Source organism: Vipera ursinii, assembly GCF_947247035.1.
Source record: "Vipera ursinii genome assembly, chromosome: Z".
Lineage (NCBI taxonomy): Eukaryota > Metazoa > Chordata > Lepidosauria > Squamata > Viperidae > Vipera > Vipera ursinii.
Genome location: NC_139517.1, coordinates 29923942 through 29989673, shown reverse-complemented (window position 1 = coordinate 29989673; position 65732 = coordinate 29923942). Strand labels below are relative to the sequence as shown.

Here is a 65732-nt window from a genome sequence, read left to right as displayed (position 1 = left end):
TACTGATAACTCATTTTTATATGCAACTCATGATTGCTCATCATCTAGTTATCCTTGACCCTACCTCTTTTTTCCCCACAATGTATATTTCTTAAGTGAACCATTCCTGAGATACCAAATTTGGCTACCATACAAAAGTGAGCAGAACCATGCTGTTATATGTAGTCATCTTTGCTTCTTTCAACAGCTGTTGATATTATATACTACCCGTGCCTTTTCCATGAGCAATGGTATGTTTGGAAGATATATTGAAATATTATTTCACTTAAGGGGGGAAAATATTATACAAAGGTTAACTAAAATTTGTTCTGTTTGCCTAAACAAGAAATTAGGTAGTCATGATAACAGCTGCACTTCAGCCTTCAAAGGCTCAGCACACTGGGTCTATGTTCCCATAGTTCATTTCAGAGCTTTATATATACTATAGGTGTGCTATTTATGCTTACTGGGGTTAATATCAAGGAAATCATTGGAATAACATGCTTTTGAATGACAATTGTCATTTCTTTTTACCACTGCAAAAGTGAATACTGGGAAGTTCCCAATTTACAACCTTTCATTTAATGACTATTTAAAGTTATAGCTGCACTAAAAAAAGTGACTTACTAATGGTCCCTACAGTTATGACCCTCACATAATGATCACTTGATTCACTTAAGAACTGCAATGATTTGCTTAACAACTAGGGCAAAAAAAAAGATTGTAAAAATCAGGCATAACTCATTTAGTAGCCACCTTTCTTAGCAACAGAAATTCTGATCCCAACTATGGTCAAGGACTATAAGTTGTTAAGTTCGTGACATGGTAGTTAGGTGAATCTGGCTTTCCCATTGATTTTCCTTGTCAGAAGGTCAAAAAAGGTGATCACATGACCCCGGGGGACACTGCATTGCAACTAACATAAATAAATTTGAGATGTTACAGCTATTCTTCCAGTTTGAGTGTTCTAATCCAACTGTTCAGTGGGAAGTGGAAGACATAATAGAATGGCTCTATGGGTGGATATGATATTTCAGTAGCAATTAGCATTTGTATTTATATAGTTGTTAAATGCTGCCCATTTCCACTTTCAGTAAAAAGTTTGATGTCTGGCATTATTTGGATTTAATTCACTCTGGGAAGAAAGCATTGGATTCTTAACTCATTTTGTATATATAAAATACCTCAAGAACCCAATTTTATTTATATAAATGTCATTAGCAGCCTATACAACAGTACATCCATACATATTTCTATTCAGCTTTTCTAATGCACATATGTGACTTGAGAATAATTTGTGCAACATATTATTCCTATGTACTGCAGTTAGATGCATGGGATGAGACAAATTGTATAAGCCAGTCCCAATAATTAAAACGTATTAGAACAGCTGGATAGAAATATTTGGACAAATAAAATTAAGAGACAGTGGCTTCATCATCATCATCCTCACTATCATCCCCTCTTTTGTTCAGAAGTTCAAGGTAGCAAAGACAGCAGTCCTTCAGATATTCCTCACAACGACAATTATGTGGAATGGATTGATTAAGAGGTCATATCTGGCCCAATGTAACCCACTAAAGTTCTATGAGTAAAGGGAAACTATTAGTTTTATTTTGCTTTTGGGCTGTTCAATTCTCAAATGATTCTGGATAGTTACAACTTGGACATCCCCCTGAAAATTATGTATATAAAAACATACAAATTACAGCTAACTAAAGAGCAATGTATTCAAAGCAAGACCAAAGCAAAACAAGCAAAAGGAACCACAATCACTGGGAGAAAACCAGATGTTCAGTACTTTCCTGAATTAATATGAGGATAGGAACCACCCACATTTCTGGGGAGAAATAATTCCAGCGGACAGGAATTTCATGCTTCTTGGATCACACAAAATGATATTATTTAATTGATAGCCTTCAGTCTGCACCCATCTTGTTTACTCAAACTGGACAGGCAGAGACAACTGGAGATAAATGATCCTTTGGATAAATTTCATATCAAAGTCTCTGAGCTCTTTGTATCTTAACCAGTACACCATACCTATAGACAGCAGGTTTAGTGCATCAAAAAGCTTAGTTTATGTCCATGAGTGGCACTCTTCCTTACATACATCCAGGGCTTTTTTTCTCATAGAATGCTTAGAACGGAGTTCCGGCACCTTTTTTGGATGGAACCTTGTAGGTTAGGCAAGGCGGGTTGTATGACATGTGTGAGTTCCGGCACCTTTTTCTTTTACAAAAAAAGCACTGCATACATCAGACTTTCATTCCCACTCTTCTGAAAGATTCTGATCAGTTTTAGCTTACCATACCTACCTTTTGCTCCTAAAAATGGTCATTTTCACTCTCCTTGGTCGTTTCCGGCCAACATTAAAAATATGCCTTCTCATATATTATTTTTATGTCTAGAAAAGTTCAGGTTAAAAGATGATTGGTTTGTCAAGTTCAGGCATAAATACTGAGCTCCCTTTAGATACAGCCAGGCAAGAACACATTTTTGGAGTCCCATGATTCTAATTCTCATCTTAAATTGTCATCATGGGCAATTGGGAATAAGAAGCAAACATTGTAAGTGTCAGGCGTGAAAGACTTGAAAGTCCAATTAAACTGATTTATTGCTAAAAAGTTTATGCACAGGAATCTTCTCAACTAATAGCGTCTGCCTGGGGCTAGATAAGGGCCAAAAGAATTCAAAGAGGGCAATCTGTTTGTGACTATGTAGGGATTCTAGGGTAATTCCTCTCTTTACTCCATTCCCATCTTCTACACTCCTGCAATATGTATGACTGTACAGTGAAGCCACAAGTGAGCTGCCAGGGCCTCAGCCCTTTCTAACCTGTTGGAATTTTTCACAGAAACAAGAAAGTTGTAAGTATAAGGCTCAAGGTTAACTCAGCCTTCCATCCTTCCGAGGTAGGTAAAATGAGGACCCAGATTGTTGGGGGCAATAAGCTGACTTTGTAATAATGCCGCTTGGGGGGGGGCGAAAGCCCTAATAAGCAGGCATATACATAGAATGAAGGCTACTGCTAAGCTTGTAAGCCGCCCTGAGTCTTCGGAGAAGGGCGGGATACAAATGGAATTAAAATAAAATAAAATAAATAAATAAGAGACTGAGAATCATGAAGAACAGATTTTGAACACACAATCATTGTAAAATAGGGGAGTGGTTTTGATTGCGTTATTAGGGCTACTATCTTGATTATTATTTTTTTAATACCCCACCCACAATCCAGGCATACAGGCTTGCTGGAGAGGCTGATAACAAAAGAAACTTAGAGAAATGAGAGGCATTCAGCAGCAATAGCCATCATCCATGCTTTTGGGCTCTCTTTGATGCTGTTGGGTGCCAAACCACAGATTAACTAAGCAGAATCTCACCCTTCTTTAGCTTCATGAAGCCAAGGAGGTTGGCAACATAACTAAATCCAGAAATTTCCTGATCTGTTGATGGTTTGTGAGCAAAATATTAAAGAGAAGAATGTTGATCCTTAGTATAAGATAATCAGCAAGTGTGGTGAATGTCTTTAAAGTCCCAACCCCCAAAACTTTTCCACTCTGAATAAGATTTCTTTCCTGATGTTTTTGTTTATTAATTTTTAATTCTAATTAGAGATTTTCTACAAAATGTTGTGATGGTCATCATAGATCTCTGCCATTCTTAGGTACTATCAGCTCTGCCATCTTCAGCTGCTTCACTGTGCTCTGCTGACATCCTGCCATAAATGGAGGGAGGAGGGAAGAGGAATTTGGGGAAGTTCGGCAGGAGGAAAGAAGATGTTTTAAGCTGACAGGAACCAGAGGTGTCAAACTAGAATAATCCAACCGCTCAAGGATGCCCGGCCTGGGAAAGAATGTGAAACCACTGATGCGCCTGACATTAAAGCAGTTCCTAAAACATCACACCAGGATGTCATTGGAACTGATAATCTGGTCAAGTGGGGAGGATCAGGGAAAGGGGAAAACCTGTAACTTTTGTGCGGGCATACTCAGATCTAGACTTGTTTTTGCTGCAACCACTGATCCTTAGTAAAAGAGCTTATAACTTCAACCAAATGCAGACAAGGATCTTTCTTTCCTAGGGACCTAGCTGGGTCAGGTCTGACAGATAGGCCAGTTCTTTGACCTGCCCTCTCCCACTGCCCTTCTTTCTTTTCAGCTCATTCATATTATTACCAGAACCTCCACAGTCTGTATCTGATATTTACTAATCCTAATTGTATTCATACACTTGAGTAGTTTCTGCCCCTTCTCTATACTGGTGATGTGGTGCTCAGCTTTCCTCACTTTCTAGAAATAGTTTTGCAAAATTTTGTGTCCCTCTATGTATGTTTGTTTCCCTGATTACTCTTTGGACCCCATAGCCCAAGCTATATATCAAAGCTCAGCTAAAGTGAGGTTCGTTTTGATGGGAGTCCAAATCTAATGAGCTGATTGTCCAGCATTTTATAACCTGCTGATCACAAGAAAGCAATGCAGTAGGTTGCAAATAGAAAGACTGATTCTGTGTCCTTTCTTTTCTATCACTCTACCCAGTGGTGGGGTTCAAATATGTAAACAACTGGTTCTCTGTGTGGATGCTGCTTCCGGAAGTCCATTCTTGGCCTGGGCCACAAAAAATTAGCTACCGGTTCTGCTGAACTGGTGCGAACTGACTGAACCCCACCACTGATTCTACCCATTATTTGTCTAGGATGGAGTTTCCCCAACTCTCTCAGTTTTTGGCACCCTGAATAATCATTTCATAGTATTTTATTTTTATTTTTTTAATTTTAATTCCATTTATATCCCGCCCTTCTCCGAAGACTCAGGGCGGCTTACAAGCTTAGCAGTAGCCTTCATTCTATGTATATGCCTGCTTATTAGGGCTTTCACACACACACCAAGCGGCATTATTACAAAGTCAGCTTAATTGCCCCCAACAATCTGGGTCCTCATTTTACCTACCTCGGAAGGATGGAAGGCTGAGTCAACCTTGAGCCTGGTGGGATGCGAACCTGCATTAATTACAGGCAGCTGGTGTTACTTAAGGAGGCATTAGCCCACTGCTAATGGTGGTGGTTCCCAAATTTTGCACTATGGTGCCTTGGGTCACTGTTGTGAACTCACAATTAGTTCTGTTTCTTAAGTAGCAAAATGTCTTGCAATGCCCTGGAGCACTACATTGCATGGTCTGGGAACTGAAACTTTAGGAGATTCTCAGTTTAATCTCAACCTATTTTCTTCTTCTTTTCTTCCTAGGCACACATACCCAGAGCATCTATCTTGGATTCTCCCCCCTGCAAAGATGTAGTTTTTAATCTAGATGCTATACCCAGACACCCAAAGAATGCTTCAACTCCTCCCTTGCTTTTTGAACTTTTCTAGTTAATAGTCCCGATTTGTTCACTGGTATCCAGATTTAACAGAGTTCAAGAATGTGAATAGTTCTAAACCCATTAAGAATATCTAAAGGTCCATGCTTAAGATCTAAAAGGATAAATAAAGCTTATTTTGCTTATTGTTACACATTCCAGTAGAAGTTATAAGTTCTAGTAGACAGTCTGCATCCCTGAGTTTTCTTGTCTTGTGGTATAAGAAAAAAAAGGAAGAAGAAGCAGTATAGCTGCTTCTACTGTCAGGACCCCACCCCAATTCACATCTTAGGAAATAAGAACTCCTGGATCCAAGTTTGTCCAAAAGGAAAAGTTTACTAGGATGAGATCGGTTGTGGTAATACAAGACGGGATCTGACATTGAGTTACATTTCAATAGTATATAAAGCATTCCCGTTTCAACCCCCTCCCCTCAAATCCATTTGGTTAGGCTCACATCATTTACTTAGGTGTCAATCTCCTTGTGTTTATTGTTATTGCTTTCTTCCTTTCAGTTCCAAATGGAGATGCAACCCAGATCTCTCTCTCTCCCCCTGTTTCCCCCAGATCAAAAGCTTTCCTGGTCTTTGATAACAGCCCACTGCAATCTGAATAACCATCCTCTCCCCCCACCCCTCGGAGAGATGGCAGAATCCCGAGAATAAGCACAATATTCTAACCATACATTTATGAAATGTGATATAAATGGATTCTGACAATAGCAAGGAAGCCTGAGAGACTAAAGATATGAACCGCCAGGCCTACACCCATTAAAAAAAAAGTCCTCCCTGGCATTGCCTAACCTAAGATCAGGAGAGAAGTAGCAGCAGATGCCAAGAGAACTAAACGAAAGAAAGATCCTCAACATTCTCTGGATTGATATATGGCCCAAACTCACTGAGTCAGATCTAGGAACAGTTTTATGGCAAGAACAAACATTCTTCCTGTTGTGTTTTCTTTTGCAATGAGTGGAGTAGTGGGGGAGATAACTGTCTGGGGAAGGAGCCACCAATTCCTAAGGAGAAAAAAAAATCAAAACATTACAGTTCCTGGACTTTAGATGGAGGAGGAAAATTTCACAAGCAGGAAATATGAAGTTCCTGCAAAAGGGAAGCTGAGTACCTGCATCTCCAGAAGAATGGACTTGGCAGCATTCTCTCTGGAACAGAAGGTGGGATGAATTTGGATTTAGATTTTAGATTTTATTAGATTTATATACCGCCCTTTCCCGAAGGACTCAGGGCGGTTTACAGGGCATTTTAAAATCACATCAATATAAAATACAAAGTTAAAAGAGAATTAAAAGATTAAATTAAATTAAATGAATGTGGATTGACTCAGGCAATGTCATTGGGATGAAGGAAGACTTCACACTGGAAGAGGATTAAGTATAAGTACCTTCATGCCCTACCAATTAGAATCTTACTGAAATGCTCCTTTAAAATGAATCCACCAGATTGAAAAGAATGGTTGAAAAAATTGTGGAAGAAAATTTCAACATAGCAACACTGGAAGATTTTAGTTCAGTTTTATTTACCAGAATTGAGTTCCTTGGGTAATGGATAGGCTACTTTTAGTTAAATCCATCTCTAATGCTTGCAGGAATAAAGGGTCCAATACTGAGAAATTGAGGGGCAGGGGGAAAGACAGAATAATAAAGACAAGAGCAGGATGAAATATCAAATGGCAATAGGAAAGACAAGAGGAAGTTTTGCTAGATATATTACCATAGAATGGCTTGAACAAAAGACTAATGAAGCCTTGAAGAAAGAGAGATGTTGGCAGCATCGGAGGGAAAAGATATTGAAACAGTTGTTTTATGACTTGCATTTGAGCATTGATCTAAAAGCAGAACCCTGTCTATTCACTGTGTGCAGTATGTATTATAACTCAATATTCATGAGTTTTGGAGGCCAACTGTGTATTTCTCTATCCGGCTTCTTTTGGTAGAGCAAAATATTTGCTATGCATGATGCCTCCAGCTTCTGTTTATAAAGCAGCCTTTCATACAAAGCAGCCCGCTCCCTGCTAGCTTCTGAATGAGGCCTATTGAAATTTGTTCAAATTTCTTGGCAGGTGGGGGGGGGAAGAGGGTGCCCCATTGGATGGGGAAAGTTGTTTTTTTTCATGCTCAGAATATCAGGTAAGCAAGAAGGAGGAAAGTTCAACCCCATTTGCAAAGTTCTCAGAGAAGCCAAAAGAACTACAACAGAGCATGTTAAAGGAAAAATAAAATCATAAGAAAATCATAAGTAGGGGTCATAAAATGAAAATGGAGGAAAAGGTGAAGATGAGAATGAATATCCTAGAATAATATGAAGAAGAACAGATGAAGAAAAAGCTACACAAGTTTGTATTGAAGCAAGGATATCTACCTAATGATGCTGGAGAAAAAGAAAGGGATCTGTGGAATCTGTAAAAGCTGACTACCAATTCCATGTGGCAGGATCCAGGGAGGAAAAATATCAGTTCTTGGGTCTTGGATTTGTTTTCAGGATCATGTCAGTAACATGTCCGAGCATTTTGGTAAGTCTATTACCTTCTTATTTCTCCTAATATTGCATCCATTGATCCTTTGTCCCATCACTTTATTTTTCTGTAGTTATAATCAAATAATATTTTACCTATTTGGGGTTCCCCTTCCTCAACAAAACTTTCAGCTTTTTTATTTAAAAAGAGAAAGAGAGAGCGAGAGAGGGAGGGGGAGAGAGAGAGATGGGGGGAGGACTTTATGATAAAATAAGAGAAAATTCAGAGAGGCAGAAAATGTCAAAGCAAGGGGAGAAATGAATTGTTCATTTCCACTACTCTGGTAGGCCCCGAGAAGTAGAGAGGCACCAATGTAGTAAGTGAATTTTTATTTGGAGTAAGGAGCCAAGAGAAAAGCATGAAGGAGCCATTTTTGCTTAATAGTTGTGATTTTTAATGGTGTTAGAAGGGACAGGAGCTAGGCCAGTTTTAAAAAATGGCAAACTCCATGGTGATGCTCTAAAGTGAGGGAAATAGTGAAAAACTCTAGATGTCACTGACGGAGAATAGCAGGAGGAACGAATACTTGGTGTACAAGGAGAAGTAGGACAGAGCAAGCAAAGTAAGAAACAATAGAAGTAGGAAAGGAATAATGATAAAAGAAAAACTACTAAGCCTTTTTGGACTCCTTTTCTCTCACCAGAGTTATATACTCTTACAGAATAATCTTTTTTTAATTGTCATGGCTTCTTCTACTGAGGAACATAGAAAGGAAGAACCTCTAATGAAAATTTATCAGAATCATTACATTCTAAGAAGGCAGGGTTGGTATATTTCTTCAGTGGTAAGTCTGTCAGCGCTGACTTGAAAAATATCTGGGTGACCATTTGAAGGATCTGATAGCCTTATTTAAAGGCTGTTATGCTCGCAAGTGTGGACATTTTTCCAAAATGTATATAAATTATGGTCCCACTCCCTCCCATCAGCCAGCACCCCAGCCATCTGCTGGCCTTGCATGACAGAAAAGTCTGAAGAACAACTGGTATATTTGGATCATTTCACATGCTTTATTTCAGCAGTCAAAATAATTAAAAACATCTCAAATTATTATACATATACAAAATAGGTACAGAATCTTTGGTCGGTCATACTCCCTAGAACATCTGCCTCTTGTTACAGAGAAGAATGGATTTGCTTGAACTTGAACCCACTGGAAAAAAAAGATGAATTAAGATGACAGAGATTGAGAGCAAAGAAGAGGTAGAAGGAAGGAAAAGGTTGTGTTTTTAGCAATGAGTGAGGACCATTGAAGAGCAAGAAGAGTCAGCACAAGAATTTGCTGGGGGGGGGGTAAAAAAAAAGAAGGGGAGAAAAAAAAGAAGAGGGATGGTGATGGAGAAGACCTGGATGGAGGTGAAAAAAGGCAAGCCAAATAGGAATCCACCTGCTTTACAAGACAACAACTGAAAATTTTCAGACCTTGATCCCTTGCAGCAATGTTTAATTATTATTATTATTGGTCATCCTGGGGTTTTCTCCCCCCCCCGCTTGTTAAGAAAATTAGCACCGTTTGAGAATTCACAAGTATCTTTGGGCAAGTAATTCTACTCCCTTCTGTCTTCTAATACCTTTATTTCTATAGCACCAAACAGGCTGCTCTTAGCAACAGAATTTGCTTGGAGCAAAAGTTATTTTAAGTTTCACCACTTCAAAAATAATTCCATGGGACCTGGACATTATTAACATAGCAGGCTAACAAAATAAAATAAAATAGACACAGTTAGCACCTTTTGCTAAACTTGGAACCCTGCCTTCTTCCCTCCTCCCCCTCAGCCTGGTGATGGCATTGAAAGGAAAAAAAACACTCCAAAACTCCCACAAAGAACTTGGAAATCACAATTGTGAGGTAGCTGTCCATTACAATAATAATATACATTTAACATTACATTTTTCTCTGCTTTTTGTATTAGCCATTTATTTTTCTTTACTTGTTCACCGACAACATATTTGTAGCTCTTAAACCATTTTTCTCCACTTGTTCTGCTTTTTTTAAAAAATAACCTCCAACTTTTTTTTGCAGGTATACCAGCATTATTAGCTGTTAACACTTGGCCAAATTTGTATTTGTGTTGAAAACCACTCATTGCCACACCTATATTTAGAAGCAGTTCAATTACTTTCTATTGCCGGCTGAACAAAACAGGAAAAAAATACCCACTTACAATGGCTGAAAGAATAATCTTTTCTATGGTATTGTTCTGTATAAAAACAGATTAAAAAATGTAAAATTGCCAGCAGAGAAAGATGGCCTGTAAGGAAATTTTGAGGTCTTTTTTACTTCCAGGTTAAAGGGTAAGTTTACAATAATTAGGAAGATGTTACGGGCAGGCTGTAAGACTAGTTTAGCATTGTTGTTTTTTTTGTTGCTTTGGAAGCAACAGATTCCCGTCCCCCCAAGAATTGTAGTTAATATTCAGGTGTTCCTTAGTTGGTACTGATTTTTTATCATTTTGTAGGGTATTTTGTCTATATTTATTTGGAATGTGCAAATTGTGATCCCAAGATATTACATGATTTTAAAAATGCAGAAGGTAAAATCAAGCCATTCTGTCTTCGGTGACTCTAATTTAAAAAAAAAAAGTCAAGCAAGTGGATGCACTTCCTTAATTATTTTTTCAAAAGTCATTTATTTTTATTTTTTTTGGTTTAATGCTTTTTTTGTTTTTTTTTAAACGGAAACGAAAATAGTTTTAGAGATGATGGATAGAAAAAGACACAAATTCAAGTCCATGTGAAATTTCCTTCTTTTTTGGCTGTTTTTTATTTTATTTTTAAAACTGTCAGGTTTCCTTTGGGGTTTACAAGAAGCAGGCTGATCCAATGTCAAAGCCGAATTCCTGGTCTGGAGCACCAACGTCCATGGGAGCCACATCAATGATGGGCAACCGGGAAGTTTTTGTTGTCTTGTATTCAATGACTGTCTTTCCCCAAGTGTTGGTGTGACTCTGTAAAGGAAATGAAAATGGTAAGAAATTACAAATGTTTCTTGATGTAGTAAAAAGATTGTCATCAAGGCACCTGTGCTTCATCCCGATTTCAAGTGCAAAGCAGCTCCCACTCCTGAGAATCTTAGTCAAGAGCTACAAGTATGGACATTTTGCTATTCGGCAAAAATCCAAATGGAGGACAGATCTTTATTTATCTCAAATTTATTATTTTTTTATAAATAACCCAAGGTGGCAAATATACTCAATACTCCTTCTTCCTCCTATTTTCCCCACCATAACAACCCTGTGAGGTGTGTTGAGTAGAGAGACAGTGACTGGTACTAAAGTCACCAACTGGCTTTAATGCCTAAGGTGGGATGAAAACTCACGATCCCCTGGTTTCTAGCCTGATGCATTAACTACTAGACCAAACTGGCTCTTTAAAAATTATCTTGAAAATTAGGAACATCAGATACATAAGATTATGATCCTCAGCCTGAACCCAACACTAGAATTTGGTAGAAAGTTAAAGGTGCTACTATTATATCAAGGAACAACCATTAATTTGCAGAACAGGATCTCTTAATGGTTCAGGGGCCTCCAACACTGAATGGACTGATGTTTTTTTTATTATTATTATTATCTACTTTATTGTACTCAAGTATCCACACTAATGGGTACAGAGATATAGTTCTTCATACTTATTGAATTAATTGGACTGGCAAATCAGCCTTCTTTTTTCTGTTGTTGTTGTTCAGAAGAGAGTCATTATTTTCCAGCCTTTGACTTGGTTGCTACTTATTTGCTGCCTCTTAATTCTTAAAATCTTCCTGGTATTAATCCCAGATTCAGAACATGGGAAAAAGTTTTGATGTAGAGAGAGGGAAAAGAATGGCCTTCCCACACATGCAGCAGAATATAGCATATTCAAATATTTCTGCCTATGTCTAGGACAATTTCAAAAAGCAGGTGATGTCCCTGTGATTTGCTGCAGGCCACCTGCCCCATCTAAAAGACCTGAAGACTCACCGTGCAGCCGTCCTCAATGACTGAATAGGTGAAACGGCTGTTGCCCTCTCCTCTCAGCTCAATCTCATTGGAGCCCTGGAGGAGCAGAGACTTCTTCAGGTTTCCAGTCTCTTGGTCCATGTAAGCTATACTGTTCTTGCAGTGGTAGGTGATGTTCTGGGAAGCCTCAGTGGACATCAGGCGCAAGAAGGTCAGTTGGATGGCAACATCAGCTGGGTTAGATCCTTCACTGCCATATTCAAACTACCAAAAGAAAAGAAAAAGTGAAATAGCATGTACCTCATCTCCTGTAAAAATCCTTCAGTGACACCCAGAAACAACTTGTTGCTTAATCTTTCCTGTCTCACCTGGAAGCCATCGGTCATAGTCTCTCCAAACCAGACATGTTTCTTCTCCTTAGGGTTCTTGCTGATGTACCAGTTCTTCGGTGCAATAGTGGCCTGAGTTGGGTAGATGCAGCTCTCTCCAGTCTCCATATTACAGTAGACCTGGATGGCATCCAGAGTGCACCCTTGGTTGGGGTCAATCCAGTACATGCCTATTTATGGGGGAAAATAAATGACTAATTTGACAGACAATGATCTTGGAAGGGAAACAATTCTCATTATTTATTTCATCCTTTAAAGTGGACTGTCCCTTCTTTTCTATAGCATCTTCTCATGCTATAGGTTCTTTGTTCTCAAAAACTGTCCAAGTGGCCTCTCCATCTCCTAAAATATATGCAACAGGTGGTAGTGGTAGTGGTGGGGATATCTTCTGTACAAATAATGGGTCTAAGGATTATTGGCAGGTGTATGACCCTGTGCAACAAAGGTAGATGCTATTGCATCACTTTCCACTATTACTAATTGACAGAAGAACGAGTCTAACTGAAGTTACTTCTCTTTTAAGAGTTGGAACAGGCCACAGCTGTTAATTTGTTGTGACTCTCTTGGAAAGAGAATCGCACTAAGACAAATGCAGATCATACCCTGCAGAAAGAAAATCTTAATAGAATTAATATTTCTGTGAAAGCTCTGAATAGTCTGTTCAAGGAAATAATTTCTTCCTGATCCCTGCTGAATCAATAGCTATGTTGTGAATAATGAAACAGTTAATGAAAGCATGCAAGAAAAAGATCAGCAGTGCAAAAAGAAAAAAAACAGCAATTCTGACAGCAAAAGACAACATGTTCAGATACAAGGATCATTCATAGCAGAAAATACTGTTCTAGAAGCTCAGTTACGATTTGCCCTGCACTTACCACTCTTCCATTCTCCATGGCACATCTTCAGGTCACGGCAACTACGGGCTGGGTTTTTACGGGTTCCTTCAGGGCTACGGATGTTCTCAATCTGGAGAGATAGGCTCTTGAGGGTAGTGTCAACTTCCAGGTCACGGTCACGCATTACATTAGCATCATCAGCTCTGTAGTAGCGGCCACCATCATGAGCTTTCTCTTGAGGAGGTTGGGGCAGGAAGCTGAAGTCAAAGCCACCGCTAGGTGGGCCTGGGGGACCAGGTGGTCCAGGAGGTCCAGGAGGACCCTGCAGGAAGAATATGAGAAGAATTGAAGTCAAAAATCTTTTCAACTTATTGTAGCTCAGTTATGATATTTCTAGAAATATGACATACAGCAGGGCCAGCATCACCAGTACGACCACGAGGTCCAGGTGGGCCAATGGGACCAGGGAGACCATTTAGACCATCTTTGCCAGGGGAACCAGCAGATCCAGGGGGACCCTGTCAAGAAGAGAAGATACATTATTATTTAACACAAGATGGAAAAGCAAAAGAGCAAAAATAAGACACAGCCAGCTTGACACATCTAAGTCTCATTTTATAATATGATGCCTCTCTCTTCTTCTGAAATAATATATGTTTTCTGAGCATTAGCATCTAATTCACCATAGAAATACAATTGTGATATTTGTCTCAACAAAATTACAGCCTCATTTTTCTTTCTCAAGTGGCGCTACTAGAGTTTTATGTCCTCCTGATCTTGCAATAATTCATTCTTTCCAGGATCGGATTTAAGAGATTTTAGGCCATTCTCAGAATTCTCTTATTCATCCTGGATGGTTATAACACACCAGATAATGTTACAGAATATTCATACTTACTCTTGGACCAGCAGGGCCAGAAGCACCAGAGGGACCTTGTTCACCAGAAGAGCCCTAGCCAAGAAAAGAAACTGTCAATTACCAAATCATCTGGATGGATAACTGATTATCTTAATACAACGACAAGTGAGAAAGCCAAAGTCTGGACATTAACAATGGATAAGAAAATCAGTGAAATGCGCCTTATAACATTTAAGATGAAATGCTAGGCTTCTTGATTGCCCATAATATTTCTCACTCTCTGGCAAATGACTTCTCTCATGGGCCCTGGCAGGGGATCAATACATAGGCAATGCACAAATACACATCTATTTGTCTGTATACAGTCTTTTGTGATCACCTAAATGCTTGAAGATACCACACTATGGAGGAATACTTTTCTGCACAAAGGGAGAATATTAACCAAATGTTGATGTTATTAAAAGTCTGTATTTCTCTGCTAATTGGGTGGCCTCAAACCAGTGTCTATTATTATGAGAAAACACAATATGCAACACATTTTGAGTTCTACTGCATTATACTGGTCTCCTATTGGCATTGACTTCAAAGTGGTAAATTTGAATTTATTGATTTGTAAATTGATTTATAAAGAAAAAATAGTTGATGAGGACAGATAGTTCTGGTATTGTTCAAAATACCAGATTTCAAAGGCAGCATTTCCATTTAGAAAGAAATTGCAATTTTTGTACAGTACAAATGCAGCTCAGTTGAGAACGTGCATTCTGACCTGCCTGTGCTCAAAAACCTGTCTACATTCTAAACATTGGAGGTTCTATTTAATCATTTTCTACAAACTACAGCATCGTTAAACTCCTTTAAAAAAATATTGGGATCATGAAATTTGTTTGAATTGGAATATTCTTTTCTAAACTGTGAGCTTGAACAACTACAAAATCTGAGGGTTTTTTTTAAAAAAAAAGTCTACATTGTAATAAATTACACATGAATTCATATCTGAAATTTTAAGACAATGGGACGGACATGGGAATTGACTAATGTGATGGACTAACATAAAACCCATGATATATGCCTCCCACTTTTTTAACCAACTAGAGCTAAAAAAGAAAGAGTTGAATCTTATTCTTGGTCACTTATAGGTACTCACAGGGGGGCCAGGGGGACCCTGAAGACCAGAGAATCCTCTGTGTCCCTTCATGCCTCTTTCACCTTGTTCACCAGTCTCACCCTTGTCACCACGAGCACCTTGTGGGCCCTGGGAATAGACCAGAAGAAAAGTTTTACAAATCTGTCTTTAACAAACAAAGCAAAACCTATTGATGGCATTTCTGCGTGTAGACATTTTCGATACTGAAAATATTGTTTGCTGTCGTATTACCCTAAGGCAAAAACAGCATATACTGTATGTGGACAACAACAAAGTCAACTGCATTCATTCAGTGCTGTGCAATGGCAAGACTCTTGGAAAAACATCTAACATAACAACCAGAATAACTTTTAAATTATGTGGTTTTCTTTCGAGAAAAAATAAATATTTTGAAACTCCAACTTACAGCAGGACCACGAGCACCAGCAGGACCAGCGGGACCAGCAGGGCCAGCGGGACCCTGGAGAAAAGAAGAGAAGAAAACGTTCACATCATTAATTAAGTATCTCCACTTGCTATTCATTTCCTTGAGAAATCAGTCATTGTATGGGACTGTATCTTTTCAAGCAAGAAGAAGTCTGAAATTGAATTATATTTTACTTTACAAGGAGCAAATCTTTTTTTTAATGGGACAGGAGCTTCAATTTCTCTTTTGTTTCCACAATTATGAGTCTAACTGGACATTTAGAGAAGAATCAATGACATTTTATCAATAAGAAAAGAATGGGAAAAAATGTCGCTTACACTCTCGCCACGCTCTCCGTTCTTGCCAGCAGGGCCAACAGGGCCAGGGGCACCAGGGGCACCAGGAGCACCAGGAGCACCAGCTGGGCCACTCTCACCACGATCACCCTATTTGGGAAAGGCAAAGGGAGAAAATCAGTGTGAAGTCAGCCCTTATTTCAAATATGATTTGAATATGAGTTATTTGAATACGGTTATCTTTTAGCATTGGTAAGTTCCTTGATGCCTGGTGTGTGATTCATGCAAATACTAACAACTCACCTTGGGACCAGCAGCACCGTCACGTCCAGGGGCACCTTCAGCACCGGGAGCACCCTGTGAACCAAGAAAGAAAGGGAGACAGATTAAACAAGACGGCACAATCAAGAAAAGTCAGATTTGAACTTGAGCGCAAGAGAGAATTTAGAATCCTGCCCTGACAAAGAATTCCAGGCTCTCCGATGAAGTATTTAATTTGAATGCATGACTCTATGAAATGGCTGTATCCCGAGGCAAACCTTGGGATATTACTTAGGATGTTTAGTGAGAGTATCCCTCCAAGGGATACTTGCAGCTAAAAACTGCATTCAAGATTTTCATATATCTTCTAGTCATCGTCCTTTCATATATCTAATCGTTGTCTTTTCCTGAAGCTCCCTTGTTCTGAATCCAACCACTGGTTAATTTAGCCTCTGCCTGTCTAATACTTTAAAGCTCTCTGAGGTCTCAAACGCAGATCATTCATGAAATTCTTACTGCTCTTTTAACTAGAGAGTTTAAGAATTGAACTGGGGACATCCTGTATGACACTGAACATGTGTTCTACCTCTAAGGGATGGTGAAGCTACGGACTTCTAGTTTTGAAATTAATAGTAGCAAGTTTGATGAGAATAAACTTCCTCAAAGGAATGAAAATGGTGAGGAGCGTTGGAAGCATCAAACTCTTCTAGAAAAACGAACACACACCTCACGTCCAGCTTCACCAGGGGGTCCAGCCAATCCGGGGGGTCCAACTGGGCCAGGAGGACCACGTTCACCAGGGGAACCAGATGGACCTTGTTTGCCAGGCTCACCCTATGGATAGCAAAAGAGAATGCAATGCTATGACTCACAAGAACTGCTGTTCCAAAGACAGAAAGGAGAATCAAATATTTTAGATTACGGGTGATATTCTCTAGTACTCAGTATCTGGGAAAGTACCAATAAAAGGATCTGTTCAAAATTCAAGGCATAAGATACACTGTAAGGTACAACATTTTGCTGCCTGATTTGGAATTACCAGTACTTAAATCAAAATGCATAGTCAGCCAGCTGACTTGATCGTGGATATTTCTTTTCTCTCCTAGTATATTACGGTAAATAGTTAAGCATTTGCTGCTTTTTCATGGCAAGCCGAAACTGATCAAGCAAAAATCTCACTGCCTATTGGAACAACCAGCTGTGGGAAAGATGCTTGAGCTTTAGATTAATGCAAGGCAAGATTGCTCACCTTACCTAAATTCTAAATCAGGGTGCATTCATGACAGGGGAAAAAAATCATCTCTGACCGAGTCAGAATTTTTGCAAGCAAATATCTCCCAAAATTAATTCCAGCTGCTTTTTCTGCAGCTGAAGAGTCCTTTTATGTTACTGTAACTTATTATTTAAAATGGAATTCCAGGAATTTGTGAAGTATATATTTCTCAGAAAAGACTGGCCTCTCAACAAGGAACAAGGGCTTTAAAACCCAGAACTTCCATCAAACCTATTTTGATGGGCTAGCAACATGACTGAGATAAATACATGACTGGACAATTAGCCAGGCTGTGAGTTTACAACATGCTATGTTTTGTTAGCAGCAACAGGCCTCTTATGAGAAAAAATGTTTTGAAACTTGAGAAGTCCAACTTGTAGCTGGAGGAAAAGGAAAGACTGTTAATTGGGCTTCATGGTTGAACAAGTAAGTATAGAGTTGTGATTAGTGAAAGTACTGAGTGATGCTTTGCCCTGTGTGAAATTTTGAAACTATATTGCTCCTTCAGGTAATACTGCTACAACTCTTTTTAGTACAGCCTCTGAATGGAGGAAAATCTACCATTAGTAGAAAACACAACTTATCTCTGCAGCAATGCACACTAATTCTATCGCAAATGGGGAACCAAACAAATCAAGCCCATTGCTATTGGGCATGACAAGAATGTGCAAAAAACCAGGAACTGGATTAAAACAGAAACTGGATTAAAAACAGGAACTGGATTAAAAACACTCTTTCTTTGAGAATTCAGTTGGAACCCTCATCACTGCTCCTTGGAACTATACGCTGCATATCAATTGTGTTTTTCATACATACACGTTTAGCACAGTATTTTTGAAGAAACAACATCTAAACAAAAGGAAACCTTCATTGACTTTGCTCATATTTATAGATTTATTGGTCTGAAGAAAAATCAAGTTAATTTTTTCTTTGGTCCCTCATCTATATTTGTGAACTCTCCTAGGAGATCTCAGATTTTTTTTCCCCAGTACTCTCCTTCTTTCCTGGAGATCAAAGTTTATCTCTTAAAGCTAAAGAATAAAAATGGATCTATATTACATTTCTGAAAACTTCAGATGACTGAACTGAAGAGAAGTACTCACACTAGGACCAGGAAGTCCAGGGAATCCTCTTTCTCCTCTTTGTCCAGGAAGACCAACTACACCACGTTGTCCAGCAATACCTTGTGGGCCAGGAGTACCAGGTGCACCCTATAAAACAAAATAATGCAGATTTTAGAAAAAAAGACATAGGTTTAGTGGGTTTTTCCCCCCCCCCTTACGTGTAGTATGCTCTACCAGATTTCCCCACCTTGATTCGTCAATGATTTATAGACTGCACATGTTCTCGTCTTTAGTTAACATCACCATTGGATATTAATTTAGGGAAAGTGATGGAACTAGACCTCAATAATTAAGCAGCAAGCAGCTTGTTGTCCCTTTTATGACTGGATACAAGAATCTTGGAGGGTTTACATGAAAGAGAAAACCTAGTGGATATCCTGATACTTTTTAACGTTGCAAGCAATATCATTCTTTCCCAGTGTTCCAACCTATATCCTTCCTAAACAGGAGTTCCCATCCTCTTGATGGCTAAAAGTGAACTTCCCTACAGAAGAGAGTCTCTTTTACTACTGAATTTTTTATGTGTCATGCTTTTTTATTCAAAACAACATAAGCAAACAAATAAACTAGTAAATATAACTATGCAAAGAGAGGAAAACATTTTTTTTAAAAAAATGGTAATTAAAATGTAACTAATTTGAATAGCTTTTCCAATTTGGGGGTCCCCAATTGTGCATAGTTTGATTTCCAGAACTGGCTGTTGTTAAGATGGCTGTTATGTTAAGACTTCTGGGACATCTCCAGGATGCTGAGACTGGGGAAGCCTGATCCAGTGAATACATGGTTTCTTATGACAAGGAGCATCCTTTGCCCAGAAAAAAAGATGCAGAACTCTACAGATATTACCAATTGTCATGAAAATGGTCATGGGTGATAGTTGCATGAAAAGGTATACTATAACACTGCCACCAGGGAACGATACCTTTAAATATCAGTTATTAAGACAAATTTGTTTTCAAAAGGTTATTGCTAGATGTAATAGGGAGACTTCTCAAGAAGATATCCAACTTAGCTCATATACTTCATTTAAGAGAAGTGATTTTAAGATTTACTTACAGGAGGTCCATCAGAACCAGGAGATCCCTTCTCACCAGAGGGTCCAGGTGGGCCAGCAGGTCCGGCTTCACCAGGGCGCCCAGCAGGTCCAGTCTCACCACGGGGTCCTTTGCTTCCTTCCTTTCCACTAGGGCCAGGTGGGCCGGGAAGACCAACGTTGCCCTTTGGGAAAAAAAGAAAGGCAACAGGCCTATCAGTCACAGCAACATCTAGCCAAAAGGCTGAGTTGCAAAACAATTTCTTTTATATAAATAAATCTTCATTAAATGAGGGGCTCTACAGATGAGGATGCAATTATGCTTCAAATCAGACACATCACTCTGGATGAGCAAAATTTTCTCTTCCATTGGCTAATCATTTTAGTTGTATGTTTCTTAGGGCCCATTCAAGGTAACTGACTAACCACATTCTGAACAAGAGGTGTGTTGGAAAAAAATCCAGATTTTCATTTGACAGGCATTGATTCAATGAAATTTGAGGATTCCATGGTGAGGGGTTTGATATTTTCCTCTTAGCAATTTTAACCTTTCTTCTCTAACAACAGCTCCCAGAATTCCTTGGGAAATAAGGTATACCCATTGTATCGCTATTATATATATCCTGACATACTTTTCCTGTTCATTCCTTCATTTTACTCTGTATTTCTGAACTGAAATATCTGCAAAATATCCATTAACACTGAAACAGTAAGCTGCATCCCATTACAGATGTTTTAATTTTTGTATTGACCTCTTCCAGTCAACAATTTATTAAAAAATGGGTGCAAAGCCTATTTGTAAGTAGAATATTTTAAAGCTTCCAGTTCAGAGTCAAACATTAGGTGGAATACTCATTTAAATTAATAGATTTTTGGTCTCAAGAATGAGACAAAGGAAAATTAATTTGCATTTAACAGATTGCATATTAAGACCTGAATTTCTTCTGCCTTTTTTCACATTGGTAACACTTCCTCTTTATAATTAATGTTATGGTGCTTGTTTGCCAAAGGGGGCAAAAATTCTTCTTGTGAATTATTTCACCCTGAAGTTTTGAGGATTTTCTCCCCCAATTTATTGCCAAAAATGGCAAACTATATGGTTACTTACAGATGGGCCAGGAGGTCCAACTCTTCCAGCAGCTCCAGGGAATCCAGTAGCACCCTATAAAAATAAATATTCCATTTTCAATTATCTTTTCCTACAAAAGAACCCTAACACAAGTTCACTGTATACGATTCTAGTGAATTTTGCAATTGTTTAAAGGGGTTTGCTCTGATTCAAAAATGTGAAAGCTAGTATGAAAAGCTCTCTCAGACCTTTTAACACCTTGTCTAAGCCTTGGTGGCGCAGTGGGCTAATGCCTCCTTAAGTAACACCAGCTGCCTGCAATTAGTGCAGGTTCGCATCCCACCAGGCTCAAGGTTGACTCAGCCTTCCATCCTTCCCAGGTAGGTAAAATGAGGACCCAGATTGTTGGGGGCAATTAAGCTGACTTTGTAATAATGCCGCTTGGGGTGTGTGTGAAAGCCCTAACAAGCAGGCATATACATAGAATGAAGGCTACTGCTAAGCTTGTAAGCCGCCCTGAGTCTTCGGAGAAGGGCGGGATATAAATGGAATTAATATATATATATATACTACTGTTTCTTATTTACATGGAGATGCTTTTATTTCTGATGCATTTCTGAACTGCTAATTGAAAATCCCAAATATACTAGCCAAATAAGAGCTCAACTACTTAGCGTAAATTAAAGGCTGTTAAAGTTATCTCAGCACTTTGTAAGTGCTGAAAATTTTATTAATTTCCTAAATTAATTTAGGAAAATAAAGAATAGAAATCAGATTTTTTTTTTAAAAAAAAATAAACTCATATTTTGCAGGTTGAATTCTAGCGCTAATGATGTTACCAAGTTTGGTTAATGAAACGTCTGCAAGGAAACAAGCAAGCTCAGAGAGCGCCAAGGACCCCTCATTTCAATCCTGAGCTACAAATATTCTCCTTTGCTGGAGACCGAATTATGCATCCTTTGAAAGTAGGAACAATATTTTGAATTCTTAACGAACTACAATTTTATAATGTAGCATCTGATTTAATAATGTAGGGGGGGAAAAACATACTCACAGGGGGACCAGCATTTCCACGAGCACCTTTAGGGCCAGGAGCACCAACAGGACCCTGGAATCAATAGGGAGAGGTTAGCATGAAACTAAAGGCTGAGAGAAGGGCAAATTTTCATGGAAGGGAGTGGGGAGCAGTGAAGGAGAACTTACAGCAGGGCCAGCAGGGCCAGTAGCTCCAGAGGGACCAGGAGGACCAGCATCACCTTTAGCACCAGCATCACCGGGCTCACCTTTAGCACCTGGTTGTCCATCAGTACCCTATTGGAGTGCAAACAACACAGATGGTGAAGATCAGGGAGATGGGGACAGAGACACGAATGTGTATGGATTCTATCAGATTTAATTTCTACCTTTCTGTGCAATTTTTCAAATATAACTAACTAAACCAATCCTTGAATGAACTTCTAATTTCCTGTCACATTGGTACATTGGTACTCAGCTGCTTTGAAACTCATCAGATTTTTGTTACTTAATGCGTTTTGATGTGAAAGTTTTATCCCAGTATTCATCGTTTATTTGGTACTCAGTGAACAAACTAGAACTTGTTGAGGTCAGCTGCCTTGTGACTTACTACATTATTCCTCATGGGGAAAATTGTTTGGTACTTATCATTTTTGGTACTTATCCTGCCTCCCGGAACCAGTTAACAATGAGGTACCACTCTACACAGTTTTTTGGATTTTCCATGGATGATCAACCAGGGAAAGGTAATGTAGAAGGCTAAGGATGGGGGTTTGGTAAGTTTTAAGAAATTTGCTTGCAGATATATATGTCAAGCCTCTCTGGGCTTGACACTAATGGGAGGGTGAGGGGGACAAGACCAGCGGCTGGAGGCATCCGGATGCAGCGGATGAGGCCAGCAACAGAAATTGCAGCGACAGCCCTTTCCCTCCCCCGTTACCTGGATGTTGGAAGGGGAACCCTGCGGAGCACAGCCGTCGGCTCTGCGGCCGTCCCGCCGAACAGCTGATCGGCATGGAGAAGCAGCAGGGAGCCGGAAGCTTGCATCGCATCCTTGCCTGGCTGCTCTTACCGGCGCTCACGCCGGATGCTGGTTAGGTGGGTGGGGGGTGGGGCCAGTCGGGAGGCGTATATGTAGGGCACTGGGAGGCGATTGCTCCCAGCGCTAACTTTGTTTGCTGTTTCTGTGAATAAACCGACCACCTGTGAACTCAACATCTTGTTTCTTGTTGGAGCCAGGGATGTGGCAAGGACGTCTGACATTATATTTTTGTTGTTATAAACATAATTGCTTGTTAAACCTTTAACTTTCAGTAACTAGCTCACTGAATGCTTGGAGGCTTTAATAATCTGTCTTTCCAATCAACTTCACAGAGTTGGTAGAACAAAAAATTTCAGATGCACAACTTGCAACAAAAATAACTTGTCTAATGTTCTGGGGATCTCATCTGAACTGGTTCTATGACAACTCTCTATTATAGTCCAGATAATTTGCTTCTGAAAAATATTCTTAACATAAATTCAGCGGGATACAGTGACTTGCTCTCTGGACCTCTATTGGTTTGTGTGAGTCCCAAAATGGTTCAGAATATCAAACATTTATTGGAAAACTTATTTGTATTCGTGTATATCTATCTAATCACTGTAATTAGGTTATGGGTAAGGACAAATTGACTATGATCCTAACTCTGGAATTGATTTGTTCAACTTTCTTTTCCTACCAAAGGTCATTTGCTGGTAATCTATGGATGTTTTTTTGGTTCACTTGCTATGCTCCTACAACAATAGAACACAGTAAATTGATTACTAAATTAATCCAGAGTCTTGGTTAATACCAGATCACACATTTGTCTAATGGGCTGGATTCACATAATAAGCTAAACTACAGAAAACGCCCAATCAAGTCAAACACATAAATGCATCTGCTACAATTCTAAGGATAAGCATATTGTGTGAAGAAAGCCAGTAAGCCACCTTCATCTCATTGTAGCTGTAAGACGAGGCAAGCATTTTAATAGGGTTTCTGAGAAGTAGAAGAGATTTTTCCATCATACTTACAGGGGGGCCAGCAAATCCAGCAGGGCCAGCAGGACCAGGCTCACCACGGTCTCCCTGGGAAGGGCAAGAGTAAGACAGAAAATGTCATGATGAATGAAAGAAATGCCAAATTAGCAAGAAAGAGAATGGATAAGAGCTATACGGCTCTGTATACAACTGTATAGACTAAATTTCTCAAGGCAAAATAAAAAACAAACAAACCTAGGATGGTAAATTACTTACAGGAGCACCACGTGCACCAGTGGGGCCAGCAGGACCAGAGGGGCCACCTTCACCCTGAGCAAAATGAAAAAGAGACGAGGTTAAGCACCAGACCGAGTAATAGTGTCCTATGCATTAATAATGTACTATAAGAACAATTTCTTTTTGATAAGTCAGCCTTACATTAGGTACTACCCACTGGTTGGATAAAAGTCACCAATGCTTCCTTTCCTAGTTACATGAAAGTTAAAAAAAAGGGACAAAATGCCTTCATTTCTAACCAGATTTTCACTAATAAAAATACGGACTTGTTATTTGTGACTATTAAGCTGAAAAAACACAACAGTGGTTAACAGGTATCAAGAGAGAGAGAAGGGATGTGGGAAAACTGACCATATCTTTTGGGTGGGTGGGTTAGCCAGTTTCTAGTCTATGTTCATTTATAAGTATACTTCAAACTATTTGCATATTAATTATGCTGTTTTAAAATCTATATTAAATGGCATTTTCTTCATTAATATAATGCATTAATAATTAATTCATTTAATTGTAAAATATTCATTATTTTAATGCATTTTCATAAAAAATATGTTTTATAAGCCAGGAACTGCATCATAAAATATGGAGAAGTGTAATATCCAAAGAATAACTGAATTCTAGTCTGTGTATTAAAATAGAAAATGCACATTGAATCGCATTGCTTGAAATAAATGAAACCATTGAGCATCCTACTGATTTAGTTTCTAGCATTGTAAAAACAATAAAATTAAGCAGAGGATTTTCTTAAAATCCACAACTTCCCACAAAAAGTCTTTGAGGCAGTTTGTCCTAGATAGATATTTGCATGTTGGCTTATCTTTTCATTTATGCCATTTTGCTTTCCCTGATGCTTTGTAAAAGAATGACAATCCAAGTTTGACTTGAGAATGGCAGCTAGTTCCTAATTCAGGCACAGATCTGTGTAAATGCCAGGGAATATAAAATATTAAGTAAAACGCGTGGCATAATTTCCAATGGCCATAAATCATAGGAATTTTGGGAGAACAAATTGGTGAAATATTTGCCTTTTCACCAGGAGCACCAGATGGTCCAGGTGGGCCAATGGGTCCAGTCAATCCTCTAGGTCCATCTTTGCCAGGGGAACCATCAGTGCCTTTGGGACCTGGGTCACCCTAGGAAAAAGGAAAGACAAAATAAGATTATCAATACTGAAAAGATCAGAACGGCACAAGGAAACGATAACAGACTAACAGAGTTGGAAGGGACCTTGGAGTCTTGTAGTCCAATCCTGCTCAAGAAGAATACCCCATACCATTTCAAATGGTTTCAAATGGTTGTCCAATCACTCCTTAAAACCTCCACTAATGGAGGCTCAACTTCTGGAGGCAAGTCGTTCCACTGATTAAATATTCTAATTGTCAGGAAATTTCTCCTTAGTTCTAAGTTAGTTCTTTCCTTTATTAGTTTCCATCCATTTCTTCTTGACCTTCAGATGCTTTGGAGAATAGCTTGACTCCCTGTTCTTTGTGGCAACCCCTGAGATATTGGAACACTGCTATCATGTCACCCCTAGTTCTTCTCTTCATTAAACTAGACATACCCAATTCCCGTAACTGTTCTTCGCCTGTTTTAGCTTCCAGTCCCCTCATCATCTTTGTTGCTGTTCTCTGCACTCTTTCTCAACATCTTTCTCAACATATTTTTCAATATATTTCATATATAAGAGGATCCTGCTGCTGCTGATGTGTGATCTTTCACATTTGAGATCTTGAAATATGAACATTTCACATCAGCCTTGATGTTAGGAATTTTGTCTAATATATCTTGAAAGCTAAATATAAAAATGATGACCCTGGCTTGCCCTCTGAAATTTTACTTCTTACTACAAGGCCTCAGGCCAAACTGGAAGACAACAATGGTCAATCAACCTTTTAATTTGGCTTGGCCAGTATTCAGGAAAATATCTGAAAGCCAGTTAATGGAAGATAATATAAAATTAATTCTTCTTTGCCTTTTTGATTATCCCAGCAGTTTATTTGTACGGTATCATTAGAGAAGGACCATAACTTATAGATAGATGAGGAACACCAATGCAGAAGACTGTAAATTCAATGATAGTTATATTGTTATATTGTGTCTACAATAAAAAGAATCCCAATTCATAATGTAGAGAACTAATATTATTCAGATATTTCAATATCATTCCAGACTCTCATTCAAAATTTTACTATACAGTTTAAATCAGACTGGCTTGATGGACAGGTAATGAATATCTATGTCAAGATGGCAGGTAGTGAATATCTATGTCAAAATTATTTCTAGGTACAATCTTGAAAGAACTTAAGCCATCCACGAAGCTGTAAAGTAGATAATATTTGGAAAGAAGTGGGCGTTTTTGAAAAAGGCAGAATGTTTTCGTTTGTTCTCCATCTTTTTAGGCATAGCAAGATGATGACTGCCATTTTGATGATAACAATCTTCAACAGTCATGTACTTACTCTATCTCCCTTAGCACCAGGCAGACCAGCAGCACCACGTTCACCAGGCATACCCTGAAGACCGGGAGGACCTTGACCACCAGGAGCTCCAGGAGCACCAGCATCACCCTAGAATTGTATCGTCAAGGCAACAAGGAAGGCATTGATCAGGCATGGAACCAAGTGTTTGGAAATCACATACAAAGAGGTGCCTATCTATTCTGAATTTCTTTTAAAAATAATAATAATAATCTGTTTTTTCTTCTCTCTTCTGAATTCTATTTTTCACACATGTTTCTAAGACAATATTCTGATCCCCACAAGATATATTGGGGGAAAAAAATGATATTGTTCCTAGGAATGCAGCAGTTTAGTGGGTTTGGATATACGATCTATCATTCTGAATATCCAAGGCTGAGGTCTGTTCATTTATCTTTAAAAATACTCTTTTCATCTTAATCTTTATTAATCTTTTACCTTAGCACCGTCATTACCCGGAGCACCATTGGCACCACGGGGTCCGGGAGGACCAGCAGGACCTTGGGCACCACGTTCACCAGGGAAACCTCTCTCGCCCTAAATGAAATAGTGAGTGGGTTACAAATTGTTTATGGAAGTGTTGTTGGACAAAGAAAGACACATGAGAATCTAGAGAGAAAATCTTTATACTTACTCTTGCACCAGAGGGACCAGGAGCACCAACATCACCATGGGGACCCTGTCAGAATAGGGAGAAGCAGATATTGTTCAAAGGCAGAACCGTTGAGGATACATGGCAGATAATGTACTTAATTTTACATGGGGTGGAAGGTGGAATGCAGTTCAGCAAGAAATGGGTTATTCACGCTCATGTCTGGAGGCAGGTTTAGAGAGGTTTTTTTGCTTCTTTCAATTATGAAATTCTAGATAACTTTAAATAGAAGAGTAGATATGAGAAGGTAGGTTTTTTTTTCTAGTGGAAATAAGAACTCTAATATAAAGATATGTTATGAAAGAAAGAAATATCCATTATCTTCTTCCGTAAACAAGAGATTATTTACTTCAAAATGTTTTACTTGAAATATAAATATTTCTCTGGATGAATTCTAAAAATGGCTTTCCTAAGCTGCTAATTTCTTCTCCAGAAAAATAGAAAAAAAATAACGGAATCCTGTTTATTTTGCTGCCATACTGGTGATGCACTAGGCAAAAATGAAATTCTCCGGAAACTTTATTAATTTCAAGTCTCAACACTACTGAACTCTCCAGAAAAAAGGTATATGTGCATGTATTAATCTGCATTTGAAATTATGGTATGCCATATAGAAATAGAATACACTCATTGTCTTATAATAGATTTACAGTCTCTTAAAAAAGCAATTTGAAAGATTTTAGTCTCAGATTACAGTAATGTAGGAACCCACTATTTACAACATTAAAAAGGTAAAGGTAAAGGTTCCCCCACATATGCGTGCTAGTCGTTTCTGACTCTAGGGGCCGGTGCTCATCTCCGTTTCAAAGCCGAAGAGCCAGCGTTTGTCCGAGGACAACTCCGTGGCCATGTGGCCGGCATGACTAGATGCCAAAGGTGCACGGAACGCTGTTACCTTCCCACCGTAGTGGTCTCTATTTTTCTACTTGCATTTTTAATGTGCTTTCGAACTGCTAGGTTGGCAGAAGCTGGGACAACTAACAGGTGCTCACTCTGTTACGCGGCACCCGGGATTCGACCCGCCAAACTGCTGACCATCTGATCGACAAGCTCAGCATCCTAACCCACTGAGCCACCGCGTCCCTATTCACAACATTGCTAGTACATAATTATCCATTACCCCTGAAAAGTGACAATCTGTTATCAATGTCCCTCACTGAATTAAAGATACTCCACCATCTTCCAGAATAGTCTGTTCCAAACCTTGGAAAGCTACTGAAAGTCTTGCATGCTTAGCAAGAATCAGATGAAGGTGTTTTTTTTCTTAAAGGGGCTTGTCCAATCAAACTGTTTCAACAAAAGAATATGAAATCCTAAACTGGTCATAATAATGCCCTGATGAGAAGGTAAATCTCCACCTAATAAAATTCTCTACAACTACTAAAAGAATGTATGAATTGGGAATTCTAAAGCTGAAAAATATGGGCCTGTTTTTCCATATGTCAGTAGATGCTTTTCAATTCTTGGATGGTGCATGCATCCATTTGAAAAAAAAATGCACAGAAAGTCCCAATGGGAAAAATGGCAGATATTAATGTGTGCAAAGTAAGGTTATTCTAGAGAATATTTGTGCTGAGTTCAGATGCCAAACTAGCCTTTCCCAAATGGAGATCTGCAACTCAAGGGCCTAATTTAGTTTTTCCCTGCTTTCAAATATGTACAGAGCCCACAATTCCTTCTTTACACTTCTGTACAAAGGAACACATTACATACTTGTTCACCAGGCTTTCCAGATTCACCAGGGGCACCACTGGGACCAGGAAGACCCTAAAACCAGAAGTCAAAAGTGAAGAAAATATTAGCTTTGGTAGGACTAGATAAGCCCGACAATCAAATACAGCTTATTAAACAGACTAAGTACAACAGGTTCACTTCACTAGCACTTCATGAATTTTACATGCTTATATTTTACAGCAGTGTTTTCCAACTTGGCAGCTTGAAAATCTGTAGATTCGTCTTGTCACAAAATGAGCAAATAAATGAACATTGGAGCATTCAAATAAAATAAAAGGCAATTTTATTAAATATTTAACTGGTGCCTATCATTCCAAATTTGATTTTTTTTTAGAAAGAGAATATACACATTTGTTTTTTAAAGTAATCCTGCTCACCTGGAAGCCAGGAGCACCAGATGGGCCTTGTTCACCTCTTTCACCAGCAGGACCCTATAATGAAAAGACAGGAAAATTCAAGTCTTGATAAAATTCAAAAAGGGATAAACATTCATAACACTGTAGAAGGAAAAATCAAGTTCATACTTACAGCTGGGCCTGGGGGACCTTGAGCACCAGCATCACCATCTTTTCCAGGAGCGCCCTGGGTGAAACCAAGGAGGAGTAAGCATTGAAACAAGCAGAGCACCATGTTTTTAGAATAAATCTTGCATAAGAAATCTGCTGATTGAAAAACCTTCCCACCAAATGCCTTTTCTAGATCCTGCCACACGATCAGATAATTTATCTTTGTAAAAATATACCTGCATTTTGCACTGCATGCAAAACCATCTCATTGTGGATATAGTAAACAAGGTGACGGAATGGCAAGGGGGCGTCCCAGGGTTTAGCCCACCTTCAGTCACAGAACTTATTAAATGATTTTGAGACAGTCCCTCTCATAAGTCTAACCTGCCCTGCATCATTGTTGTGAGCAAATTTATGAAGGGAGAATACTCTGCATGTTCTCTTGGCCACCTGTTATCTGCTTTTTCATGTACTTGACTATACGCCTCCATTCCTTGCCTCTCTCTCTATTCTGTAGATCGAAAAACCCGTAAAAATGAGTACAGAAAGCTTAGCACATAAATGTGAACTCTAGTTCATTGAGATAGGGGAAAAGTAGCAGGCTACATAGCTTGCTCTAATGATCCCAAACAAAGGCAACATTTATGTATGTATATCTATATATCTATATATGTGCGTATGTATGTATATATGATATAAATTTATCTATTTAAAAGATGTGTATATCTGTCCAGTTATATAAAGGACCTCTGGGCAGCTATTTATTGCTAGCAATTATGTAAACAAATCCTTGTACATATGTCCATTCAAATCACTGAAGTGAATAATAGAGGGTGAGGAACAAAATACTTACAACAGCCCCAGCGGGTCCAGGAGCACCTCTCTCACCAGGTTTGCCAGGTTCACCCTAGAAGAGGATGGGGAAAAATAGATGGAGAATGGGAGTTATTTCAGGGAGAGAATCAATGTCTTTCATTTCATTCTTTAGTATTTCTCCATGCCATGGCAGATCTAGGATGCCCAGGTCCAATTTGTATTACATAAGCATATATATATTTGAAAGGCAGCTGGATGTCTTCCACACAAACAATCATAGTGCATAGGAATGACCTTGGGATACAAGAAAACAGTCACAGCCTATAAAATTGCCAGATAAGAGGCAACTCTATTCACAGAAGGAATGGGATACAGCAAAAATATCAGACGGGACCTTCTGTAGTTTCTTGGACTATCAAGTTGAGGAGAAAACTTGAAAAATTCCATTAGTGTAACCTTATAGTAAAGATAGAACTAATAATTCTGGGTGTATTTCTTGGGTTGACTCAAGCAGCATATTTTATTATTTAGAAAATCTCAATATCTCTAGTATTCTGTTTTCATTTAGAAAAAAACAACCCTGTTTTATTAACAACTTCCTCTCTCCAATTCACGGTCTGGAGAGATTTTCACAACCAACCAAAGCCAATACATCTTGAAATAATCTTTCAAGTGTATTCAAGTGCAGTTAATGCTTCTTCTCTCAACAAATACATTTATACTTCAGGTAGTTGGCTACTGAATATAAAGTTGTAATCATAAAAAAAACATGAAGGCATCTCAGAAAATTGATTAAATAGCAGATTCCAATAATGACAGGAAGATCTTGGAGAAAATCTATCTATGTGGGGTCACTAACAACTGATAATGACCTGATGGCATGTAATCAATAATGGTAAACTGGCTCAATAGTGTCAATATAGCATATAGATGTGGATTATTCGTGAAATCAATTCTGAAATGAAATTGACTCTTACGGTAACCATCTGGAAAATATTCTCAGTGACATGAAACAGGATGTCAAAAGTCAGAAGAGCACTTAGACAGAGCTATTACATACCCACCTGCTGCCCCTATTTCAAAGGTAGCCCTGCAGGTAATCTTTTTAGAAGGTTGCTCCTTAAAGAATTAAAAGCTGCCGTTCTGAGGTCATAGCTTTTTCACGTAGGGTGGTCATTTGAGGGAGTATGGGTATCTTACCCATAGAACATGTCATTCAGGAAGTGCTACTTACAGCAGAGCCTTTAGGTCCAGGGAATCCCATCACACCAGCTTGACCTCTTGCACCAGGTGGACCTGCAGGTCCAGGGCGACCATCTTGACCAGCAGGTCCCTACAAGGGAAAGGAAACAATAAGCCCATTTTTGGGTTTTTTTGGTTTTTTTTAAAAAGATGTTTTTCTTTTTTTTCAAAATGTAGGAGCCAATCCCAGTAAGCTCTCTCAACACTTACAGCAGGTCCAGTTTTGCCATCAGGGCCAGGACTGCCAGGACTACCAGTCAGACCCTAGAAAAGAAAAAAAAAGGAAGAAAATGTGTGAATTGGGAAAGATGGTGTGATGGGAGGTAATGAGGAGATGGATCCCTATGGGAGAGGGGCTACATTCCAGAGGAATAAGAGTTAACTCAGCCCACATATCACATGGGAGACGGTGAAAACAGTCCTTTCTAATAGTTCACAAAGTATATTGTAGATGCAAACAGTAGAATTTTCATTTTGATAAGATTTTGTCTATAGGAGCAGATAACAATACAGAAGCCATCTTGGAAGAATTGTCATATGTCATTTTAGAGCTTTGGGCCTGACAGATGGGGAAACAATAACTCTCCTATCTTTGCCTCTGCAATCTATGACACTGCACCGTCTAATTTTTAGGGTACAGATATAAAGATAGTGAGCTAAAACTCTTAAATCGCACAAGTTGGACAAAACACCATATACTTTAAGGCAATAAAAGTACCTGTTAAGCACTTTAAAATCCCTGTTTTCTGTTTTAAAACAGACAAACATAGAGGCTGCATTTTTTAAGACTCCCTGACTGGGCATTTCTTCTGTGGAAGAAATATGTCCTGTACTTAAATTCCTTAAATTCATCTGCAGCTTTTGTGTTCAATTGTGTTTTGACCATGTTTGTCTCTTGCTTCCTTTCAACCAAATTCAGCTGTGCAGTCATTTGAATGATCAATAAATTTAATCCATGGTCATCCAAATCAGCAATGTTTTGATCAATGATGAAGAGTCCTTTTTTTAAAAAAAACAACCAAATGGGAAAGCATCATTGGTTTATCTTAGTATTTTTAATACTAATTGTTGTTTTAAGGTTTTATGTTAGTTGGAATGGATTAATACATGAACTTGATTAGGATAAGGGTATCCTAAGAGGGCATGATGATAGTGCTAATAATATCCTAAAACATTTCCCAGTGAAATGGGGACAACATTCAATAGAAAGAAGTTACAGTGACAATTTTGTCCTGAAGTGACAGCTAGGAATCAGTTCATTCACCATAACAGAATTTAAGAGCTTAATGTAAACCATTGGTATAGCAACTGAATATGATTTCTAAGTCCTAAATTCAAATTGCAGCTGGTATATTTGACTCTATAATCTTTTTTACATTAAAGTTTATCTCTCCTGGAAAAAATAGGATTGTGAAAAAGGATATTTTTTAGTGTTATTCACAGTGTCCTTTCACTGCTGTTTCATTGCTGATTATTTTATAGCTTTGATTTTCTTTTTCTTTTCCCCAGCCAACAAAATCACACCTGGGAAATACATTCATATCATAATGCTAAATGGCCAGTCTAGTAATGATTATATCAAACACCAATCCAAAACGATTAGCATTGCCTCCATTTTGAAGAGTGAAAGTATTTGTTCCAATTCACCTATTCTCAGAAACATAACTAAGAAAGAGCAATAAAACTACTGCAAGGAACTTAATTCCTTTTAACCTAGTCCTATTTATTTCTCTGCTTCATTATCCCATGAGTGAATTGAAATATGAGTGAATGAGTAAAAAAATAACCTTTCTACTAATTCTCTTAGTTGGGGGAAGTGGATTATTTTGCATATGGTAAAATTATGGAGTACTGTTTATGAGAGTGTTTAATATAGTAAAGAGAAAACTAGGTTATATATCAATGTGCTTTGTTACTGTGGGGCCTAAATGCTGCACAAGGGTGGACAGGGGTGGTAGAATGCGTCCCATTCCCCACGGTCCAGGAGCCAATGGGCAGTATGTGAATATTTCCCATCTGCTCCCCTCTTCTGACCAAAGCTTGCTATTTGCTTACCTTGGCTCCAGGAAGACCAGGCTCACCAGAACGTCCAGCTTCACCAGGAGATCCTTTAGGTCCAGCAGGGCCGGGAGCACCACGTTCACCAGGAGGGCCCTAGAAGAAGGAAAGGCATCAAGAAAAGCTACTAAGAGAAGGTAAATCCTAGCTTTTCATTTCTCCCCAGTTTGAGGGGCCTCTGTGTGACATTAAGACTATGAACAGTGTGTCTAAGGAGGATATACTTGGTGTGGCAATGGATGGCTTCAGCTGCAGATATTGTACACATTTGTGAAAACAGATTCTGACACAAAGCATATCTCAAGACTATGCCCAAAGTCCAAAGCTCCGAGCAAGAAGTGTAACACAGCCTGTAGTTTTGGCAAACAAACATGCATATGTTTGAAATCCATCACCTGACATGTACTTAGGGAATTCTAATGTGAACTTGAGACAGAAGAAAGCAATATGGACAGGGAGGAGAAAGCATGAAAGAAATGAAAAGAGAGTTTGAAACTCTCTTCCAGGCAGGATCTGATTATTAGAAAAAGCACAAGAAAGTCCCTGGAGATTTCATTGAAACAAAATGTATGGAAGAGTAGGAATCTTATTTGCAATATTCTCTGGGGCCCAGGAAAGATAGTAGAGTGCCCAGGACTATTAGACAAGAACTAGGTGTGATAACAGGTGCTAGCAGTCCTACTAAGAACAAGGACCATGGAGATTTGCAAAACAGACTCTAATACCTTTCATAGGAATAAACTTTCCTATTTTTAGTTAAGTGAAGTTGGCCCCATCCCTACTGAATTGCCTCAAAATCTGATTATGCCATCAGATTTGGGGGGCTGAGGGGATAGGTGAGATAGTAAAGTGATTCCTTTGTTTTTAACATCTGCTGTTTTCTCTTAGCCTTGTGCTTTTTATTCTAAACATTTTAAAATAATAATTGCCTTTCATATATTAACATTTTACCATCTTCTTCCATGCCACCCAGAGAGACTTTTTTGTGAGATGGGTGGCCCTGTAATTTTTTTTTTGGGGGGGAAACTACCCATCCTTCTTAGCTCTTATAAATCCTCACAATACTATTCAACTCCTTCAGACAAAATTGAAATGCTATAAAAAGGATGTGGCAAGGAAGACTTTCATTTTTCCTGTTTCCTAGGCAATAAGAACCATGATATCTGAGTTTCTGTATGTCACAAACTCACTGAACATGATCTTGAGCACATTGCTTCAGTAATGGGAGTAAGGTGGAGCAGCCACAAATGTGGATACTTATACATTGGTACTTCTAAATAAATTATTATTGTTTTAGATGTGGCTTCTCTTTTGCTAGCCTATACATCTTGGAAGGGCAGGGCAAAAATAATAAAAGGTTGTGTTTTGATAATCAGCTCTAGACATAAAAAAATACACAACCATTAAGATAGATAGATGATAGAAGATAGATATAGATAGATAGATAGATAGATAGATAGATAGATAGACAGACAGACAGACAGACAGACAGACAGACAGACAGACAGACAGACAGACAGACAGACATAGATAGATGGATGGATGGTAAATAAATAAAAATATAAGTCTGGACCTACCTTGGGACCAGCAATGCCATCAGAACCAGGGAAACCACGGCTTCCAGGAGCACCCTGTGACACAGGATTAAGATAATTATTATTGCTTATTGATTAAGGAAAACATTATTGCTGCCAAATAACCTAAAAGGAGATCTGTCTTCTAAAAATGCCAATATAAAGTCATTAATTTTATTTTTCTGTGACTAGATAAGGACAATCGCTACAGCTCTAATAACCAGCATTCTACTAGAAAGAATGAAAAGCTGAAAGGCAGAATTATCACTAAATGCCAAATTCAGTTTCAGGATAAAATCCTTTTCTCCAGAATTATAATTCAGTTCCCTGCTTAAGAGTCAAAAGTACCCATTTGTCATTTTGCCTCTTGCCTTAAATTAACACATATGTCTTGCAAATAAAGGACAGGCTATAAAAAGCCACTGTCATGTAGAACAGAAAGCTTAATCTCTCCTAAGATATTACCAGAGGAAATAGTAATGCCCTATTTTAATTTAGTTTCCTTTGAAATGTTGCGACACACATTGTTTTATGGATGGCTTTTCCTCAGCAGAACATTCCTCTGACTTATTAAAATTAGCTAAATCTTCACACTGGCCTGCTTCATTTCTCTTGTAATTTAGCTTAGCCAGGGCTTTTTTTCTCATAGAACGCTCAGAACGGAGTTCCGGCACCTTTTTTGGATGGAACCTTGTAGGATAGGCAAGGCGAGTTGTATGACATGTGTGAGTTCCGGCACCTTTTTCTTTTACAAAAAAAGCACTGAGCTTAGCAATTCTCAACCAAACTAACTAAATATTATGAACCTGTAAGGCAGACGTGTCCTTCTGCACATGTTGGTCTAAATGGATCTCGGTATCCAAAGTTTTAACAAACAACAAACATTGTTACATACACGTTCACCAGCAGGTCCAGGCAATCCAGCAGGTCCTGGCTCACCACGGGATCCTCTCTTGCCTTCTTCACCAGGTGGACCAGGGGGGCCTTGGACACCAGCAGGGCCCTAGAAGATAGTGAAGGATAGAGGTAAGTTTGTGGGAGAGGTGAAATAAAATCAAGAGAAATAAAATTACAAATGCATTTAGGTGCAATACTTACAGCTTCACCTTTAGCTCCAGCATCTCCTTTGTTTCCAGGAGCACCAGGTTCACCCTAAAGTTATTAAGAAAAGACAAAAACATACATGAGATACTGAATATATCTCACTCAGTGCAAAAATTCAGCAGTAGATTTGTCTTATTCTATATCTTGCAATAGAAAAAGGCAATATTAAGTATTTATTAATTTGTATTATTATACAAAACAGGGAAAACTGCTGGAAAATGTTTATAAAAAAATTGGTAGTGGGGAATAGAACTAGGGGAAAGAGATCTGTTAAGATAATTTCCAGCATGCTTCAGCTAATATACGTAAGTATCATATGAGTACAAGAAAGTTGTGGGATTTGTGAGCAATAAAACTTTGGTCAATACTTTTGGAATGGTTATCTTCAAAGCTCACATTTCCATACCATCGTATTGCATGTTTTTATAACTATCCCATCTGGTCAACAAATCCATTTATTCTGAAGTATTGCACATTTTAAAATGTCAAAAGCCAATGTTTGCTGGAAAGGGTGGTGGGATCTGGTGCCAAATCAAGAAAGCTGGTGTTCCATCCAGAAAAATATTCTCTTCTATCTTCATCAAAGTTCATTTCTGGATAACTGGTTACATGAATTTAAGTATTGTAATATAAAGCCCATGACAGAGAGGCTTTGCTAACAGAACATTAAATATATATATATATATATCCTGATTGAGTAATGATATGGTAGAATGGATTCTCTATCTCTTTTAGTGGCTAAAGAAGTTGGGATTTACATTATTATGCTGCTCTACCACCCACTTATCACAGAATAGCTACCTGGGGGATCTAGATGTTAATCTGTACAATAGTCTTAAAAACAGAGGCATCTGAAATCCACATGGTCCCACCTGGTGCCCTCTAATTCTCATTACTAGCCAATATATAATTCAAAATATTCAGGTGACACCAATTGACAGTTGATAAGACTAAAGGTGAAGAGCAATTGGGTGGCACTTACACTATTACCCTTGGGACCAGGAGCACCAGAGGGACCCTGAGGTCCAGCTGCTCCACGAGCACCGGGGAAACCAGGAGCACCAGAAATACCAGGAGCGCCCTAGAAGAGGAAACCAGAGAGGTTTAGAGCAGTGGCAAAATGAAGACAATAACAAAAATGAAGAGAGTTCTTGGGATTAGAAGATACTTACAGGTGAACCTTTGGCACCGGGTTGGCCATCAGTACCAGGATTTCCCTAAATCAGAGGGGGGGGGGGAAATACAAATTATTATTATATTAGTTCATTGAATGTATAAGTCACGTCTTCTGTCTCCTAGGCTGGCACACCATGTCATAACTTTCACCATTAATCTTGAGAACACTGAAGCCCTGCCCGAGAAATAAGTGAATACATGCATTTAAGAGTTCTATTAAAATTAAGAAGTGAAACATTTTTTAACGAATCAGAAGCATGGGAAAAAAGAGGAAATTCTTACAGCAGGGCCAGCAGCGCCAGCAGGACCAGCTGGGCCAGGCTCACCACGAGCACCTTGTGGGCCTTCACCACCGCGAGCACCTTGAGGGCCAGTTTCACCCTGTGCAAGAAGAAAGTGGAGATTTATAAGTATGCAGGCCTCCCTGAGTTGATGCACATCTTTCTCCCTAGTCAACCCCACTGCATCATGATTAGTCTTTCCAAGACAATTTCATCTCCTACTCTGTTGTATTATAACACTATCCTAGTTAATCAGAATTCATGTCCTCCCAATCCCATCCTATCAGGCCTTACTCTTGACACACACATTTCAGACTCTCAGGGCCTGTTCTACGTAATGGAGGCCTCTATATAAAATTTAAAATTTATTCTTACATTGTTGAACGTTGTTGCTACTTTTCAGATGCTTTTATTTTACATTATTCAACTAATATTTAAAGCTTGATTATGCAGCTCTTTCCTTCTTATGGAAAATACTGAAATAAGACATAATAATGCCAGCTTCTCACATTTGCCCCCTAAGCCTTATCTTTGCTTAAGCCAGCAATCCCTTTTCTGCATCTAAACCTGGACTTACATTTATTCCCCCCCCCCCCCCCGATTCCTAAACAAGGAACTCTTGAGGCTTCTCAGCATTTTAGCAAACTAGAACGGAGGGAGCTTAAAGCAGGAACTTTTTCAAGCCAGGCATATCATTTCTGTCCATATATTTTTCCTCCAAGGAATGCTTTGAGGCCCACTTGCTAAGAAAGAGTAAGGTATGGTAGAGGTTGATGCCTTCATTGATAAAGAAATCTGAGATACATCTCTCCCAATCTTTATTTATTGTCTTTCTTAAAAAAAGAGAAAAACTAAAAAATTGGCAGCCAAATTGAATGGTTTTAGTACTTTCATAACACAAATACATTGCAATGGCAAGCTAGTCAGTCATCTTTCAAAACCATTCAGAGTCACCCTGAACCAGGAGATGGGCAGAAAATAAATTCAGTAATAACAAAAACAATAATAATCATCTTTACCTTAGGACCAGCGGGACCAGGGAATCCGGGAGGACCAGCTGGACCAGTGGGACCCTGTTAAAAAAAGGAAGAAATTAAGAGTTGATTATAGAGCATTTTCATACTGTCCCTAATAAATAGTTCTTTAATACTGCTAGATCTGCATTAATTCTGGCCTTTGAAATAAGGAAAAGAAAAAACAGAGTCAAGGCAAACTCTCTAGAAAAGAAAAAAAAAGAATATCCTCATTCAGGTCAGAAAACTTAGAAGATCATGCAATATAAAGACTTCCTAAGGGAGAGGCAAATGAGAGAGATACTTACTGTGGGACCGGCAGCTCCAGCAGCACCATCATTACCACGAGCACCCTGTAATGCAAAAGAGGGGAAAGGGCATTTGAATTACCTGCAAAATCACATAAGGTCTGAAAGAGGATACTTGAATTGAGCCCATAAAATACCATGAATACGTAGCAATTTAAAAGTTCAGAGGAATGCACTTACAGCTGGACCAGCAGGACCTGGACGTCCTCTCTCACCGGGAAGACCACGTGGGCCCTAATTGGAAAGAAACAAGGGGAAAAAAAGATTAGTTAAAAGTAGTTACTTTCATCTAGATCTCATTCTTATACCTTTATCCTTTCCATTAATTTTAATTATATCTAGCATTTATCATATTCTTCCCAAAAGATCAAGTTTCTCAATCTTAGCAACTTTAAGATGCATAGACTCCAGCTCCTCAGCCAACACGGCTAGCTGGTGAATTCTGGGACTTGAAGTCCATTCATCTTAAAATTACTAAGAGAAACATCAATCTACTGTATTCTTCTAAAAGTGTCATGTCTTAAGTCAGTTTTAGGAGTTCACTCTTTTATTGGGAAGCCATAGGGGTTTTAGAGAGCTATTGGAATTATACTGTCCTACGTCTAGGATTTAACATTAATTTTTAAGACCTGTCTTTTCCCAGATATACGATGTGATCCTTTTTTTCTCACTATGTGGTATGGATCTGCTTATAAATATATTTAAAAGCAAATGGAATGGCATCGTAGAGTCCATTAAAATTTGCCTTATTCAAGTACTACTAATATGGAGTTCTGTTAAAAATTTAGCATTCTTCCTACTTGACAGTCCCTTGTATTCTTATTATCAAGTGTTTTCCTTTATAAACAAGGCTCAGTTAAGGTTGAATTTAGAAATGACTTCTGCATGGTGTTTCAGGTTTGTCTTCTGTTAATAATACTGTGGAAATAGATTATCTGATTTTATTGGGCACCCTTTGGCCAGAGTTTACAAAAATGTTACACTGGACATCTTTAAATATGGTAGCTGCATAATTCTCATAATACTTTCTATTCCACTATTGTCTTCTCTGTTTGGGTGTCAGTGCCACTAGGTAGGCCAGACCAGGAAATCAACTCCACATGAAGGCTAAAACTACTTACACTGAGATGGCATGTACCTTGAATCTTCCAAGTTTGATTATGCTATCTCTCTCCTCCTTCTTAAACCCCAGTAAATTAGGAATTGCCTGAGTCACTTCTGAATTTTATCCCACTAAGCTGGACTTAAAAAATGTTTCAGAACCTTTTGCTTAAGTAACAATTACTGTACATCTCTGTAAAGATCACCTTCCTACTACAATGGGTAATCAGTTTTCTGGGGTTTCAACAGACAGTCTTGATATTTCTTATAGATTTTGCCCCAGACAAGCAATTTGCACGATATGCATTGTATCAAAGTACCACGATACAATTAGAATTCTCTTTCTCCATGGCAGATTTGTTCATGTAAATTACTCTATTGGTATATAGACTATATTTCTTAGAGAAATGGATCAAAGAATGGTGAAAATATATACTCACTACTTGTCCGGGAGCACCATTTTCACCAGGGCTGCCAGGTTCACCCTAGAAGGGAAGAAAAGAAGAAATATCAATACCAGCTGTTAAAATGGATGGAGGTGGAATTTTGTATCAAATAAAGGCATGTACTTAAAATGAACGCCTACCTTAGGGCCTGCAGGACCAGCATCACCTTTAGCACCATCAAGACCACTGAATCCCTAAATATGATGGGGATAGTGTGTATTTATTATTAATAGATAATAAGAAGGATGAAGAAGAGAGAGATTAGGAAACAAAACAAAATGTTCAAAGTTAGAATGGCACTGAAAAAAGTGACTTATGACTTTTTTACACTTATGACCAATGTAGCATCCCCATGGTCATGTCATCAAAATTCAGTTGCTTGGCAACTGACTCATATTTATGATGGTTGCAATGTCCATGTGTTATATGATCACCGTTTGCAACCTTCTTACAAGCAAAGTTAATGGGGAAGCCAGATTCACTTAACAACCGTGTTAGTAACTTAAAAACTGCAGTGATTCACTTAATGACTATGGCAAGAAAGGTCATAAAATTGAGTAAAATTCACTTAACAAATGTTTCCCTTAGCAACAACTATTTTGGGTTCAATTGTGGTCATAAGTCAAGAACTATCTATATTATATTAGAAACATCATTTAAATGAGTTATAGGAACTAAATGCTAAGTGACTTTGGGTAATGTGAGTCCCAGGATGGATGAATTCTTAGGAACCAGAAAGATATACAATGTCCAATTTTTAGAAACTAGCTAGGTACTTTTTTAAAGAATCTGTTTAATGGACTTGTCTACTTGTCTACTTATACAGTATATACCTAAATTCACTTGACTATGTGGTCTATATTTGTGGCCATGATGAATGCCAGGAATGATGGAATAAATGCTTTCTGGCAATGACTACAAACACTATAAACATTTTGAAAAGTGCAATTCCTAAAAATCTTCAGAAGACATGCATACACAATCTAAGTTGTAATTTAGCTTTGGCAGACTTTGAATTGTAGAATTTGTGAACTATGCCGAATGTTGAAGGATTGAAGCATGCTTACTCTGTGTCCCTTCATGCCTGGGAGGCCAGCAGTTCCAGGAAGGCCACGGGCACCCTGAAAGAAATAAGCAAGACATTTTTGAGAACAAAGAAAGGAAAGAATTATGACGATTCACTTTTCATCATGTGGCCATGGTCAGGTCTCTATTTCAAGACTAGCCTGCTACAATTACACTTATCTATGACAATGAACTGAAAAAAGGGATTTTTTTTCTTATTTAGAAATCAAACTTTGCTAGCAAAGTGGAGATTTCAATACGTGAACTTATCTTCCCAAACCGAGTCTTTCAATTGTCCTGATACATACATGTGAGATTCCATTTTTTTCCACAACCCATTTCATTATTAAAGCTTTGTTTTATCCTTTTTATGATCAAAAATAGGTTTGTGTTTGAGCAGTTGGACAATATATGATTCATCAGGACAAAACAATTTCTGGATAACTAACCCATCATTCCCGCCTTCATCTACGGACAAGACATCTTACCTGTGGGCCAGGAGGACCACGCTCACCAGCACGGCCAGGTTTTCCAGCTTCACCCTTGGAGAAAGAAAAAGGGGAAAAAAACTAAGCTAGTGCTAAAACAGTGATAATTAAGAAATCAGAGAGTTGTGTTTTTTTTAAAAGGACCTTAATTCTCTCATCTGCAAAAGAGATCTTTAAGATTTGCAGAAGCCAATAAGAAGTTATGGCTTGAAGTCTGAGATCTCTGATCTTGACAATGCAAACAGAAAGTTGAAAGGAAAAAAAAATGTGCACTAATTAAGAAGTTCTAGCTTGTTAAGTTACTTGGACTCCACAAATACCAATTGAGGAATTAGCATATTAGACGGCCCTTTGGATGGTTTAATAGTGTATTTTTTTTTGGGGGGGGTGTTAATATAAAAGTAATGGCAAGATCAAGGATGTAGTAAAATTGGAGATCTGCCATTCACTGCAATGCATAATAGGAGGACCAAAGAGAGTGAGAGAAAGTTTAGACCCTCCAACTCATTTTTGCTCGTTTTCTACTGCTAGACCTGCATTTTTTTAGAAGACAAGACAGGACTGATACACCATGAATCAGTTCCCTCAAACTTGTAGATTCAGAGAAGCCTTTATGTTTGTCAGATTTGCTTGGAAGGTGCACATTCTATCTGTGGATAATTAGTGAAAGAAATGGGTGGTTTCCCCCCCAAGCAAAGAATGATATAGTCACTCACATCATCTCCATTCTTGCCAGGTGGACCAGCTGGACCACGAGGACCCATTGGACCCTAGATAATTTATTGAGGAAAAAAACAAAGGCATTAGAATTAGAATTAATACATCTGTGCTCCTATTTACAACCTTGCTGATATATCTTAAAGAACAGAGACTTGGACAGAAGCCTTTCTGTAGCATGTTTACGTTCAAAGACTATTCTAGGTAATAAAAAATAAATTTTAAAAAGACAACTGCAAGGGAAAAAAAAAGTGAAGACTGTTCTGGCTGGCCATAATCATAATAGTTTCCCCCATCCGCTCCCCAAAGGCAAAAGAAGATCAAGCAATACTTACAGAAGAACCAGGCTCTCCAGGCTCACCGGGGGGCCCTTGGAAACCTTGGGGGCCCTGGAAGTTTAAAAGAGGGGCATATATGTTAAAAAGAAAGCCATTCCAAAGAGCGCCCCTATTTGTTCTGGGCTGCATTATTGAGGATACCTAAACATTTTCTGCCATATCCCAAATATGCTTTTTCAAAAGGCAACTGGTCTTTCTTTGTTTTTTTTTCCCCTTGAAGATGTTTCTTCAGCTTCTTGGATGAAAAGCAAAACATCTTCAAGGAAAAAAACAAAGGAAGCCCAACTGCCTTTTGAAAAGCACCTTTGGGACAACATGACCTGGATGACTGAGCATCTCCATAGACACTTTCAGCCGTGGACCTTTCCTTTCCGTTCCTGACTGCTGCCTTCCTATCTTTAGTCCTGCAGTTGGCTAGGCATGAAACAATTCCTTTCATCTGTGAAGCTGACTATTTTCCCACGCTGTTAATTTACTGAATTTCTCTATGCTCCATTTTCATTATTCTAATATAGACTGCAAATCTCTGTTAGGGATATGTTGACCCAAAGATCACTGAGGCTGAATGGTTGACTGTGGAGCAAATAAAAAGCACCAAAATTTGAGAAAATAGAGCAGATCAAAGAGGAATTAAATCCTCTATCATATTAGGATTAGATTTAGTGTAGAAGGAATGGATTTAAGAAAGCCTTGTTTATTTATTTATCTACAATAAGCAAGTTCTGCAAAGCAAATGATTTTATGTTTAGTTCTCTGAATGAATGCATATTGTGCATTTCTAAGTTTAAAATTGTACAAGGAAGGTGGCATCTCCAATATCATAGAGGGAAATGAACGTAACTTGTCTTCTTTACTTGTTTGCAACTCTGGATTGTCTGCAAAGATTGTAAATAACAGTAGGCCTTCCACAAAAAATTGCTACTAACACCTTTGCTCTAAAAAAACCCCCAAAACTCCCCTCCAGTTCTGTATGGTATTCTGCACAACTTAAGCAGAAATTTTGTACTAATTTTGAATATGTGTGGCTGATATTCATTAATAACTGAGCAGGCATAAAATTCTTGTTGTCTGCAACATGACAGTCCTCACCTTTACAAAGCCTCTGCTCTTGAAAAGAGAGGAAGGAATAAAAAGGTTTTGAAACAGTCCCCTTGACTATAGTACCAAATTTACATATTTTTGTTATAGAAAGTTCATTCTTAAAAAGGAAGACTTTTTACTTACAGGAGCACCAGGGGGGCCGGGAAGACCACGGGGACCAGCTGGACCCTAAATATCACCAAGAAACAAATAGTCAGCTTAAACTGAATTTGTACAATTTCTCCTTCAACTCGGATATCTATGTTCTTGAAGTCTATATAATCATCCTATTGCCCTGATCTTGTTTGATCATTTTGAAATGTTCATTAACCATATATGGTTTTGTTAAGGAAGCCTGGCCTTGTATATCATTTTCTAAATTAACTTTCTTCATTCTTTTCTAAGCAGTCTTTTCATAACTCATGGCCCAGTTTCAACGTCCACACTGATTTTCAAAAATGCATTTTATAATGGCTATGTTAACAGTTAAATGTAATTTGCAATCTCTCTAGTGATGGGTGAGTTGCCATTAGCTTTTGCTTAAGGTGAAGCATAAGGCAAAATGGATCAGTCCCTCTTGAGCAAAACAAATGAATATTGCTTTCTTCTTTTCAGAAGCTAAAAGTAGGCTGTACATTTCTGCTTCACTTAAAACTATATTAAAGGATGGATTTAAGCCATGGTTGTTTCAATTACTTTTTTTATTACAAAAAATGTAGCTATAATAATCACAGCTTAAATTCAAGCTATTGTCTTTAACTGCAATTCTCCATTCAGTTAAGAGGACAATGTAATTATAGTCTTTAAGAAGCCACTGTAACATTATGGTCTTAAATCCCACTGATCGCAATGACCTGCTTTTTGTAACTAAAGTGCCTCTGCTAGTTGTATAAAGTTTTATTATAAATCAAACATGCTGTCACTATGGTCCTTTATTAAATGAGTGAATACCCATTACTTGAATTTCCTGTCTAATTCCACTGCTTTTCTGCAGTACCTTTTCCTACAAAATAAACCCCACAGGTGAACCTTTGCTTCTTCACTGAACTCTTCTGAGGATATCTGTATCTATATCTCCATAGATTCAACTTCTGGCCTTAATAATTATTGAACTAAAAAGAGTCAACTTATTCATACCATATAACTTAAAGTTGATTAGCAACTTTCAATGTTTTTCTTCTTCTTCCTCCTCCTCCTCCTCAGTCATCCCTTCCCCCTCAACTAGCATCTTCTCCAAAGATTGGAGGACACCAGAACTTACCATTGGACCAGGAACAGCAAGACCACCACCACCAGATTTTTCATCGTAACCGTAAGACATTTGTGAAGCAAACTTCTAGCAGAGGAAAGAGTGAAAGGAGGTCATGAGAACAGGTACTTAAACATGAATGCCACATAAGTAGATGGAATAACCAAGTTAATGTTGCTTACTCCGCCAAGGCCAAGGGGACCAGGGGGGCCTGGAGGTCCAGGAAGACCAGGTTGTCCAGGGATGCCATCTCTGCCGCGGGGGCCTGTAATTCCCTGAAAATAAATATAGCAAGAAGTCAGACGTTGCTATTATGAAAGTATATTCTCATTCATGGGCAAGATCAGAACTTGTTGAAAATTCCCTACAGCTCTGCAAAATTTGGATGGAGGATACATTAACATTGCCCATAAACCTTTTTTTTTTTAAAAAAAAGATGACTACAACTGGGATGGGAATTTTTTAAAAATATTAAATAATAGTAACCCTGTAAAAGTAACCTTTGTAACTCATGTAAAAGTCATGTATATTTTTTAAAAATCTAAAGTTAAATATTAAAAATGTCACGAGGTTTTAATTTTTGTGCCACTTTATCTTATTTTTATTTTAGAAAGTTATAGCAAGTCAGTGAAACTGGAGTATACTTCCCATTGGATGAGGTGCAACCAATGTTGCCATAAATTAGTTTCACTTTGAAGATTTTAGGGACAGAGTAGTGTGTGTTTGTAATACAAATCATAAAAATATAGCAAATGTGTATGAGCAATTATAGGCCAAACTACCTATCTCCCATATTACATTGCAGTATTACAAAATGTTTTGTCATACTTTTGAACATGGCTTTTATGTTTTTATCTTTAAATTTGAACTACAATCAGCCAAACCTGTAGATACCTACACTGTCTCCTTTGGGGCCTGGTTCTCCTTTAGGACCCTGCCAAATAAAAAGGAAAAAAAAGTGATTATTCATATGCTACATGAATAAAAAAATGATATAGCTAAAAAACTGAAGTTTGGATTGCAAAAAGAAAAAGAAAAAAGAAAAATAATAATTAATTTACCTCTACACCGGTGACTTCTGGGTAAGCAGGAATAGAATCTTGAATATAAAATATAAGAGTATTAAGAACCAGAAATTGTGATCAGTTTAACTGTTTTTTTAAGCTTCTATGTTTTCCTGTCTATCATGAGAGGTTTTTAATATAATGAAGTTTATGTGTTAAACATGCTTATCAGACTCACAGTCTTCTGCTGGATGAATGCAGTTAATTTCAAAAGATAATAGAACATTAAAAATCCTATGATCATTGGCCTAATTAGAAAATGTGATATATCATATAATCATATATAATGCCAGCCAGAGTTCAAATTGCACACATTTCAGAAAAATACAGTACTACTCAATTTCCTTTCCATGATATGCCACTTTGCTATGCAATAAAGCTTTGATATGGTAGCCTGAAAGCATCTTGGCCAAGCTTCAGTTTTCTCAAATCTTGCCCAGACCCATAGATGTTATCTTTCTTGCCAGCTTTCTCCCTGCCTGCAAATGATTTTCATAAATATTTATATTAAATCCAAATGAATAGATTGAGATGGAAAGAGATCAGAAAGTGGCCTTGGGAAAGAAGAATGATTTGCCATTAGTATTTCAAATGAAAACACAGTATTAAGTATTAAGTAACTATATGGGTGACAAACAGATTGTTGGATAAATAAATGTTAAAACTGAATGCTTAAAAGATGATTGGTTTATATAGGCATGGCTGATTAGTTTTTAAAATTAGATTATTTTTTTTACAAGCGAAGAAGGATGGAAGTGGATACATAATTGGAAGTAAATGTAAGTACTTCAAGTAAATGGTGAATGGTTTTGACTAAAATGGACTAATAATGGATAAATACCAGAGTATATGAGAATGTGTGAGTGACAGTTCGGGCTGTCAGAAGAAAGTAGAGAAATGGGATGGGATGACAGAGTAGATAAGAAGGAGATATACTGTAGCTCATACCGGATCCAGGACAAACTGCACAACATTCGCCTGGAGAAACTATAGCATTGGGGCACTTTGACACATCTGAACACACAATGACATCACATACTGGGTAACCATGTTCACACAGGCACAACACACACTTTTCAGGCCTCCAATATGCTTTGTCTTTGTAGATTTTTCCATTGTGTGTACAGCTTCCAGGTTCGACTGTAGAAGATGACAATAAAAGAAACAGATGTGAACAGCTGTTCTTTGGGCCAAGGGCTAACAAGGGTAGCAAAATGGAAGACATTTCAAGAACAGTGCCATTTGAACAACACATACGTGTTTTGGTGTTTTTCTCAGCATTTGTTTTCTTTTCTTGCACTGTTCTGACTTGATTCTCTGTGGGGGTTTTTTAAACCTCATCTGCTTTTCATCAAGCACAGTTCTATGACACAGGAAGCGAGCTCACTCCACAGTAACTCTTTCCAGTTGCTTTGGAATTTAAACAAAACCTCTAGCCAGTTGTTAAATCCAATGCGTAACCTCAGCATTCTGGCACTGAAGCCAAACCAAACACAAGGCAAGGAAAAATAAATTAATAATCTTTTGGGGGGAAAAAAGAGAAAGAGATGGGGAAGAAGAGAGAGAGAAACAAAAATGGCGTCTGAATCGAAAGATGATTCATGAATGGGAAGGAATGGTTTCTTATCAGTAACGTGTGCTTTTGGGAAATTGAATCAAAGGAATTTCAGAGAGAAGGCGTAGTGTGTGAGAGCCATGCAGGGCAATTTCCACAAGGCAGGTGCAATGGACTTGGATGAAATATTTTGTTAGCTCTGTGCATGTTATACAGAGTAGACCTAGCTAAGCCAAGAGTACTAATTAAAGGAGTAAACCAAAATAAATATTTTTTCTAATACATGTCATTTCAAATATATATATATATATATATATATATATATATATATATATATATATATATATATATATATATATATATATATATATATATATATATATATAAGAATACCATAATTAGAATACCTGATATAGAGCTAGGTGCTTGTAAAATTGAATACTTCCTTTTAAAAGAGTGTATAGTTTCAATGCCAGACTCCCCAAACCAGAAAATTATTTATTTCATTTTGCACCAGTGGATGAGAAATAACAAGATGAAAGTAAGCAGTTTCTAGGAAATGCTTTTTTAAAAAAGCAAGAAGAGAAAATGGTCCACAGAGATTTAGGAAAATAAAATTTCCCTGAACAATGCAATAAAACTACAAATTATCCACAAGATGGCAGCAAAATATCCACAATTTGAGATCTGAGGTCACCAAAGTTCTCTGCTAAGGCATGTCAATTTTCTTTCCTTCCAAAGTGGGCAGGAGTGGTGTTCAAAAGGCATATTTAATCCTTGACTCCAGAAAGAGTCTCACTTTGATTGATGTCGATTCCTTTCAAGGCCACCCCCACAACCCAGTTGAAAGGCTACCTCGCATGGCTTGGTAGCCAAAAGCAAGATAATTTCTTCATGGCCACTAGATGGCACTACTGGATATTTTTGATTAGAGGCGGTAAGTCCCTTGAAACCTTCGTCGTCCAAGAGGCTTTGTCTGTGAAATGATGTCTAGACTTTTGTGCTTTATAGATTGCTGAAACATTTTCCTTATGAATCATTTTGGAGCTGCCCTCCCCCCACCACGCACACATACACACACACTAAATGGTTTTGTGATAGCTTCTGCAGGTTTCTTCAGCAAGGTAGTACAACAGGCTTGTTTTCTATATTTCCGGTGGCTCACAATCTTTATGCTTTAGTTTTCTAAGCAACTGTCCAATGACTTTTCCATCATTTGCTGAATACCCCTTTCCTGTCCCTCCCTGATGACAGCCACTCCCATTCCCTCTCCCAAACTCTGCTTTAATGAACTTGGCAAGACGGCAGGGCAAGGCTTTGAATTGGTCCAACTTGTTGTTTTTCCCCAAGGCAAAGAAAAAAAAAGGGGGGGACCAAAAAACCCCCCTACCATGCCTAAGGCTGTCTGCAGCTGCTTATGTTTGCTCTTCGAAAGGTTCATGTTCTCCATTAAATACTGCACTATCGTGGATATAAAAGAAGATAGGTGAAATAACGATTTTTCTTTTCAGTCTTTCAAAGGTTCTTTCCCTGCATTCAAGGCAGTCTTAAAAGTTTCGGGAAGGTCAAGGAGATGTACTGATCTTTCCCTCTTGACAACAACAACAGTCTCAGAATTTATTATCACATACATGTACTTTCTTTGCCCAGATGTATTTCTCTACCTTTCAGTTATAGCAGATATAAAAAGCATTTCAATTACAGCAAAACAGATGACAAAGGCTATCAGAGTGAAAGTCGATTAAAGGACCATACATACCATCTTCTTCATCTTGGCCTTTGGTGAGTAGAACAGTTGCTGCTATCAAAAGCAGTAACCGGGAATCCACAAAGCTGAACATGTCTAAATATTAGACATGAAGACTCTTTGTATCCTGGGTTCTGCTTTAGTGTCCAGTCATACAGGGACGGTCTGCTTTATGTAGTTCCACTCCAGACCCCAGCAGAAACTTCCTACTGACTCTGTCAAGATTTTAGGTTCCCTTTTTATATGGTCCAATGTCCTAGAGGTGGATCCCTTCTTCGCTTGCTTCTGAGTGTTGAAGGGGGGGGGCTGGATTTTGGGCCAGCCTCTCAGCCAATCAGCAAATGCAGTCTACCCTCAGACACACACACAACACACACATGCATGCACCCACTCCCACAAAGTTGAGAAGCCAAGCCAAGCCCCTTTTTATCCAGTCTCAAAAGAATGGACCATGTTAACTTCCAAACTAGTGGAAGTTTTCATTTGGCAGTGCGCTTTTCAAGAAGAGGGTGGACTAGAGAGGGTATGAACTGCGGGGATGTACATGGGGGAAAGGAAGAGGAAAAAGGAAGGCAAGTTTCTTAGGAAAGTAAGAGCTACAGGAAAGTTCAGAAGAAGAGTGTTACAAAAATCGAATATCCAAAGGCATGCAGTTACAGAAAATTGTACGCTGGAATTTGGAACTCCTGCATGATCTAATAAAGCATCTATGAAGGTGGGGCACCAGAGGGTGATATAGAGCAAAGCATGCATTTCTTTCTAAATAGCTTTTCTTCTCAAAATATGAACAAAGCAAACTTTTAGAGATCATGGGAGCTTTCATTAAATATCCATTACTGTTGGTCTTACTATGATTTGCTTAAGTTTGGATGATTATTTTTTTTGCCTTCCTCCATTTCTCTCTCCATTTCAGAGAGTTGGAATAACTTATTTAATTTTTAAAAAAATAGATATAAATGTACGAACAGTGGAAAAAAAGGAAAGTGATTTAAAGGTACCACTGCAGTTTCTCCTGCTTAGAAAACATCCTAAAGAAATGGGGAGAGATTGCAAAATTATTAATAAAAAAGAAAAATAGAAGGGCAAAATCATGAGATATTCCTATGATTTAGCAGCTTCTTCTGTGCTGAAGGACTCTAATGTGTGTATTGAGTTCTTTGACCCACCAATGTGTCTCTATCCACTTCTTTATTCCTACTGATGGGAACTGCATGTATGAACTGTTCCACACACAAAGCTCACAGTCCAGATACCTCTACTTATTACTGATTGCAACAGAAACTTTTGAACCTTATCTTCAACACATTGTCCTGGAAATTCTTTAGAAATCAGTAGTACATAAATCTGGGAAAGACTGTGATATAAATATTATTTTAATGGGAACTTTCATTTAAGTCAATACATTGAGCTGAAACATTTCGTTACCATATTCTGGTTCTTTAGCCTCTAAATATTGCAACTATGTACACATGGAGAGGTATCTACATATCTGTTTTGTTTCTCTAAACAGTATTATATAGATTAACCCTGTCAGAATGTCAAGATTTGTATGGTCAGGATAGACTTGCAGCATATGAACTTAACATGAATAAACACATTTTAAAGTACTTTAAATTTAAAGTTTTTTTAATTGAAAATAAAATGTTATTCATGACACAGTCCATTATTTTATTAGCAGAGATGAGACTTAAATATTGATAAAATTCACTTTCCCCACCCATTCCATTATTTTATTGATCATTTCTTCTGCAAAAATTTAAATGGAAATTGTAACAATAACAAGCATTTCAAAATATAAGAATACGTTTTTTACAATTTATTATTAGACACATTGCAGCTTTTTGTTTAAACCCTTAAGGCATCTTCCTACTGCGTTTTAAGTAATAAAAGAAAAAAATGTTATTGGCAAGGATCCATAAGTGTTCAAAAGCGCAAAGAGCCACGTTGGTTGGAAAAAGAAGCACCATTGTAACGACAGCACATAAGATACAGTACCATTTTTAGAAGCTGCAATTACGGGTGTGTTTAAATGTGTGTGTATTTTTACCAGCTATGGTAAACCATACCTTTCAACTCCTGGACTCTAAAATGAGGGTCAGAAAGCTTCTAAATGAGGGACATCCTGAGACAAAGCATTTTGGAATAAGAGACATCAGGAGAGTTAGCTTCCCATGAAGAAATAAAAACGCAAAAAGTGTATGACTGACGAAGTGGATTGCTAAATATATTTTTTTTAAAAAAATGTTGCCTTAGATATTTAGGATTTAAGATGGGTTTGTGACATCGGTCACTATTATCCTAAAACATGATAAATGTCTGCCAGTCATACCTTTTTAACAAAAAAACATTAGAATGCCAAGTGGTCTGAAACTCACTTTTTGAGAGGAGGGGAACAAAAATTCCCCCACACTTGCTGTAAGTCAGGTAGCACATACATTTAATAAATAAATTAATGAAAACTTCAGCTACGTTGGCATTTGACCCTAGTCATGACAACAAAATGGTATATATTGTGATGTCACAATGCAAGCACTATGATAGTTCATTTTGTCATTTGCCCCTTTTCCCTTGCCTGCCCCTGAGAACACCGATGTTCAGCTGGCAAATATGCCAAAAATCAGGGACACTAAAAAGCTGAATGAGATCTATAGAACATGGAGCTTCATCAATAATATTAATCAGAGTGCCTTGACTGAGCTGAATACATAGCAACAGCAGTTGTGTTATTTTTCAGTGCCTATAACTATGCACAATGCAAAATAATAATATAAATCAAAGTGAACACAACTCACTAAAATCCAACTGAAGATCACAGCTAAAACAGAGACTTACTAATCAGAATGGCCAATAACATTTAAGAAATATTATTAAGACCTATATCTAAAATCTATTTTAGATTAAGATCTATATCTAAAATAAAATAAATATTAAATATTATTAAGACTTATATGTAAAATAAATACTTAAATCACAAAGAAGTACTTAAATCACAAAGCCCACAAAAAAGAAATGTAGCACATTTTAAAATTTTGATCAAACTACAAGTGTAATTCCAGTAGAAGAGTTCATTTCAGAACAGATTACTAATGAGAATACATTTTAAATATAATAACCTTTAACATATCCCGGACTACAAGCTCCATTCTCTCTACTTGCTATTGGTGTGCTAATGGGTACAATATAAATGTATTTTTTTAAATTATAGGACAATACTCTTTTATGAGCTGCCCAGGCTTATAGTTACAATATGAGAAGCTACATACTGTATCTTGAAATCAAATCAAATCAAAAGATTGATTAGTAGTTGGAGTTTTGTTACATTTTCAAGTGGTTTGGTACCCGTGGACAGAATGTCCTCTTCTGTTCTCATTATTGTCCCCAAAGTTTGGAGTATCCTCCCCAAAGTTAGGGAGAAACAATCACCAAACTTTCACCATATACCACTTCTTTATCAGGCTTCATTTTTCATTGTACTCAATGAGAATTTGGGTAAGAATAAGAAGGACTAGGAAATGTTGCTGATACATACATACACACACACACACACACACACACACACACACACACACACACACACACACACATATATATATATATATATATATATATATATATATATATATATATATATATATATATATATATGCCAAAAATACCTTTCAACTCCACTTATAATAATGTTTTGTATAATAAACTGAATAATTAGTTGAGCATAATTTGGATGTGGCTTATAGTGCATTGCCATTTTAATTTAATTCTCCTTCAGTGAACACAGAGTTAGTTTATAAAGTGTTTGTATGTGCAATTAGGTCTGAGGGATAAACTAAGACTACTGCTTGTGTAGTTCCCCCACTTCCTGTGCTGTCTTACAGCAACTTTGACAGGTGCTGATATCACTTAGTTTTTAGTATTAAGTTACCTCAATCCCATGCCTTGGGTGTAAATTTTGATGAGACATGACATGGGTCTGGTCCAGGTGATCTCTGGTCAACAGCAGAACGATTTTTATGCTACATGCTAGGCAGGGGTGGGATTCCACCGGTTCACACCACTTCGGCAGAACCGTAGCAAATTTTTTTGTTGCCCAGGCCCAGAATGGACTTCTGGAAGCGCCATCCACACAGAGAACCGGTTGTTCACATATTTGAATCCCACCACTGTTGCTAGGCCTTGTAGAGTTTGTGAAATGATGTTCTGAGGGAGAACATTGTGATGGTCAGATCATTCTATATTGTACCTGTCTGTTGTTGCCTCACTTGATCAGTGCAATAGAGAGGGCCAATTTAAACAGCCCACTTAAGTGACTAATGCATCTAGGTAGTTTCTTAAGCATATTTATGGACATTCCCAGCAATTCAATGGTCCCCTTGATATTTATTATACAAGAAACTTCCCTCTATCCCCTCCAAAATGCTGATTTTCATGAAAAAAGAGAAAAAGACGACTCATGTCTTTTTTCCAGCAAAACCACCCAGAACTCTGGTGCTACATATTTCTATTAATTTGCTAAATGTTCACAGTATTTATGCAAATAAATGCAACTTTTCGGACTCTAAAATCTAAAATATTGTCTTTACTAAGTCTACACTGAGGTAGATTAAGCCTGCTTCAAAATGTTATTATGAGGATAAAATATACAAAAATAAATAACACCATTCCACGTACATCTCTTGTAAAACTCACTATGATTCTGGGCCAAATTGCTGTCTCTGTAATTTCCCAGAATGGGAAGTTCCGAAAAACAGAGACTGTTTTTAGGAAAGCATCATGGCATTCAGTAATGAAGCCTAGGTTCTCCCTATAAAAATTTCCAGGTTCAGTTCTGGCATCACTTGATTCAAATCCTAAGAGATCTGCTGACCATTATTGTTTTTGTGTTAGGTAGCCTCAGTTGCACAGAGTTCTTAAAGAAGAGATCGCAGATGACCTATTAACTAGCAGTGCTAATTCCCAAGTTTTGAAGTCCCCCTGAGACTTGGCTTTCTTAGTAGGGTTCCTGGTCTCGCAGTGTTGAAGCATGGCAGCTAAAAATTATTTAAGGTGAATTTTAGATTTAGATCTCCTATATTATTTTCTTGGATATTTTGTGCAATATGGAAATTGTATTAGGATGGGATCGCAAACCTTAGCTAGTTTGCTATCCCATCAAATGACTTTGATATCCCCCAAGTCAGTCCTGATAATGATCATAGAAAATGTGAAAATGGGTCCCCTTTGGTTGCCTCTCTGTTTGTTCATCTCCCATACAATACTCCCTACTCTTTAAGACTTTAAAATCCAATGCATTCTTCTAGGCTTTAAAAGAAACTTAATATACAAATGATACAAAAGAGAATCCATGAGCTTTCAATGGACTCTCTCTGACTCTCTCTCTCTCTCTCTCTCTCTCTCTCTCTCTCTCTCTCTCTCTCTCTCTCTCTCTCTCTCTCTCTCTCTCTCTCTCTCTCTCTGTGTGTGTGTGTGTGTGTGTGTGTGTGTATTAACAGGCTGCAATTAAACACTCAGAGAACTCCACCAAATCAGCTAAATATTTTTTTCTCTTTTAGCCACATTCAAAATATCTGGCAGGCTTCCAAGACTGTATCAACGTACCCCAGACACGTTGCAGGAGACACCCCCCCTCCCTCCTAGTCATGATTGCTTTTTTGGAAACTTGTAAAATCTGGATCCTTTCCAGAGTAGATGTGTCTTTAATTTTTGCAGCATGACCAAAAGGAAAAGAGAGAGTGAGACAGAGAAAGAGAAAGAAAGAGAAACAAGAGGTTGGGTTAAAAGTGGGGGGAAGGAACGCCACCTCATCACTTGCTCTAAGCAGTTTGGGCTCTGGAATGTGATGGGTTTGCCGGAAAAGAAGAGAAAATGAAGACAAAAATACAGTGCAAAAGGAGGGGGCAGGATAACCGTCATTCTTGTTTTAAGGGGAAAATGGAGAGAGAGAGAGAGGGAAGGAGGAAGGGAGAGAGAGAGAGAGAGAGAAGCAGTCGATGCAACAAAGCTTGACTGCAATAGAGATCTATAGCAGTATACTCTGGAATTAATACAGGTATTCGTCAACTTACAACCATTCGTTTAGCAACCATTCGAAGTTAGAACAACACTGAAAAAAGTGACTTATGGCTGTTTTTCACACTTACAACCATTGCAGCATCCCCATGGTCAAAACTGCAGTGTCCCTGGGTCATGTGATCACTTTTTGTGATCTTTTGACAAGCAAAGTCAATGGGGAAGCCAGATTCACTTGACAGCTGTTTTAGTAGCTTAACAACTGCAGTGATTCACTTAACAACTGTGACAAGGTCGTAAAATGGGGCAAAATTCACTTAACAACTGCCTCACTGAGAAACAGAAATGTGGAGCTCAGTTGTGGTTGTAAGTTGAGGACTAGGTGTAGTCTTATTGTGACGTGTGTAATTTTTAGATAGCAATATATAAACCTTCACTTACTTCAAAATATAAGTTGGAATTTTATTAGGATCTCTCCCACTCATTCAGATGAGTGAAGCTCTAAGAATTAGCCGCAAAGTCTCCCCTTAATGAGTATGGAGCCTCTGGGCCCACATCTCATCATAACTGTGTATTTTAATGTATATCTAATGGATCACTACATTTCTCAACAACAAAGCCCTCTGAGAAGCCATTTTCAATAGATATGAAGAAAAATAATGAAAGATATTTTCTTGTTCTCAATTGTGTGAATTAATTTGGTTTTGCAAAAAAGAAAAAAAAGAAGTGATTGCTTTGATAACCATCTTCATATAGGCATTGAGGGAACATTGATGAAGCACTGAATCCAACTTCTTGGGGGTAGAATTGTAATCTAAGTGTCGTTTAGTTCCAGGTGAAATTGTTGGGGAAAAAACCTGCTACACTGGATACATTTTTTTGTGAATTTCAGTATGATCCAAGCGCAACCATCTGTGGGACCATTTTTTAAAGCAATCTGAGGCAATGCATACTTATTCAAGAATATCTTCCACTAGGAAGATGTAGTTCCGTTGGCATTTCTATTACATAAAATTACTGCATATGTGTTGAAGACAAGGGAGTTCCTGGTGTGCAGTTACTATAGATCCATCAGGATGGACTGCTACAGCAATCAGAAACACTGTGATAAAGCTATAGTTGTAGAGGTCTCAATCATCTGTCCTTAGTGCTTTTTTTGTAAAAGAAAAAGGTGCCGTAACTCACACATGTCATACAACCCACCTTGCCTATCCTACAAGGTTCCATCCAAAAAAGGTGCCGGAACTCCGTTCTGAGCATTCTATGAGAAAAAAAGCCCTGTCTGTCCTACTGATACTGTAAGGAACTCAATTGTCCATCTAAGTAAATCCTAACATATAGCTTTAAGTATGCCTACCTAACGTATTGTACTGAGTATCTCTATGTGCCTGTTTCCCATTAAGTCAAAGCCCTTGGTGTGAGAAGAGATAATGTGCTCCCAAAGAACACACTTGATTCTCAAAACCCAATGTAGCTCAACTGGAGAGGATGAGAGAGGCAGAGTTTTCCTATAGTGACCCTTGGGGATGAGATAATGAAGCCCCACTCCAGTTATTATGTCTCAGCACACAGAGAGGATGAAGTTCTCATGGCAGAAGGATACACAGAAAGAAAGAAAAGAAAGAGAGAGAGAGAGAGAGAGAGAGAGAGAGAGAGAGAGAGAGAGAGAGAGAGAGAGAGAAAGAAAGAAAGAAAGAAAGAAAGAAAGAAAGAAAGAAAGAAAGAAAGAAAGAAAAGAGAGAGAGAGAGAGGAAGGAAGGAAGGAAGGAAGGAAGGAAGGAATGAAGGAAGGAAGGAAAGAAAGAAAGAAAGAAAGAAAGAAAGAAAGAAAGAAAGAAAGAAAGAAAGTCTTTTGGAATGCACCCAGTCCCTGAAGGGTGTTATAGAAACATGGTAGAATGAAAATAATTAATAAACTACTTAAATGCATATACGTTTTACAGGGGAAAAAAGGAAAGGTTATACTAGAGTTGCCTTGTGCATCAAAATGGGGTAGAGTGATATATTATAAATGAAGCAAACATTTATTTTGAAACATTGTGAATGTTCATATCAATCTCCCAAAGCCAATTAGTACTACAAATGTACTGGCACCTCGTGGCCAAGAAGCCAAAGCTTATCTGTAGATAGAAAATGAAGTTAGAGAATCATCTGAAAAAGAAAGTGTAACAATAATGACTGACCTCCGTTGGATCACATGTAGTGGAAAAATGCTCATTCTTGAAGTCACAAAGAGACCAATAGTAAATGACTGTGTCCAGGAACAAAAAAACAATGAGGAGAAATAAGATATTGTACCAAACTTCTTCCCCTTCCTAGTGTTATTCCTGCAGGTGTAAGCTCCACTTTTCAGATCTACAAACCACCATCTTGTACGATAAAATGCAGCATCCAGGTCCAACTGGGCGATTTTCATGTCTGCATTTATTGTCTCTTGTCATTGTGATATTCAGTACAATGATATTATGTTGAACTTAATCTTAAGTAATGCCCAGAATGTTGTCAAAGATATAAAGGTTGTTGAATTAACTGGGAGTAATAATTTTAGCACCTACAAATAAAGTTACCAAAAATGTACCATGTGATCATGTTTGATTTCAGAAGAAGACACTTCCAAAAATGAGGTGACTGGCAAAAGGTTAAAAGAGAATAAAAAGGATAAATTCTTTCTGCAAAGCTTAAAGAGTAAAAAAGGTAAAGGTAAAGGTTCCCCCGCACATGCGTGCTAGTCATTTCCAACTCTAGGGGCCAGTGCTCATCTCTGTTTCAAAGCCAAAGAGCCAGCGCTTGTCCGAGGATGTCTCCGTGGTCATGTGGCCGGCATGACTAGACGCCAAAGGTGCACAGAACGCTGTTACCTTCCCACTGTAGTGATCCCTATTTTTCTACTTGCATTTTTACGTGCTTTCGAACTGCTAGGTTGGCAGAAGCTGGGACAAGTAACAGGAGCTCACTCTGTTATGCAACTAAAAAATAGAAACTCAGTTAGAATGTCTATCTCCAATCATGAAATATACCCTGAAGTACAGAAGAGAGACCAAGGTAAGTACCAAGCTAGGTAGAAATACTATATTACTAAAAGCAAAAAGCATTATTTTCCATATAATGAAAAATCAATACCAAATTCATTCTTGATAAAAGATACAAAACATGTTAACATGCCACATGGTAAAAAACATTAGGACCAATGAGAAACAATTTTCAAATATATATTCAGAATATGAAATCAATTAGAGAGACATAATAATGCAAGGATTAAACTGTGCTTAAAAGGGGCTAATGAAATAGCATTGTAAATAAGGAGTTACTTGTCTCTGTCTTCACTTCTGAAATCATTGCACATGTGCCCAGGACCAAGCTGGTTTTTCAAGAGGAAAATCAGAATAAGTTTCACAAACTAGGTAAAGAGAGACAATACTATCAATGAAACATAATTTTCCCATAAGGACTGGAAAATAGTCAGTGCATCCATTTTTCATAAAATACTTAGCAGCGATAAACGAAGCTTTAGGCCAGATGGTTTAACATTTCTTTCCCTGGGAATGGCTATGTATATCACTAAGCAGAGGCAGGGAAAATTTGTAGAACAAACCTCACTGGGAACCATCTAGACAAGGAACCAGTATGACTTTTTGCAAATATACGGTAAGTCTTGTTACCCTTCTAGATTTCTCTAAAAGACTGGGAGTTTTAGATGGACATTTGATTGAAAGAAAAAAGACTGAATTGATGATTTATGGGTTTGAGAATTAAAAGAATCAAAAAGGAAAGGGAAAAAGTAAGATTTATTTATTTATTTTTATTTTATTACATTTATATACCGCCCTTTCCTGAAGGATTCAGGGCGGTTTACAGGGCGATTAAAAAACCAAGATACAAAAGTTAAAAACAAATTTAAAAAAAATTATATTTGTCCCTGCATAAATAAAACCCCAGTTAAAATAAGATTAATCCTCAGCCTGGGCCAGAGAGCTTGAAGAGCCAGGTCTTCAGGTCCCGGCGGAATGAACGGAGGTCGGGGGCAGTCCTCAGCTCCACTGGCAGCTGGTTCCAAAGGGCAGGCGCCCCCACTGAGAAGGCCCTATCCCTGGGTGTCGTCCGCTGGCAATCTTTAACCGGTGGCACCCTGAGAAGACCCTCCCTGTGGGAGCGCACTGGACGAAGGGAACTTGATGCCTGCAGCAGGTGTTCCCTCAGATATCCCGGACCCAAGATGACAGTTACTTGGTGGAAAGAAGAGTGGAAATTATAATTCTATGCTCTTTTTTCTTTTTCTTGTTTTCTTTTTATCTTCTTTTAATTTTGTATACTTTTATTGTACTTAAACATTCTAATTAAAAATAGAGGATGTCAAAAAGCACATAGATAAGAATGACTGAACAAAAATTGTATACCAATGAAGGACAAAATTGTATATTCGGTTTTTCAAAACAAATTTCTGACAACGTCCCTGATCAAAGCTTCTGGGCAAACCCAATTGTTACAGGAGAAGATGACACACAGTTACTTGGTTAAAAGTAGGAAACAGAGGGTAGGAATAAGAGAGCAATTCCCACCCTGGCAGGATGGCTCCATGGAATATTAAGTAGTTCTGGGTTTTGCATCTTAGCAAAGGTAAAGGTAGTCCTTTGTGGCAAGAAAAGTCATAAAATGGGACCAAATGTCTCACTTAACAACATAAATTTTGGACTAAGTTGTGGTCATAAGTTGAGGACTATCTGTACTAAAAAGGGTTGTAACAGTTCCCGTGTGAAGAACTTTTAGCAGTTTACTTATTTATTTATATTTAATTAATTTCTATGACTGCCCATTTCACTAAATGACTCTGCCATAGAAATTAAACCTTTTAGCTTTGAAGAGCATATGAGGATACACAATAGAGGAATATTAACTGCATGGCACAGTTAATATGAAGTTATCCCTCCTCTCTCCCAATGATAGAACCTGAGATCACCATATAAAGGAAAGATGGAGACTCGGGAACCACAGAGCATCATTAAATAGTGGCATTCACCGGCAATTGCAGTAGCAGCCAATTCGAGGTTTTAAACAGTTGATGTACCATTCGGTTCTTTGTGGCTATTCTACTGTTAAGTAACATTCCTTAAATACTGGTTGCTAGGAAGTGACAGTGGAAGGGGCCACTGCTCTTCAATCCAGGTCCATGAGCTTCTCAGTGCATCTAGATGGCCATGTGTGAGACAGTAGGCTGAATTAGATGAGTCTATAGCCTGATTCAACTGGGTTCTTCTGCTAGATATTTGCTTAGTCTTTTTATGTTCCTCTTGACCAGGGGTAGGCAACCTCGGCTCTTTTATGACTCATGGACTTCAACTCCCAGAATTCCTGAGTCAGCATCTGATTTTTAGCCCTCTTTTAAATGTTGTTAAAGTAGTAGAGGACAGGAAGGCCTGGAGGAACGTTGTCCATAGGGTTGCGATGGGTCGGACACGACTTCGCAACTAACAACAACAACAACAAAAGTAGTAGAATCCTAATGGCAACTACTCATTCAGTAGTCAACAAAATAATTTCTTTTTTGGACTTATACTTGGAGTTACACTAACATTAACATGAAGTTAAAGGGCTGTGCAGAGGCAGACTTTCTTAGCCATGAACCTCACATTGTAGAACAGTCTATTCCCTAAGGTTAGGGTGCCTTTTGGTGAAGCTATAACAATTATCTTGTAGTGATGGTTTTTTGGATGATGTTATCTAGTTTGATAATGAAACATCTGCAAGAAAACCACCAAGCTCAGAGACCATGAAGGATCCCAACAATGAGATATTAGTTTTTACTAGGGATGTTTTGGTTCTATGTTTTGTGATGCATAAACATACATAAACTAACCAAAGTCATTGGTGGCATACAAATATATGAAACTAACAATCAAATACCTAACTAGTTTCCAGGGTAGTGTGAGAGAAACAGTGTAATTTGTACTTACTGTATCCATGTTATTTCTAAATGCACATTTTTATGTGGAGGACAACCAGAATTGAAACCACTGTGATATATATATTAGCACGTGACATCCTGAACAAGTCCGGCTATTAAAAAATCTGCTGCTGTATGTCTGGATCTTATTTTTATTTATTCTTGTGCAACCTTGGCTCAAGTTGGAACCCCAAATTATTCTTCTTACACTATTGTATCTCTTCTATGGTAAGGATAACAATAATGCCTAAAGAAGATATGGACTTATAAAAAGCCAACAATTTGCAAATGAGACCTTCTGACACTTATCTGCTAGCTCTTGAGAAAACAATTACTAAGGCATGGTATGTTTTTATCATGCTTTCCATCCATTATTGTTATATAAGTGCATTCATTTATATTCCTGTCCTATCCTATCCTACTTTGTCCTTGAATACATGTTCTTGCATGAACATTTCTTTGTCAATGTTGATTGTACTTATCTTGCTTTATACTAAGAGATATGAATGTGAGATTTTGAAATGGATATAGTTTTCTGATTTAATAAGCTAATAAGTTGCTTCTTGTGAACTGTGAATTAATTAAAGGCTTCTACTAGCTTCCCAAATAATATAAAATGTCACTGTAATTAGGGTAAATTATTAACTTTTCTATTTATAATCATTTCTGCATGTGTTTATTCATACATTTGTTTTGTACGGTTTCCTATCAATCTGCTTTTCCAAATATGAATTCATATTAATTTTAAATCAGATATGCATGTTTACAATATGTCTAGTTTGTACATATTTTGAATTATGCATTTATATATGAACCTATTTTAGGACTGAATTTGGGTGGATTATTATTATTATTACCCATGGACATTTGTTTTATTACAGAAGATTAGTGCTTCTTTTCTCATATATCACCAAATGTCTTATGATTGTAAGCAGTACAAAAAACTATTTTTTTTAGTTTAGAATGATTATAAAAAATGAGGAAAGTGAAGACTCATTATATTTCAATTAACATATTAATCTGGGAAGATCAGTACACAATAGATCAGGGGTCTTCAAACTTGGCCCTTTTATGACTCCCAGAATTCCTCCACCAGGCACACTGGCTGTGGAATTCTGGGAGTTGAAGTCCACAAGTCATAAAAGGCCAAGTTTGAAGACCCCCTGCAATAGATCGTTTAAATATGAGATTTAAACAAAAGCTGGATTTTTTTATTGCTATGGAAGGCTACATGTACCGTATATGATTTCTACAAAATGATAACATCTTTCCCCTCATTTCTCAAATTTATTTTGTTGCAGTTGTTCTTGTTGTTCCTGATATATATTGTCATATTACTTCCCTTGTTTTTCCTGGGGATGGGCACCATTTAGGTTTAGTTTAGTTTAGTTGAAAGAGACAAAGAGAGATGCTTTGTAACATTCTTCCTCTTTCTTACTTCCTGGCTATATTTTAAGAATATAAAAATTAGAAAGATTTGGACAGTTTCCTAGTGTAAATATTAAAGCTGTTTATGTCGAGTTTCTAAAGAGAGGAAGATGTTTCATCTTTTCATCCCATTCACCATTATTTCTAAGGTCTCTTTGCCACAAAGCAAACCACTATCAGGGCCCTAGTTCACACCTTAAACCAGGGGTGGGCAATTAATTAAGAGCCCACATGAGAAATTGGGACTGTTGTGGAGACTGTTGTGTTTTGACATACAAAGCCCTACATGGCATGGATCCGGACTACCTACGGGAGCACCTTCTGCCAATGTCAACACCCCACCGCCCTGTGCGCTCCCACAGAGAGGGCCTCCTCAGGGTGCCACCGCTCAAGGAATGTCGGCTGGTGGCCCCCAGGGGGAGGGCATTCTCAGTGGGTGCGCCAGCCCTCTGGAACTGCTTACCAACTGAAATCCGGATGGCCCCCGACGTCCGCACCTTCCGGCGCGACTTAAAAACTTACCTGTTCCAGCAGTCCGGCCTGGCCTGATAGCTCTAATTGGGGTCCCAGTTTGTTTTGACTATTGTTTTTCAGTATTGTTTCATTATGTTTACCTACCTTACTCTGTACACCGCCCCGAGTCCCTCGGGAGAAGGGCGGTTTATAAAAACAAATAAATAAATAAATAAATAAATAAATAAAATAAACTGAATCAATAGGGCTGTAAAGGTGTGTATGTACACATGAACACATACATAACTGGAAATAAAATAGCAGTTATCTTCAAAAAAGCAATGCTCTGGTATTGCATGTATGGCACACACTTATTTACATTTGATTTCTAATTTCTGATTGAACTCACACACGCTGGATAGAGACAACCAAAGGGCTGGATGTGGCCAAAGGGTTGTAAAATGCCTCAGTCTGCCTTACACTGTCATATTCTAAGGCAGAAGGAAGAGACTGTCAAATGTCATTAAGCTCTATTTTTTTAATATATTCCTGATGTCTCTGGGTTTGATGAGCAGAAGCCAGAATGATAAACCCATTCATATTAATTGAGGCAGTTCAAGCCATTAAAAAGTGTTTTACAAACTTTTCTGCCCTATACATTAGTCTGAGTTTGAGAAAGTGTTTGAAACATGAAGCAGCATAAAAGATAGAACTGTTCTGCAAAACATAAAAGCAATTGAATCTGTGCCAGCATTGCCTGCAATCCTTGGAAAAGATATGGCTACTTTAAGGTAATAAACAGGTACTAAATTCATGCTTCTGAGGTGTTAAATCATTTTCTGAAGATTGTATCCAAAATGCTGCATAGCCTACTAGTTGTCTCAGCAATGTTCTATATGCACACAAATAGGTCTTTTTTTTCCAAAATGTGTTCACGTGTGAATCCTAACCAATAGGTTGGCTCTATCAGATGCTGCTGTTTAGATCGACCAAATTAACTAAGGAACATGTCTCTGATCTTACCCAATTCAGATCTAGCTCTGTCCCAATCAACTAATTTCAACCAAACCTAAGATATTCAGAGAGAAAAAAATAAAACTTTATTATTTATTTGTGATGACAGGCTATGTAACACAAAGCATTGACAGGAGCTTTCGGGATAACCAGCCAATGGTTGCTAACTGACCTGAATGAATATATCCATATACTTAGTGGAGAATTTCCATAAAAATAGTTGGCCCTGTCCCATGGTTCATTCATGCTCTAGCTCAGAGATGGAGAACTATGGCCCCTTTATGACTTACGGAGTTTAACTTCTAGAATTCCTGAGCCAGTCATTTGGGAGTTGAAATGAATTGATTGTGAGAACCATTGGAATAAATAAAAATTGTCCCTGCCATTCTCCTGCATGTGAAAGGAAGTGAACATATAGAGATGGTACCTTGTCCAGTAAAGATATAATTATTCCGCCTCCTCCTCTGGTGTTTCATTTCAATAAGTTTCATTGGTTTATTACTTCCTACCCTGTACAAGTTAAGGACACAGTGGCTCATGGGTTAGGATGCTGAGCTTGTCGATCAGAAGGTTGGCAGTTTGGTGGGTCGAATCCGAAGTGCCGCGTAGCAGAGTGAGCGCCTGTTACTCGTCCCAGCTTCTGCCAACCTAGCAGTTGGAAAGCACATAAAAATGCAGGTAGAAAAATAGGGACCACTATGGTGGGAAGGTAACAGCATTCCGTGCGCCTTTGGCGTCTAGTCATGCCGGCCACAAGACCACGGAGACGTCCTCGGACAAGCGCTGGCTCTTCAGCTTTGAAACGGAGATGAGCACCAGCCCCTAGAGTTGGAAACGACTAGCACGCATGTGCGGGGGAACCTTTAGCTTTACCTTACCCTGTACAAAAATGCTGCAGTATGGTAAACCAGCAGATTCAGGGAAGATCAGATACCAAGGCTATCAGTTGCTCCTGCTCCTGACATTCACTAATTACACATATGGATTATACAACAGAATCCTGAAAAATCCAATCCTGACAGTGGACAATGAGCAGCTGCCAGGGCAGGAAGGAATATGGGCTCTATATAAAATGAAATTTGTAAAATGCAGCACTAGTTGGGATATATGATGGTGCTTTTCTTTTCTTTTTTTCTTTTTCCTTCTGTAGAGAAAACTAGAGCAGATAAAGGGCATCTGGGATTTGTTAACTTGATTCAATATTGTAAACACATGAGTTGCATTAAAACAACTCTCTACTTCTCTCTCCCTTGCCTTTAGTGTGACGGAAAAATATCTTAAGCACTTCATTCCATTGCCATTTG

At 38.1% G+C, this 65732-nt stretch overlaps 1 protein-coding gene across 1 annotated transcript; it reads right to left on the bottom strand.

The window, feature by feature from the left end:
- Positions 1-8859: 8859 nt before the first annotated feature.
- Positions 8860-49776, bottom strand: COL1A1 (collagen type I alpha 1 chain). The gene is made up of 51 exons (XM_083378968.1): positions 49605-49776; positions 47239-47430; positions 46288-46325; positions 46125-46160; positions 45409-45501; positions 45239-45313; positions 44122-44166; positions 42895-42948; positions 42559-42612; positions 41843-41896; positions 41357-41410; positions 40430-40483; positions 40284-40328; positions 38923-38976; positions 38743-38787; positions 38441-38494; positions 37423-37521; positions 37137-37181; positions 36947-37045; positions 35959-36012; positions 35756-35863; positions 34864-34917; positions 33284-33382; positions 31439-31492; positions 31221-31319; positions 30024-30077; positions 29193-29246; positions 29042-29095; positions 28644-28697; positions 26913-26957; positions 26717-26815; positions 26261-26368; positions 24827-24934; positions 23784-23837; positions 23562-23615; positions 21693-21800; positions 21544-21597; positions 20529-20582; positions 19444-19605; positions 18367-18474; positions 16717-16824; positions 16033-16086; positions 15772-15879; positions 15434-15487; positions 15028-15135; positions 13923-13976; positions 13435-13542; positions 13064-13346; positions 12168-12358; positions 11821-12063; positions 8860-10809 (listed from the first exon to the last, which is right to left on the bottom strand). Exons 1-51 carry the CDS (start codon positions 49684-49686, stop codon positions 10663-10665), a joined length of 4368 nt encoding a protein of 1455 aa, XP_083235094.1. The 5' UTR covers positions 49687-49776; the 3' UTR covers positions 8860-10662.
- Positions 49777-65732: the final 15956 nt, after the last annotated feature.

What these genes read in the sequence shown, in the direction of transcription:
- COL1A1 (XM_083378968.1), bottom strand. Translation starts at nt 49,686, where the DNA reads ATGTTCAGCTTTGTGGATTCCCGGTTACTGCTTTTGATAGCAGCAACT. An exon ending in CTGGAGAGCCTGGTTCTTCT is followed by an intron (nt 42,613 to 42,894) that starts GTAAGTATTGCT and finishes TAAATTATCTAG; the next exon opens with GGTCCAATGGGTCCTCGTGG. An exon ending in CCGGTGCCAAAGGTTCACCT is followed by an intron (nt 37,046 to 37,136) that starts GTAAGTATCTTC and finishes TTCCTCTTCTAG; the next exon opens with GGCGCTCCTGGTATTTCTGG.